A 72089-nucleotide genomic window follows, 5' to 3' on the forward strand; every position below is an offset into this window, starting at 1 on the left:
CCAAACTAAAATGTGAAATAATTTGGATGGGTAAGAGTTTGGAACGATAGTTTGAAAGCAAATTCGTAATAGTGAAAAAAGCCTAGCATATCGCTTGAGATTCAACTATTCAAACACTTTTTTAAACACATGCTGTGTTTACTGATGCGAGTACAGTGATGAAAGTTTACGCCACTTATGGGAAAATATAAATCTGTTGCTAGTGAATGCAGTAGTAGTGACGCAATGAAGAAGAACAGTGTCAAAGTAACAGTGCATCATTTTTAAATCTCTAAAAAGAGATTTGCACAGTTCACTGACTGCCACCTACAAGCATAGATTATTGACACTGTACGAGCTTGTTTCTAACATATATCCTGAGGAATATTTTCAGTGCCACGAGCCGTTTCCAGCTGCATGAGCGAGCTTTCCCCCCCTCAAAACAGACGCATGTGCACGAAAGATGAAGCGCCTCCTAACACTCACCTGTGATTGGCTTAATTTTACTTCAGTTAGGTCTGGTTTCACAGATAAGGCTTAGCTAAAGACAGGAATATGTTTAACCCTCAAACGCTCCTCGTTTTCTGTTTACACTTCTGGCCCTTGGGGTCTATATGACCCCAAAATTGAAAGCGTAATTGTAAGAAAAATATACATTTTCAATAATACAAATAATATATCATTTTTTTTGTTTACTTCTCATCTATACAATAAAGCTGTGTTTTGAGAGATTTGAAGTAGTTTTGTACCTGTTTACCACTAAAATCCTCAACTACACAATTGGCTTTCCTGAAAAATATCAAATTTTTACGAAAATTCACATAAATTATTATCTAAATTTGATTAAAATTGTTTTTAGATATTAATATAGGTGTGAGGTGTTGAATTCAGGCATCGGTTTTTAGAAAAAAACATAAGAGAATTACAGTGTAGGAATAAAATAATTTAGACCGGCAGATTCCCATAGAGACCCATTCATTTTCCTGGATATGGACAACTGCTCAAATCATTACTTTTGAGATACATTTTGTTAATTTATGTTTATATAAACATTAGAAAGGATATTAAAAATAAATATCATGTCAAATAGTAATTTTTATAGCTTTCGATGCATTTTGAAATTTCTGTTTTTACAAAATGCCATATAAATTTGACTGAGTGTAAGTGTGTGTGTCTGTGTGTGTGTGTGTGTGAGAGAGAGAGTGTACATGTGCGTGCATCTTTTTTCTACATTTGTGACTGATTTTATTTGCCAAATTTTATAAAAATGCTCTCTGTGGTAGTCATGCGTGTGTGCGTTTGTTTGTATGTGTTTGTGTGTGCGTGTGTGGGTTTGTGTGTGTGTGTGTGAGAGAGAGAGAGTGTGTGAGAGAGTGTGCATGAGAAGGAGAGAGAAAGAGCACGTTTGTGTGTATGTGTGTGTGTGCATGTGTGTGTGTGTGTGCGTGCGTGAGCGTGTTTGTGAGTGTACATGTGTGTGCATTATGTCACACCCCTTTATGTGTTATTTTCTGCATTTCTGACTGATTTTATTTGCCAAATTCCACACAAATGCTCTCTGTGGCAGTCATAACTGTGTGTGTTTGTGTGTGTGTGTGTATTTGTGTGTGTTTGTGTGAGCATGTGTTTTTTGCATTGCATTTGTGCACAAGTACCAGGCCTTCATTTCTGTGTCAAAATTTTCAGATTTATGTTGGATTTATTGATATTTATTTTTTGACAGATGGAAAAAAAGTAACATTTTTTGCATTTCCCATTCACTTTCAATTGGGGTCATATTGACCCCAAGGGACAGATTGATAAAAACTTTTTTAAATACCTTTAGAACAACCGAATCAAGCCCAGTTTTTTCGTGCATGTAAAGATAGATTATTTAGGAAAAGTCACAAAGTTTTACATCTCTGAGATGAAGGGAACCTTTTTTGTTAACCAATGAAATGTCGTTTGGGGTCATATTGACCCCAAGGACCGATTGAGGGTTAAGCATCTTTTTTTTAACATGCCTTAGAGATTACTGGTGTGTATCGAGACAAATCAATGGCACTGGCACATTTTAAGATATGTCATTCAAAGTTATTTTCAGTCGAGACGGCTAAAATTTTTAGACCCCTTTTGCGCGGCGGTCACAGATTCGTCACGGCGCTAGCTGGAGGCAAAACAAACGGAAAACTTACTGGAGGCGGCTAATACAAACCAACACAGAGTCGGCTACGCAAGGAGCTTTTGAAATGTCGTCTTGTTGGTTGCCAGAATCGACGGAGAACAGGCAATTTGAAGTTTTATCGGATACCTGCTGCCACTGCCAGACAAAAACAAAACGACGACAGCTATGGTTAAAGCTAAGAAAAAAAACTCGCTAGCTACCGTCTGTTAAAGCGTTGAGGGAAATCTTTCCCGCCCACACAAATACATCACATTGTTTACCAACTGTAAAAGCCTTGTCTGCGAAACCGGGGGTTAAAGTAACAAACCAAAGAACATGAGCAAGAATGGTGGAGAGTTAAAAACGTGTGGTGGACAGAATCATCTTTTTAAAGTGTGTGTGGGGGGCAAGTCCCCCACGTATTCTACTCCTATGCATCTTTGTAATACATTTAAATATAATACGTTTTTAAAAGGGCACCACATGTGTAAATCTGATGCAGTTGACTGAGTTTTAGGTTAGATTTAAAATAGCTCATGCCGATGTTTCAAACTTGTGTAGAATTTGTGTAGTAGTTCAGTATATTGTACTGCACCTTGTGGTCTTTATCTGATCCGAACTGCATACTCGAACTTGCATTATTTCATTATGGTAACAATGTGTGCTGTCAAACTTGTTTAAGATCTTTATTTTACAACAAATGATTTTTATATATTTTGACAGGTTTTTGTTGCATGTATAAAACTGCCATTTGCACATATGTATACTAAAGGCTTTTTAATATAAAACACATTTAAACCAGAACCTGCAAACAGCTGGTTCATAAACTGCACGTCTTATGTTCCTGCTTTGTCATAATAAATTGCTTCACTTCGAAATGGTAACAAAGAGCTTTAAGAATGTAAGCAGCAGCTGGTTTTCTGGAATCAAAAGTCTTATAGATTGGTTTACTTACTGTAAGCCAATCAAAAGTCTTATAGATTGGTTTACTTACTGTAAGCCCCGTTCACACTGCAAGCAGTAACAAAACGGCCGTAAAGTTGGGTGCACAATGTGCGATTTAAAAATAGTCCTTTACGAATGTTGCATGTCAGACTGCACAGCATTATTTCTTTTATGAGTCGTCTACAGGAATCTTTTAGGATTTTAACATTTGTCTCAGACAGCTAAATCATGGCTAAAATCACACAGTGTGCACCCACCCATTCATTTTCAACAAGAGCTGACCATTTTCATCACTGCAACAATAACGAGGGAAATAATTAGTAAACATTGTAACTTTTTGTGGGTAGAGTTAAGGTGGAAGCAGTAAGACCATTGACTGCTTCACTTATGCTGGCTAAACGTGTTTTGTTACTTTGTTTCCGAACACTTTATAATAAGGTTGTAATGTTAACCTTAGTAAATGGGTGATTTGCACAAAATTAGACTTATTAAACATTTTGATAAAAAAAAGGTGCTAAAGTGTCTATTCATGAATATCAGCTGACATCACTCATTTCTCAAACTTGTCTTCCGCCATTTTGAGTCCCTGAAGTGGTTGCCTTCAATATGCTGTGAGCACCCAAATCGCTATTTTTACAACACTAAGAAGGCTCGACACAACATGATACTTTGCTTGAAGTGTCACCTGTGTCTCTACATGTGAACTTGAGCATTGAGAACATTGTTTGTGTACACATAGTTTACTAAAAAGAAGGTTTTGAACAACTGACTTTGGTTGTTTTGGTGTCTGCTCGCCACCATTTTGCCAGACAAGATGTATCGATCTCCAAATGCGACGTAAGGAGGGAGGAGAGTAAAGATGGATAGCTCCTAAAGCATAGTTCCATATAAATGCACGGACAATTCGTTGTTTTGTCGCAAGTGAAAAACAACATTGAACGTTTAGTTAAAAAAACAAGCCTCGTATGAGATTCATTCATTCGCATTCCGAAATCAATTCTTTATATCTGGCAAAGATGACGAGCGGACACCATAACAGCCAAAGTCAGTTGTACAAAACCTTCTTTTTAGTAAACTCTGTGTACACAAACAATGTTCTCAATGTTCGCGTTCATGTGTAGAGATCCAGGTGATACTTCGAACAAAGTTTCATGTTGTTTTGTGCCGCCTTAGTGTTGTAAAATAGTGGTAGTTCGGTAGCAGCAGAACAGCGGCTGGAAGAACGCATCAGGGATCGAGTAGGCATCACACCCTAACCAAGATATATTTTTTTTAAAGTAGCGTTTCTTTTCATGACAATTGAGGTGCGAAATGTTGTCTTTCGTAGCCATGTCCCCTATCCGTAAAAATCATAGACAGTAAAAGATAAGAAATCCGTAAATTGTAGCAAGCTACTGTAGCCATTGCTTGTCAGTAGCCTACTGGTACTCGGTAGGTACTCAAGTTGGCGGCAGGCAATTGGAATGACAAGGTTACATGACTGATATTCATCAATACAGCTTTTGAACATTCAGACTGTTATAGTTAAAAAAAAATTTTTAGTAAAGTGTAAATTACGGAGTCGTTTCAAACTAAAAAAATCAAAACATACCATCTTTGAAAATATGGTTTCATGATGACTTTAAAGATCAATTTGCAAATGTGCTACTATTGTAAGATCTATAATACTATTGACCCCACTAACAGTTTGCAAACCATACAGATTCGTCCCCAAAGTTTTAAAATATCCTGCAAAAACTATCATTTGCTTTAATGCTATTACATCACAAATAGTATGCAAGCAAAAATGAAACCGTGCAAAGTTCATGCACCTTAAAAATTATATTAAAATCCATATTTTTGTTACTTTAACTTATAATGACAAGTTGAAATTGTTTAACTTAAGTTATGTCAACTTATCACAAGTCAAAACTTCAAGGGTCACTCCACTTTTTTTGAAAATATGCTCATTTTCCAGCTCCCCTAGAGTTAAAGATTTGATTTTTAGTTTTGTAATCCATTCAGCTGATCTCAGAGTCTGGCGCTAGCACTTTTAGCATAGCTTAGCATAATCCATTGAATCTGATTAGACCATTAGCATTGCACTCAATAATAACAAAAATAATAAAGTTTAGATATTTTTCCTATTTAAAACAAATAAATAGGAAAAATTTTGAATTCTTTGGTTATTTTTGAGCGTGATGCTAATGGTCTAATCAGATTCAATGAATTATGCTAAGCTATGCTAAAAGTGCTAATGCCAGACCAGGATATCGGCTGAATGGATTCCAAAACTGTATCAATCAAAATGTTTAACTCTATGTGAGCTGGAAAATGAGCATATTTTCAAAAAAAGTAGAGTGTCCCTTTAAAATATTAGGTTAAATTGACTTGCAAAACCAAGTTGAACCAAACTCATGCTGCATTTTTTTACAGTGTGGATCAGACCAAAATGTTACCGACAGTTTGCTTTACATCCAAATACATCAGTACTCAAAATCAATGGTGTCACTGCTTTGTTGTAGCTCCAAATCTTTAAAATGGGTCTTGAAAAACTTGCTGTGGTTTTATTTTTTATTCGTGCAGCTATAATAAGTGATTTTTTTTACATAGAAAAAACAACAGACAATGGTTTCCTAAGGTTTGAACTCCTGGTGTGTCGCTAAACTGCTCCATACTGAAATCGTGCAAACATACATTTGTAAAAACAAATGTGATGGGATTTCCAATTACATGTAGAATCGAGTGAACTTTTAAAATCCTCAAATAATGGGGAAAGTCCAACATTATGACATTAGTGTGAAATGGGGTTGATTCGGGAATAGACGTGCGGGGTGGTAAACGCATATCTGCCCTTTTCCTTTTCTGTTTTACCTAACGGGTAACACTGCAGGACCCTGAATAACCATTTTTCTGCTTAAACAATACTGATGTAACTGAACAACACAAACTAGAACTTTTTTAAAGCAGTAAAACGAGACTTAGACAAACTGTGAATGTGACAGATGGGTGGGGTGGGGCGGGGCAGTGATGTAATTTACAGGGGTGTGGGAAGAAGAAGGGCAGTAAGCGGAGTGGTGGACACGCGGGTGCTGGCCTGCGCCGGGTGTCCAGGGCGTGAGGTAGTGGTAAGTTGTAGAGAGCACGGGTACGTATGGCTCATAGGTAGGGTGGAGGGGTGGCTGGCCGCACTGCTCCTGCACCATGGGGTAGAAGACCGTGCCGGGGATCACCTGGGGTGGGGGCTCCATCACCAGAGGGGTGCCTGGGGAAAGGAGCGTATGAGTGTATAGTGTACAGGACAGCAGACTGTTTGACAAGCTCAAGGTGGATGTGCCAGTTGAAAGTGTGAAGGTTTTTGGTGCTATTGGTAAGGGTGGAGTTAAGGCGCTGACCGTTGCTGGATGGGTCTCCTTGAGGACACGTGCGGACGGGCTCAGGATACGCCTGGGGGACGGTGTGATCGGGAACTGTGCTCTGGTATGCCTGGTACTGAGCGTCTGTGCCCGGCTGTGGATACACCTGCTGCATGTGCACCATAGAGTTCCAGTATGTCTGCTGGTACCACTGCAAGACAGACATATAAAATCTTATGAGTGTTACAAAGACATAAATATATGTATATGTTGCATATATCATGCATATAAGACAAAATTTGTGAAAAACGTAATCATGTCAGCACAATAACATGTTTCCATGGAGTAACTCTGTCACATGCAGGGTTCACACCAGACGCGGTAGAGGCGGTAAGCATGAGTAAATTACATGTAAGTCAATGCAAAGATGCATCCTGCAGCACAGAAAATTGAGCGTTTGCGCGGGAAACGTGCAAGTTGAAAAATCTGAACTTTGGCAAATTTCCACGCTGCGTTAACCAATCAGGACCTTGCTGTAGTAGTGACGTGATTACAGGAAGCGAGCGAAGTCTCAGAAGACCCTCCCATGACGCAAATTTCTGCGTGAATGTTTTGGATGACTAGAATTTCATGCGCGGCTTTCACATGCAAATGAAGCAAGTAAACTTAAAATGTTCAAGCGTCCAATTACGTGCAGCGCATTTTTGCAGCCTCTACCGCGGCTGGTGTGAATGCACCATAAGAGTCATTTCAGTGGCTGTTTTAGGCATTACACAAATAACCTTGCTTTATTAAATGGTGCCAGTCACCACATTACACAGATTTACTAACCTGAACCCCCAGGTTGTAGTAGTATTGGAGCACTTTGCAGTCTAAAAAAAAAAAAAAAAAACATGTTACAAACTTTTAGTATGCAACTAGATAAATAGTAGGTAGTGGGTGACTTCTGACCTCTTGGAAGGTCACCACCATTAGGGTCATAAGAATAGGGTGGAGGTGGTGCCATGGCAACCGGCTCACCCAGTTCATTCACGAACCAAGGAACTGCAGGGAAAAATGACAGAAAATAATAAATTAAACACAATAAAATTCATTATTTCAGGATTCATTGCTGTTATCTTTCAAAAATCAAAACATTTATCCATGATTGAAGTATTAAGTGCCTGAATAGGACACCCTGGTTGTTCCACTAACAATTTTTTGAAAACTTCCTAAAGGAAAATGTAAAAGTCAATATGTGCCAGTGCTGAACTTATCACCATAATATTTAGGTGTTGTGTCTGGTTGTCTGGGCACCGCTAATGCTGTTTTTAACACATTAGTATGTTGTTGCTAGGCTGTTTTGGGTAGCAGCTTCCTAGAAACCAAGCAATAGTAATAATGATGCTGCTAATTAACTGTTCGAGTTGTTTACTTTGCACGACAAAGATAAGCTGTATGTTAATTCGTTTTGTATACCAGGCCTGCCTAGAACATTCTGGGGTGGTGGCTGTCCCGGAGTAAGGATGCTGTTGGGCTGCAGGGGATTCGGGGGCGTCTGGGAGCTCCCGGAGGAAGAAGGGGAGGAGTTTGAGGTGAAGATTGCAGCCGGGGCCGAGTTGATTGGCTGAGAGGAAGAGATGACTGATGACTTCACAACCACCTGAGACCATTGAATGATTGAATTGAATACATCCCATCAGTCTGTATAAAGTACTGATTCTGAAGAAGCTGAACAAAATAATGTAATGTTGAATGTCAAACTGCGGTGGAGTGATGTAGACTGCATGCCTGTTGAGAGTAACTGTAGGTAGCAACACCCTCTTGTGGCGAACCAGCGCGAGAACCTCCTTCTTGAATGGTCTGCAAGATAAAACGAAACCTCAGTCTGATATGGTTATTACATATCTGTAAAATAAATAAAATGAATCAATAAATAGAGTCTGATGTTCAGTACCAAATTGGTGGTGGCCTCCGCTGCAGCAGCATATACTGATGGGCTTTGAAATCCTGCTTCTGAAACAACATGATGCATTTCAATATCAATGTACCCAAGACAATGTGAAAAGTATATAATGCTGAAATATCTCTCTGACATGGCAGCAGCTGCTGAACTAACCTGAGGTAGCGTAGATGTACTCCTCAGAGTATTCACCTAAGCACAATAAATAGTCGACCTCAATTACATTTAAAAACACATGATATGCATTTTAAAACAGAGTGAGCAGTCTACAAAACAAAATTTTTGGGCATTGCATCCTGTGACAACATTTCTCAAGTCATGACATAACACATCTGTTAAGAGATAAGGTGTCTGAAATCACCTTCTGTACCCTCATTCACTGAACATTAGGGGTCTTCATCTTCTGAGTTAAAATCAACTTCTTCGAGGGCAAAGTTTTTAAAATTGTAAATATGGTAGGGGCCAAATTTTTTCCGTATATCTATTTTTTACTTTTGCCATATAATATATACTCCAGAAAAATGTTTATATAAATATAAAAATAAATAATATTATCACATACGTTATTACTAATGTTGTTTTTTCTTACTTTTTGTTATAGGTCATATATTAAAGAACATGCATTTCCAAAAAAGACGCACCCTTCTTATATCCAGTATTTTGCCTTTTAATTACTGAAAAACAATTGCAGTTTAACATTGCAAGACACACTGACTAGTCCTGCCGTACATCATTTCATTTGTATAGTTCACTTGAAGGAGTAAATAAAAATAGGTAACCAAATTTAGACAATGAGCGCAGATGCCATCTTCTGGCAAGGTGTGTGAATTACTATTAATGTAAAGCTTTAATTAAACAATTGAAAAAAGTGCTATACGAATAAAATTGATTTAATAAAATCAGCACTACCATCACACACGATTGCAAAGTGTGCAGTTTTCCCCAGAATTGGGCTACATTAATACTATTGCTGTGGGCTGTTTTCATGCCTGCGGGTTTAAGTGACCCCCATAATGTGATATTTAGCCCCGGGAATGTGAATTTTAGCAGATAAACCCTGCCAAAATTCTGATTTTATCCCCAGAATGCTAGTTTTGAATAGCAATTGGGTGGATGTTGCTGTAAAAACATGGCAACCCAGCCCTCACAGAATAGGGTAAGTATTTTAGTAACCTAGATGTCAAGTGTACATCAGTATCAGTCATACCCTTGTTTTTGCACAGCATCATGAGATTGAATGACTGCACCTAATAATGGTTTCAGCTATACATTTCTGGCCCTACAAATAGTTGTTCCTTCAAATCGTGCACTATGCAAGGGCACGATTGTGGCTAGAATGGATACAGCTATGGCCAAAATTTCGTGAAATATCAGAGGATGAGCGCCATTTTCATCCTTATCCTGCCCCCAAACCCAACATCGCACAAGATTTGGCTGTAGCTGTATCCCCTCTAGCCAGTACCCAGGGGTACGGGTTGATTTCAGACACTGGTTGATTTTGGCAGGTTACCTTGGTCACCAGCAGTGCTTCTTTCATCAGGGTCCTCCTCTGATGATGTCATGGGCTGTTTGCCTGATGGAGGGATGGGACTGGGGACTCTGGGCACCCAGTAAGCAGTGGCTCCTGCCACCATGGCACTGGGGACAGCCTGACCCTTCAGACAAAACAAGAACACACTGTATAGGGAGAGGATTTCAACAAAAAGCCCTGATCTTATCAATGGTTACTGAAGGAGGATTCAATGTCTTACTGGTATTGGTGTAAAGGCACTCTCATCAGTCTCCTCAATCTCATAGAAGGTGATGCTTCCCTCCATGTCCTGAGTTTCCTCTCCTGGCTCGGGAACGCAGCTCAGACACTCTTTATTCAGAGAGTGCATCTGGCGTCTGCTCCTTCTACACATAACCATTTTTTGGTACTTTGTTTGCATAATGTACCTCTATCAAATAATGGCAAAATTATGGAACTAAAAAATGATGTACAGGTTATACGTCCTACTGAGAAAAAACAAAAACATTTAATTTAATGCACAGAAGTACAGTGCATTTAAATGGGCAGAGTCACATTAAGCCAGAACTAGGCTAGGGTTACTTCTGCATTGAAAAAAATTTCTTCTTCACATACATTGACTGGCTGCATCCAAAATAGCACACTTGCAATCTAGTTGACTTACAATGACACTGTGTTTGCATGCCCGTTCAGTCCATAAGACCGTAGGGTGTCCCATTGGTTATTATAGGTTTAAAAAGGATGCTTACGGCCGATATACACACTTGATGCGCACTTTCCCCTGAGCCCGCACTTGTGCGAGCTTCACAGCAGACTTCTTCCCGACATTCAAAGCAGGGTTATGACCCAAACTTACAAACTTTTAGGAAGACTGGGGTGTTTTGAATGCCAGAGGGACAATGGTGAAAGTCATGAAATGGTTTTCGTGTTGTTAAATTATAAAAAGGGATCCAACACGAAATTTTTGCCAAAAAGTTTTTTGTCCATAGGCCAATTTTCATGTGCGGATTTTTTTGAGATATCATTGGATTTACACAACACCCAAAGTTTTGTGTATCAGCATTCGTTTGGACTTGTCTAGCGCCAGTGGCGGCTCATGACTGCTCATCCGAGGGGCGCAAATTCAAAATGTGTTCAGAGTGTCATGTGTGTTGCTCGTGTTTTAAAATATGTGTTTGTTGCATCATGTGAACCATGTGCATTACGTGTTTTTTCAAAATAAGTGCCCGCGTCAAAACTGTTAAAAGAGACGCTCCCTTTCACAAAATAAACGCAAGACGCTCCCTTAACAGTAAACTCTGATTACGCATGAGATTATGAGAGTATCTGGCAAACGCAAGAGTCTCTTTTATCATAAACCCTTTAGACGCGTCTACAGCAGGCACTTATTTTGACAAGTCACGTGATGCACATAGGATCACTCAATGTGGTTACGAACCACACACGACAAGCTAAATACACGATGTGACGAACTTCACATCGAGTGCCCTCGGAAAACAAAGTCTCCGGCCGCCACTGTCTGGCACCGCTTCCCCAGTCTGTGTATTGTTAACAAAAATGTTTGAGATGTCATAAACGATTTTAGCACATGACATGTGCACATTTAGTCCACATCTGCCAATGCCCCAATAGCGAACCATTTCATTTTAATAAACGGTTGAAACATCTTTTCTGGGTCACCTTAAAATTTTTAATTAATTCAACTTAAAAATATTATTTGGCTCAAAATTGTCATCAACTAATATTTTTTAATTGAATTAACTCAAAAAAGGTTACATGGTTGCATTAAAATTTTAAGTTGAAACAACTTTTTTAAGTGTAGTATATTATATAAAACCATTTAGTTTATAATGAATTAAGGCAAAACTAGAACAAAAGCATAAGTTGTTGTTAGCTAGCTGCTTATTTAATTCAACTGTATAAGGTAAAAATGGTTAGTTTTCACTGTTAGTTAAAATAAGCAAGGTATGGAAATCGGTTCTGTCTACTAAAAATTCACGAAAAGACAAATTTTCAATGTTTCGTCGGAAGATTGATGGAGACCTGGAATGCAAACGTAACATGTAAATGACAACATATTCAGAAACTTCCTACCGAGACCTGTATGAGTAGTTATCGAAACTCTGGTAGCAGCGCTTGCTTGGACCGGGATAATAGGCCATCTCTGGTCCGATAAAATGGTGCCTGTTTAGGAATCGGGCCGAACTTCTGACAAGAACAGAAAAAAATAAACAGAAGAAAATCGCACAAATAGGTCATACAATAGGTAAAGACAGTAATGCACATTTATCCTTTACAGACCACAAAGAATAAAAGTTTCTATAAAGAAGAATATGCCTAACCTGGGTGGTCCGTATCCCCTCGGTGGTCTGGGTGGCGGGTGTGGTCGGTAATGTTCATAGGCCAGACCTGCGGGAGGTGGAGCGGGACCATGCAATCCAGGAGAACGTATGGGATGAATGTTACCAGGGGCGGGCTGCAGGCGAGGGGGCAGGCCAGGCTGAGGACGGCTGTAGGACACTGCCATCAACATCTCTTTACCACGAGACTTCCTGAAGAACCGTCGTCGGCCACGCATCTCCGGATCTACGTTTTAAAGAGATGCTTTTTTTGAATCACAATCATAAATGATCAAATATATAATTTTATACAACAATTATTTTTGGTTCTTGAATCTGATTGGCTAATAGCAGTGATATATTCTATTCATATCATAACAGGTAATCGCTTCACCATTTCGTATCATTTACATATCATTCCACCCCTGATCATGAGTGAGTGAGGAAGGCGTAAAGCACTTGAGCTGTACGGTCGCTCTATCAGTGACTGGAAAAAGGTGCCAACAGAGCGTCACACACTTACATATTAAGCTGCACAAATGCTTTACTAATCGATTGCACATATAAATATTATACAAATATATTTTTGCCTGAAATAATTTTAAAACTACATATTGTGACCAAGAAAGAGTAATATTGAGAAACGGCTATTAGTTATGCTTCAAGTGCATAGCGGAAGAAAGTAGTTCCTCACAAAACAGGGTTTTAAAAACACTTTGTTGTTGTTTTCTAGTTTTCGTTTTTCAAACTTGTGCCATCAAACTGTTGTATAAAAACAATATTGCTATCGGAGTCTTGTGATATAGCTCTCTCTCTCATCACGGCTGTGATTAGGCCAGAGACACGAGGCCGCAGGCCAAGTCACTAAAAACATACTTTAGGAGTTAAGCTATCAAAGCAGAGGTTTAATTCAACTTAAAACCATGACATGAGCACAAAACAAGATACAATCTTAAAACACTACTGTTAAACCAGAAATAAGGGCATGGTTCATATTACTGCAGTATATCACATTCGAGCGTTATTGGTTAAATACAAGATTCCTATCCTACTTCCATTTTACACATATTTGTCATTAAATGTGTTTATTTTATGTTTTTATGCTTTGGCAGACCTAGTTCTCCAGCATACTGCTCTTGATGGTTGTAGGAGTTTCCTTTTCTGCTTGGTGTGATGTTCCAGGCTGGCACTGGATTCACTGGCTTCAGATTGGTCAAAGGAACAAGGTGCCTAAAGAAGAGAGAGAGGATGTTTTGAGATGCTCAGACACACATCCATGTGAGAAATGTAAATGTACATGGCTCACTTTTCTCCAAGTTCCTCAATGAACACGGTCACAGCAGTGGTGTGGGTCCCAACCTCCTGTATGAAAGCATTGTAATACTTCCCTTTTGGATCCAAACGGACCTGAAAGGTAAAACATGTGAGCCTATCTCAGAGGATTCAGAGGAACATTTGTATAGTGCTCATTGATTTCAACCTTTGACATGATCTTACTCCGTCAATCTTAAAGATATACTGTAAAGGATATATGTGACCTATGCTTGCAAAATGAGTCAGAATACACATAGTCTAATTTTGAGCTACACTGAAAAAAATTATTCATTCAATTTACTCATTTTTTTAAGGTAAGTGGTTGCAATCAATTTATTTTAGCTACATTTAAACAAAAAAGATTAGTAAAGTAAAAAACTTTTGTTTAAATGTAGCTTAAATTAATTGATTGCAACACTTACCTTAAAAAATGAAGTAAATTGAATGAATCGTTTTTTTCAGTGTAGAGGCAAAAGAAAGTATAAATGTCAATTTTGGTCAAAATTTTGGTTTTCATAAAAAATAAGTACATTTAGCCCTCGTATTGCGATCTTAATTCTCTAAGTAGTCTTTACACTGCAAAAAATGATTTTCAAGAAAAAAAAATCTTAGTATTTTTGTCTTGTTTTCAGAAAAATTTCTAAAAATTCTTAAATCAAGATGCTTTTTCTTGATGAGCAAAACGACCCAAGAAAATAAGTCTGGTTTTTAGACCAAAACATCAAATGTAAGTGATTTTGTGCATAAAACAAGCAAAAAAAATCTGCCAATGGGGTAAGCAAAAAAATCTTGAAAAATTTTCTTAAACTCTAAATTCAAGAACATTTCAAGAAAGATTTGCTTACCCCATTGGCAGATTTCTTTGCTTGTTTTATGCACAAAATCACTTAAATTTGATATTTTTGAGCTAAAAACTAGACTTATTTTATTGGGTGGTTTTGCTCCAAGAAAAGGCATCTTAATTTAAGAATTTTTAGATATTTAGATACTGAAACAAGACAAAAATTTGCAGTGTACAAATCTAAAAAATCTTTTTTTGTATGTTTTCGGAGAGGTGTACCAAATGCTGAATCTAATACAAAGATGCAAGTCTAAGATTTTAGTTTCGGTTTTAAACATGCAGGAATTAGAAAATAAAGTGTAGGACTTGTTTGATGTTAAAATAGTTATTAAGAGAGATAAAGTTCGGGACCTGATTGATGTTAAGAGATATTAAGAGAGATAAGACATGAAAACAATCTTCCTTGTGCTGACTGACAGATCTGAAGCATGCACAGATGTGCAAGTGCTCGAACCAGATATAGACATCTACACAAAATTACAGTATTAAAAATATCTGTTTTGACAAGAATTCACACAGGTAAGACCTATAATCTGTAAAGTCTTAAGTGAATGTTTGGTTAAATATTGGATGTGTAACATTACATTAGAATTAGATCATTGAATTACAGTAGATCTTAAAGCGGTCTGTCTCAATGTCAATCAAACAATAAAAATTTAACATATATTTTTGATAAAGTATTGTTTTTAATTTTGTGTGTGGTGAATTTATTAGTTTTAAAGTGATTTTTAAGAATGGAAGCAGTGATTTTGCTTTTGAACCCTCAAAAACCTTTAACTCGATTTTTCTCAAAACTGACTTTGCAGACTTTATTAACTTCAAACACATGTAGTTCTTTCACTTTATGTCAAATTCCAACAAATCATACATCGTTTTGAATCTTTTTTATAAAGAATGTCATAATAATAATAATAACTTTTTGAAAATGTGCTCATTCCAACTCATTTTGCCAGCACGGGTCATATAAGTTCACAGACATAATGTAGGATGATTTTATGTAAAAACAGTAAATCACACTTTGGGTTTCACAGACTAGGTCACATATTGGTGTCAGACATAGGATTATTATTGAAAAGTAACTGAGGTCTGCCTTCTGCTTTCAGGTGTGACAAGAAAGTGCATCTCAATTTAAAATCTGATGAGGGTCTTTTACCTGACATTTATCTCCCAAAAAGTATTGCCTGCCAGCAAACACCATATAATCAGTCTTTTGAAGCTCTGTAACACAGGATTACCACAAAGCAAATGTCAATAATGTAAACACACAATTAATTTCCAAGCAAATCCGATGAGAAACAAATACGAAGGTGTTTATAATACTATATGAAGGCATTAAAGCCTACAAAAGAGTTGTCTTGATGAAATAGCTCACCCCAAAATGACAAGTAGCCCATAATTTATTTACCCTCATGCCCTCCTAGATGTATGCAGTATGACTTTCTTTCTAAACACATTTAGAGTTCTGTTAAATAATATCCTAAATTTTCTTTGCTTTATATGGCGTGTAATGGGTGAACTATTCCTAAATTAAGCTCTTAAAAAAAAGTCTTGAGTAAACCAAGAGTAGTCAGACCTTTGCGACTGTCTTGCCAAACGTCAAATTCAACGTTACGGTAGAGCTCAGGCTCTAAAGCTTTCAGCACCTTGTAGGGCAGAGCCAGTTTGCTTGACCCTTCTACAACCTAAAGCAGACAGACCTGTCAATCAAATATGGATGAATTCATATCGATGAATTATAATAATTATGCCTTCAGTCACCTTCTGGTCCTCAACTCCAGCTTTGGCTTTGTCTTCGGAGCGGTTTTGTCCATTCGGCTCCCATTCCTCTCTAAAAATAAAGTTATTCAAAATTTAACAAAAAAAAAAAAACAACATTGGTCAAAGCGCACCAGAAAGCAGTGGAGGACATATGTGACCTCTGAGTGCGTTCATCTGGAGCGTCATAACCAGCGTCCTCACTGCACATAGAATGACTGTTCCTGTATCTCCGGCCCCCTCCTCTGAAGCCCTCCAGAGCCGTCTGAAGCTCGTCCTCCTCAACACCCAAAACACGAGTGTATAACAACTCGTACAACAGAGCTGAAAAATACATCAGATACAACAAAATACAGTCCAACAACCCAATCGAGATCGAGCAAGACTGTACAAAGTATGGGTCACTCACCCTGACATACTGCAGCATCCACTGGATAGTTCTTGGGATATACAATGTCATAGTGACCATTGTTTGAGCAACACAGCATAATCTGTGGGGTGCAATTCAGAATGTGAAAATAAGAGATCCAAGAAAACACTCAAATCGAGCTGCGCTAACTTGGATTATCAGGTTATGCTAAACATTTTGCACAAACTGAAAAATTTGATATGCATATTTGCTTAAAAAGCACCTATTATGTTGTTCAAAATCATGTTATTTTGTGAATTTGGTGTAATATAATATGCTTGCGTGGTTTATGTTTGGAGTGTTGATGTTACTGCACCTGAGGTTGAAGTGCTGTATGGCGGAAGTGCACTTTTCCGGCATACAATGTAGTTTTCATCCGCTTAAATCGCCACGTTTTATTTTGTGCCACTATACTTACTCATGTAACTACTTGAAATGTCTTTAAATAGGGAAAACATGGATGAATTTAAAGGCCACCAAACATTTCCCTGTTTGGATCCGAATTAATGAATGGTGCTAGGCTAAATGGGCACGCTGTACAACGAATAATGGCGCTTCTCCATTGCATAGTACCCCACGGTTTGGTTTAGTTTGGGTCGGGTTAGCTTATTTTTGGGAGCTTTTCCATTGGTTGCAGTACGTAGTACCAGATACTTTTTTTTCGTACCACCTCGGTTGGGGTTCCAAGTGACCCGAGCTGATGCCCGAGCTGTAGATCACTGATTGGTCTGAGAGAATCGCCACTACCAGCGTCATCGCTACAATGTAAAAGATTAGCTTTACATTAGTGCTAGCTTGCGCTGTCTCGAGCAAACATGTTATCATCTGTGTTCTGCTATAAGTTCCCAAACTCCCTTTTAGCTATGAAAACATCCACAGGTAGATGAACAGGAACACGTCCAGGAACACACAGACTTGCAGTTTGTGACGGAACATTCGCGACGAGCACGTCAGCATTATATGCTTAAATGCAACTTAAATGAGGCTCAGCGGAGCCCATCTACTGACGCCAAGGGTGTTTGAACAGAAACTGTCATGTGAGACAGAAGAAGTTCCTAAACGCGATGTGCAAACATCTTTTTTTGTGGTGGCCATAATAAATGTATGGAAATGTACAACGATGCTCTCATTTCACTTGTATGATGTCACAGCAGTAGGCAGGGCAAATATAACGACACGCCTATAATCCCTCCCACTCCAAAGTGTTACTAAACTCAATGAACAAGCTAAGCACGCAAGTGAGGTGAGCTGACCCTACCTGACCCAAACCAAACCGTGGGGTACTATGCAATGGAAAAAAGTGTACGCACTGAGAAAAGATATGTATATATTAATTTGTCCAAGTTGAGGGAGGAACATAGTAAAATATTGAAAAACGGTGGTGTTTTACTTTAAATCTGCTTTATCTGATGCGTGAAAGCTCTGAACATGTTTTGAATTTTGAAATCTTTTTATTCCTTAAACAGGTTTCATGTTGTTACTCAATTTAACGTAACCTTTACATTTTTTTCAATTCAATTCAATTCAATTTTATTTATATAGCGCTTTTCACAATTGTTAATTGTTGCAAAGCAGCTTTACATGAGTAGATGTAGAGGAGAACATTGAAAATCAATACATAGTATAAGAAGTAGAATATAGCGGCTAAGGATAAAAAACCGTGTAAGCGAGCATATTAATAATGTAACGTATACAGTAAAGTGCTAAGTTAAGCCAAAGTTGGCTGACTCTCCCTGGGACTAAAAAAACCCCTAGGAGAAAACCCAATGGGAAAAAATCCTAGAAGGACAAAAAACCCTAGGGAGAAATTAAAATTTATATTTATAATATATAGACACGGTAGGGATAGGAAGCGTGTAAGCGGATTAAACTGGTTCAGCCGGTGGCCGTTGGTCGCGTTGGTTTTATTTGCATTGTTTAATGTGTGCAACTTTTGCACATATAGAGGATTTCTTGTTTAATGTTTGTTACTTTAAAGTAAAAAGTAATTAAACAATTGTGTGAGCCTATTGTTAATGTAAATGTGCATTTCAGTGACATAGCAAAGTATGTTTTAGTTATCAGCATTTATATATGAATTTCATGTCCAACTACTACTTTTTAATAAAATATTGTTAACTAATTGATAACGAATTGAAATCGAATTTAATTGAAATGAGAATTTTAATTAAAATGTCAAACTGGTAACAATACCCAACCCTACTAGTTATACATTATGAAACATTTGATGCATGTGCTTGTAATAGCGCTATAAATATAACAGTCCAATTGTTTCGCAGTTAGACATGTATTTTGTAATAACGATACATAATATATATACACTTTGTATTACTCTGTTTTCACTGTAAAGCTGTGCTACAATGAAAAATTGCAAATAGCACGATAGAAATAACTTCCAATTGAAACTTGGGAAGTCCATGCTAGATGTATGCCACCACAAAAGCAAAAGGAGGACAAAAAATAATTTCCACATGTAAAAATAAGGCTGGTTGTTAGATGTCTTGCTGGACGGTTCATGACCAAGTAAGCTATAATATAAACTAGCCCAGTTTGCAAGTTGGGAACACAATACTGCTTTCTGTTACACACTCAGAAATAAAGGTAAAGGTTGTCACTTTAAAAAAAGTACACTTTTGTACCCAAAAGGTGCATATTGGTACCTTAAAAGGTACATATCTGTACCAAAATGATACATATCAGGACCTTTTTAAAAGGTACCGTCCTCAGCAACAACTTTTGTTCCCGTTTTCTGAAAAATGACTTTGAACAGGATTCTTCCAAATGTTATGGGGCGGATTCCCGGACAGGGAATAGACTAGACCTAGACCAGTGGTAACCAACCCTGTTCCTTGAGATCTACTGTCCTGCAGAGTTCAGCTTCAACCCGAGTCAAACACACCTGAACCTGGCAATCAAGCATTTCAGGGCTACCAAAAAATTAGAGTCAGGTGTGTTGAAGCTGGGTTGGAACTAAAAATGCAGGAGGGTTGATCTCCAGGAACAGGGTTGGTCACCCCTGTCCTAGACTAAAATAAATGTAAGAGCTGTTCAAACTGAAAACAACGTGCACTGACATATCTTAATATATATCAGTACCCTTTGTTTTGCATTAAAATCCACACAAGTAATGTTTTAAGTAAGGCATGTTTGTTAAAAATAGTTATAATTGTTGTAGTTATAATACATCTTAATTTTTTAAGCTAATCCCTGTCCGGGAAACCACCCCTAAGGCCTGGTTTTACAGACAAAGCTTAGCTTACGCCAGCACTAGGCCTTGGTTAAATTAAGCATCTTTTATAAACATACCTTAGAAAAAGATGTTACTGGTGTGCATCATGAAACAAATCAATGTCACAAGCACATTTTGAGATCTGTCATTGCAAGTTATTTTCAGTTGAGACTGCTCAAACATTTGTTTTATTCTAGGACTAAGCCTTGCCTGTGAAACCAGGGGTAAAAATGTGAAATGCAGAGTTTACTCATTCCTCACCTTAGGCAAATTTTCTTCATCTGCAATCTCTGTTGGCGGCTTACCTGGATACCTGTAAATGACAAAGCACCGCCTGGCCCAAAAGACCAATCAGATAAGAAACGTGGGTCCAAACGTTCTACTGTACATTTTAAATCGCTCTGCAATATTTGATTTTATTCTCAATCAAACAAAACAAAAAACAAGTTATCTTTGAAAAGATGATGGAACCTAAATCAGTTTTTGGTAAAGCAGTTTTGGTATCAAACATACCAGTTTTATGACATTTTATGAAATACATTCATTTATCATGAATTCTGTATAATTAAACCTAAAAAAATAAGGCTACTAACCAAAATCACTACTTTTTTGTATAATTTAATGTTTGTTTTTTTTTAAATGTTGAGTTTTAGAACAGGTCACAAATTTTCTTTGGGGGGCCGCGAAGGAATGCACCGTGCACGGGGGGGCCGAACGCTGAAAAAGTTTGGGAACCACTGTACTAGAAGGCCAAAACCATGTGCTATTAATGGATTCGCTCATTTCAGTTAAACCCACTACTATCAGGTGCATAAAATGTACCCATACAGCCATGCAATCTCTTTAGACAGGATTGGCAAGGGAAACTTTGCGGTTTTGGCATGACAATGCCCTGGTGCACAAATTTTAATCCATACAGAATTGATTTACCAAGTCCAGGCTGTTAATGCGGAAGTGTCTGATTGATAATACTGTATATAATCGTATTCACGATCAAAACAACCAAAAATGTCTATGAACAGATTCATGCATGATATGACACATTGCAAGTTTTTGCAATGCATTGAAGAGGATATTAAATGCAACAAATATTCCAATCTGAAAAAGATATTTGCGACTGGTGCAAAGCATACCTGTACAGTAAAGACAAAGCATTTATCTCCACGTGACCTGCAGTTTCCTACAAAACGTAACATTTTACATTATATTAGAATAAGTCTCGGATACCTAGGGAAGCTTGATGGACTCACTGTTAAGAAAGAGCTTGAACACAAACCTTTGGATCCTCCAAACGCTCCAAATACTTCTCAAAGGAACCTTCAACAAACTGTGAAACAGTAATACAGCATACATGTTAATACAATAATAAATAAATCCTCACATGTGCAAATTAAATGCTACCTCATGTGGATGAAAACATCTAATATGTACAAAATGTACTTACAGGCTCAAAGTTGCATCTGTTTGCCCTCATGTAGTTGACACACTCTTTTCGTATTCTCGGATGGTAATTCTGAGAGTAATAAAGCTAAATACAAAATAAAAACAACAAATAAGCAGGATATTGCCAAAACAAGATAAACACCTGAACATGTAGCAAATGTTACGTACAGTATGTCGTCTCATAATACATATTGAAGGCTTACACAACAAACATTTTCACACGTTATCCAACTGAACAACCAAACACAATTTTCTCGTTATTTTGAGGCGAGTTACCTGCTCAGAAACAGCTCGAAACAGACACGACGCGTCTCTCGCCATCATCTTTCGGTAAAGACCGATGCTGGCAAGATACTCGTCCATGTTTACAAAATACTTCTTTAGTGCTTTCTGCATCTTAAAGAAATTGTGAATAAAAAACAACACATAAGCCTATACAGCGCTTTCCGCATGACAGCGAAAAACACAGCGAAGGTGGAAAGTTTCCTCTCGGCTTTCAGATGAAACAGGTGCTGCAAATGAAGACTGATTGAAGACTTTTGGCGCGACTTTACTTAAAAAAAATGATGACGCTACTTGTGGCGATAGTTTCTGTGGTAACATTTCTGAACCACTGTTTAAAGTTTAATAAATGTAACTTTGTAACATAGGAAATGAGATGCCCCCCTCGATACCTCAAAATAAATATGATTCACTTTTGTTTGACCTCTGTGTCATCAGTGGCGTCTGCATTCATCTAACAGGTAGATGAATCTATTTAAAGTCAAATTTTTAGCATAAATATCAACGGTTTTGTCAAACATGTTTTCTATTTAAGTTGCCGTTGGACTCGTTTATGAACATCATTGTTTTATATGCCTTCTCAGATCAAAGTGAACTTGTTTTGTGCATATTATGGTTATTGTTGAAGTAGTTATAACTCACTCACTGTACAACAAATAACACTTTTGACTAAGTAAACGTGATGATGGTCGACTATAGTCTTACGTTAAAGTTCGCGAGTTAAAGTTATTTTAAAAGGTTTTTTGTGAGGAAAGCGAGGTGAACAATTTAACCGGTTTGTTTGTTTGTTTAAGCCACCATGTGCAAAAATTATTTATACTATTAACGTTAGACCTTTCAGTTTCTGTGATTTGTTTTTATTTTGGACATTCTTAAACGTCAACAAGCACAATATATGAGCAGTTATTATTTTTAAATACTACTGTACAGTGAGAAAGATGTATTGGTAAAATTTAAGTTTAAAACAAATGTTGCATTTATTTTATATGCAAAGTTACAGTTCAACTACGTCAATTTCATTGTAAGTAACATAAACTTGTTTTAAACGATTACATTTAGAATTAATTTTCAAGCAATGACTTAGAAAAATAAGATTTTGCACCCATTTACCGTTTTTATAAGAATTCTTTCAACTGAACAGAAATTCATTCATCTTTTGCCTACCAGCGTCCACACGGTGGCGCCAAAGCTCGCGAGAACAGACGAGATCTTAACTCGTGCACTGAAGGTGTGCGAGTCGTAAAAATGGATAATGCATGGGTAATATAGGTTTTGTTAATATAACATCCGGCCTATAATGTCTAGCTATATCATTGCATCGTAATAACACAGTATAAGTAAACCATTATTGAGTAAAAATTTATTACCTACAAAGAGGTTTACAGAACGATATTAGCATTTTGTCAATATTTATTTACAAAGACTTTACCGTATTTTCCCTTTTTTTTCTCATAATAATCTTAAACACGTTTAGGTTATTAAACACGAGGTATTAAAAATAGTCCACCCTCCTAAATATTATAAATAATTTAGACATTAAGCTTAATACAGCTTAAAGGAACAGTATGTAAGAAATGTATATCAATTAATCATTAAATGGCCCTGAAATGTCACTAGACATTAAGAAATCCTTTTCATTTCAAATACTTATATCACTGACAACAGCAGTCCGGCCAGGATATTGTCATTTAAAAAGTGGAGTTGCAGCCCTCAACTGATGTTTATGTTGTCGTTTGGTATATTGGCCACCAGCTGTGTGATTGCAGCACCAGTTTCAGCCACACGTTTTGTGATTGCAATACCAGTTTTGGCCACAATCCTACATACTGTTCCTTTAAATATGCTTTTGGTGAAATAAGAGGTACAGTAAGGTAATTTAAGTGCTGTATGTAGGGGAGCTGGGGCTAATTTTATTAGTTGTATATTATTAACATATACAAGTTTGAAGTATAAAGTTTAAGGTTTTGAATCAAAGTGCAATTACTAAGTAAAACAAAGTTTTCTCTAACAGCATGTGTGACCAGTTTGATCCTCTAATATTCATTTTGGTGAATTCTAACTAGAATTACAGTATCACAATAATATAACTTTTATAAATGTTATCAATATAAATTATTGTTTGTGGAGGTTTTTTGCATTATGGTGCAATGGTGCTGCTATGGCATTAAAAATAAACTAAAAGAAATACAGGATAATTCCAGTACAAAATGAAACCTAACTGTCATACACTAAGACACAAGGACATATTATATAATAAAAATAGATTCAGATGACTGAACAGTTTTCATTTTATTGGGGCAAGTTGTCACTTTATGTTGTATTTTATAAAATGTCTTCTTTACAGTTTCTGTCAGCCAAAACAACTACTGATACTCTCTGTTAACATTACATTACATCATGGTTAAAATATGTAATGACAGGTTTTTACAACACTTGTCAAAAAGGGGCAAACCTAACTGTTGGGTTAAATTAACCCAGAAAAGGTTAAAACAACCCAGCATTTATCAGCATAGGTAAAATTGCAACCCAACAAGTTGGATTTGTCCTTTTTTGTACTGGGTTGAAATGAGAAACTTAATAAAAATGTTGTTATAATAATTTTTATGTGCTTGTATTATCATTCTGGTTATCTGTTACGTTTTTGTCTTCATTGAGGACACACAGTAGAGTGAAATGATCTGCGGTGGTCTACAGTGTGATGCTGCATATTTGCCTAAAAGGCCTTTGACACCAGAATCATTGTGCTCTTCGGTGTTACCTCCCCATCCCTCTTCTTCTAATGGATGGTCAAACACTCCACGACTCAATCCATGTAATGAAAATACTGCATTAATTTTATTTTGTGATGTGTCATTGTAATTCAAGAGATGTTTTTAATCTTCAGATTGCTCCGGCACAAGCCATTTCAAAAATATTTGGCAGCGGCCCATCTCGGGTGTATTCTCCCTTTATTGAATGCCGTTTGTCAGAGGTGGACATTAAAACCCCCCCCCCACCTTTATTTGAATAAACTATTCACGTTTTTAAAAAGACACTGTAAAAATATGTAAATTGAAAAGCGTGCGGCTCACACGTAATCCTCGTATCTGAATGTTGTCCATTTATGAAGTGGATCTGGTTTACTCTTTGTCATGTCGTCTTCTCTTTATTGACAGATTGCATACGCCTGTCTGAGGATGAGCTAACGCTGTCCAGGCCTGTATTCACCAGCAGAGATTCAGGAGGAAATGTGATGGACTACTAAAGGTAAAGTGATTCTTCAGGTGTTTTGTATACAGTACTGTAGTGTCGTTTTTATTATGAATGCTTTAAAGGGACAATGGGGCCAATTTAGGAGTGGATGGTATGGTAATAAGTTTTTTAGTTCATCTTGATTTTCTTGAGAAATGAAAAATAGGCCACCTTTTTTAACAACCATGTTGCTTTTGTATTATAATATAATGGTTCTCAACCTCAAAATTTCTCAATTTGCTCACCCTCATGGCATCACAGATATATATAACTTTATTTTTCAGTTAAACACATACTTTTATATTAAAAAGCCATTATGAAATCATAAATGGGAGCCAATGTACACTGTCAGAAAGATGGTCAAAAAATTGTATAAAAACGTATAAAATTTCAACAAAGCATTTAAGTGCTGTTCATCTCCGTTTTGCGTTCCTCTTTATCAAAGTTATCTCGATACAGCACTTAGCTACATGGCAATAAAATCACGAGTGCTCGCTTGGTCACCTTGACGTGCCGTTAAATTGCATTTGTATGTTGTGCTTCAGAAACGACGTATCTATTTTCCCCCATTAGATGCTCATGGGACGGCTTTAATGACACTTTGCTGATTGGCTCACGCTGTAATAACAGACATTCACTGGCTTCTGCAAACACTAAGCTAACCTGACCACAGAACATGCAGCAGAGCACCAGCGTAATTCGATTCGCATCACATTGTGCTTACACGCTCCAAATTTACCTTATGCCAGTGATATTGAAACGCCTCTGTGTTTGCTGGAGACACAGCAAATGAACGCAGGAAAGAAAAACAGCAAAAGATGCACTCCAGAACCAGAGGACGGACAGTGACGGCCAAATGAAACCTCTCAGAGTCACTGTACGTGCCCATTACTCAAACAATCTTTCCCATTTCTGCCCTGACATCGCGGCGGTCTGGCCTGCCCCATACGGCGGAGAGGGAGGTGGAATAAACCGTGGAAACAAATATGCGTCGTATAAAACTAGATTGGTTTTCTGTCTTTGCATTAAAGGTAAAAGGAAGAAAGGTATTTCAGCTGAATCAGAAATCGCACCCTGTACGATCTTCAAGTGCCCTAAAAGAGTTCTCCATAAAAATATTTCCTACAGAGATTTACTATACTGTATAATATCTTCAGTTACATTTAGGCAAATTGTTGTTATTATAAAGGAGTGCATACAGTGTTAGAAATGACCTTTTTTTCCATTTTGCTTACTAATTGTTTGCTTTTCTAATCTTTTATGAAATAAACAAATCCAGTTTGTTGTCCATTTGTCAAATGAATCAATTAACAGAAATAAATTATCATTCTGAACCATTGGTTATAATACAGATACACTGTCAGAAAAATGGTTTATAATGTCTTCTAGCTTTAGGTACACCTTTACACCAAGAGTTTATATTAGTAGGGGCTTTGGCTTTGGCTCTATCATCCCAAAAATATTTAGGTTAGATAATTTTTTTACACACATCTCTGCTATAAATGAACACTTTGTTTGTTTGTGGGACCTACCGTTATCGTACAATTACACTAAAAGTGACAGGAGTGCAAATGTTACAACTTACCCCATATGTGGGGTTAATTGTAATAAACAGAGGGTTTGTTGTAATACCTGCTAGAAGATTTGGTTAAAAGAAAAATAATTCAATAAAATATAATATATACTGTACTAAAGGTGGATATTGTTTATATATCTGCCTGTAATGGATAGATATCCACACATTCATCCATCCATGATCCTTCATCTAACCATACTTGTATTATGCATCAATGCATATAAATAGATTTTTTTTAAAGGGCTGCAAAATTAAGACAAAAAAAATCATAATTGTAAGTTATATCCCCTGATATTTTTCAGTTATCATTTTGATGAATAGTATTTACATTGTTTTCATTTCATTATCATTGTATACAGGTAACTAAGGCTTCATTGTAACACTGCGTGACAACTAACCCAAAATATTTCAATCCCAGCTATCAGTTACTAGGAGTTGCTGACATGTTTTAAAATGGTGTTACGTTTTAGGTAACAAGACAGTGATTCAAATAATACAATACACACCCAACTTAGAATTTTATGCTGAAAATGTACTTTTATGCCTCCAAAACACTCTTTGTTCAATATCTTAACCAAAAGCACATCAAAACTTTTCACAAATTCACAGGGCATCATCTTCTGACAGTAAGAGAAAAAGACCAAAAGCACAGATTACTAGGCCCTGTATAAATATGTAAAGTAGCTGCATTACAATTAAGTTAACCCTGCGTTAGCTTGTGCCCCGCTCACCCATACATATTAGGACCTTTTTAATGTACCATTTTTTTTTTTTGACAGTGTAAACAAAATGTACACTGTAAAAAATTAGCTGTAATTATGCAGCTGGTTACCAGTAACTTACTGTAGAAGATAAAGACTGAAAATGTTTCATGTTCATTTAACTTTGAACAAACTGTGTACAGTAACAAAATAATCAACTAAAATATTTTATGTGATTGTCGGTTACCTTTTTTTGTAAGGAGATGATAGCTTTAACAGGTTTTAATGTAATTGCTACTTTGTGTTTTTATGTTGTATGGAGACTTTTAGAGCGTTTTAGAGCTGATATTGGTCTTTACATCAAAACTACTTTAAAGCAGCACACTGATACACTGCAAATATCTTACATCTACAGGTTAATTTGTTTTCAGTACATCAACCAATTATAAAATATAGCAATGTAAAAGAATTGATGAAAGCTAATTGTTGAGTGTTTTTAACTCCCACATTTTAAATCTTCACCTTTTTTGTCTTCTGTTGGCATGTTTGCTTTGAGATAAATGTTTAACCTTGGACATATATTCAGAAGTCCTTAAAAAGGTGTATTAAGGGCTTTTTAATCTTTTTGCTGTATTGGATCAGTTATTAAGACAATTTACATTTCGCAGGGTTTAAAGAATGGTACATTATAATGGTTTTTCAAACTGGGGTGCCCCCAGGGGTTCCAAGGGGTCCCCAGAAAATAACTAGAAATAAAAGTCTGTAAAGCCAATTATTTAAGTTTGTAAACAATTTGCTGTCTTTATAATAACACAATTACTATGTATAGTTGTTTCCAAAAAAAAAAAAAAAATAGGAAAGGGAACCCAGCTAATATCTGGGGGTCCCTGCCATCAAAAAGTAAAAAAAAACCCTGTATTATAATACTGTGTATACAAGTAGGATATATGAGAGGAGGTTTCCTAACTGCTGTTTTTTTTTTTTAAGGTCAATGGTTTTGCATTCATTGATCACAGGGAACGTGTATAGTGCTTAACAGTTGTCAATTATTCAGAGCACACAGACACTTACTGTAAACTTTTAAAAAAATGCAAGCAGCAATATTTTCTTTCGCCTACAAATGAAGGTGCTTTACAATGTACCATTTTTGGCTGAATGATTCCTAACCCTTTTAGCATCTTTATTTTTGAGTTTAGACATACAAACATTCACTTTATGCACAATTGATTTGCTTTCTCATGTTTTTGAATTTCATATGTTTTATTTCTGTAGCACATTCTGAAGCAGCTTTAATATTTTTGTATGCCAAATATTTTGTCTCTTAGCACCCAGTGATCAGACTAAAGGCAACTGTGGCAAGGAATACAGTATGTGGCAATAACGCTTCAGCGTTTGTCCATTTATGGATGCAGGTCCCTTTTGCTTTTTCTTTGTCACTGCGCAAACAAGTTATTTAAAGCAGATTTTTTTTCATTGCCGTTTGGATTCGGTCTGAGTGCCGGTCTGACACGTGTTTATGTGGCTTTTATCCTGTCCCCAACTCTTTGCTGAACAGACACTTTTGTCACGGTGCCTGGTGAATTTTTTAACAGATCTCATGGCCACTCTCGCCTTTACGATTGCCAGGTTCACCAATTTGCTGTAATGGACTGCGGTAGCAGGACTTGAGGGTATTACAAAGGATTTTGAAAGTGAAAGGAGTGAGTGAATGAAAAATAAACAAGGAGATATAAAATTCTTTATTTGGAAGAGCTAGAGATTAATATTTCATAAGGGCTGAAAATGTCTTAAGCCCCTTTCACAAGCGGTGTGCTTGAGTTTGTGTCATATTTGTGCATGTGGAAAAACAGCACGTATTTAAATGAAATCATAATTATTAATCTCATAATAACTTAAATAGATACCGGATGAATGTAAATCAAACTTAAACCTAAATAATCTGCATGAGCACCACAGGGTCAATGTAAGGAATAAACATGAAACAAGAAATGGAAAAAAGTGAATACAATTATTTTCCTGTAGCTCAAATGTTTCAATATTAACTGCAGTTTATAAAATGTATAAACATGAAATGATCAAACAAAGATTATTTGCACAATCTGTATATTCAAGTTTGTATGCATTTCACTGAATAAATTGTACGGCTCTTAAAATTTGTGAGATCAGCATGGTGGTTTGTCACTATAAATAAGCGTATCTGAACGTAAAGGTTGCGCAGACGGCACGGCATGCTGGATAATTAGCGGCAATGACAAAGGAGCAGAGCGCTGAGCCGTGGTGTAATGCGTCGCCGGTGTGGGACAGGCATGTGCCCCCATAGCTCCGGTGCTGCCCCCATTATTAATGAATGACCTTTGCTGAGTTAAAGGGTTTGGGAGCAAAATTAACGTCTGCGTTCATTTGTTGCCGTCACGTTTTTTTCCTGAACTTTTTGCGGTGTGCGTGAGATTGCTCTTTTTAGGGTAAAGCTATTAACTTATATTTACTTAAAGCCAGGACGAGTTGAGTTAGATTGATGTCTCGATGCGCACTATTTATACAAGAAACCACATGCATTAAGAGAAGCTGCAGGTTTTTTTTTACTGTGCATTGGGGTCATTCAGTTTTATGTGCCTCTTTCCGTGGTGATTGTTTTGGTTATTGTTGTTGCCCTTGTTTACAGCGAGTGGGTATACAGGAAGTGTAAACAGTGGCACACATCCTCCTGCGTTTACCCAGATGCCCCTCTCTGGCCGGCCAGACGGGGCTCGCTCCTGCCTCACTTCAAAGAGAGATGGAAAAAAGTTCAACTCCGCACAGTTTCCTACCGAGTCTTGTTAAAACCGTGTGTAAAAAAAAAGAGGCACTTCAAAGGGCCAGTGCTGCTGACTGTCTCGAAAGCACAGAAAGAGTTTTTACTGGCCTGTTCTTGGTTATTAATCTCCACTGTACCTCACTAAATCTTAATTAGTCAGGCGATAAAGAACCAAGTTACAAAAACAAAATAAAATCTTATGGCTGATGTGCATCAAGAATGGGTCTTTGTAAATCAAGTTAGATAACCATTTCACTGTGGACTTTTTGTTAGGGTGCTCATTACATATAGAGAATGAGACATAAACATTAAATGTATAAGTCATTAAACATACATACTGCACTGTACATATGTTCACCAGAACCAGAATAAAGGTTCCCGAAAGGCTTGTTTGTCAGGCTGTATGATTAGATGAAGAAACTTCACCAAAAGGAAAAAAGTTCTTCAGACTATAAAAAGGTCGGAAAGAAATTCTTCTTAAGAACCATTTTAGCTTTATCTTATCTTTATTTTTTATTCTTTTTTCCCACCACCATTTTCCAGAATATACTATTTTTTTATAAATATCTAAATATACAATATATGATATGAAGGAACAGAGCCTCTGCTTTTAAACAAAAATAGCACTTTTTGAAGAAAAAGCAGAGGTAAATGCATTTTTTTGTAAGACTTTTGCTTTAGATTTACTGCTTTTGCATCCATAGATGCTGTGCTGTTAAATAAGGTGAGTAACAGCGCCACCTACCGCATAATAGCAGAAACATGGATTGACAGAATTTTCCGTTAATGGCAGGGAAGCATTGGGCGTCATTCATGAAACCTTCGTAAAAAAACAAGTAAATTCTGAGTAATTTTTGTGTAAAACAGACCTTTGCGAAACCTTTCCTCCAGATTCACAAATACTTTGTAAACATCAGATTTGATAGTAGAATGTATGCATGGTATCGAATTCCAATAATTCGTAAACAGGGCACGCATGCATGCTTATTCACAATTAGCATAATTCACGCCTGTCCACTACAGCTTCACAAATTACGTATCTAGGAATGCTGTAACCCTCTGGAAACTTTTCTCTGGTTTGGCTACATTATATTGCATACTGTAAATGCATAAGAGACAAATAGGCTACATGCCTACCAATAAATTAATAAACTGTTCACGAAAGCGTTTTAAGCAAGCTAAAATAATACCTGGTGCTCTTCTGAAAACAACCAACATGCGGTGCTTAAGAGCGCTTTGGAAGCACTGCGATTTTTCAGGAGACACATTTGCCGCTGTGATTTGGAATATCCACAACTAGTAATCTAATTTTGAAAAAATATTAAGTAATAAAAAAATGCAGTACCCATTAATATTAATTAGTTGTACAAGTATGATGGCTGGTCAATGTAGGGTTTGTCCCGCCCCTCTTCTACTGTGATTAGACGGCTGTGTAATAAAGGACAGTGACAAGCTCTGCGTTTTTTTACAAAGTTAGAGTAAAAAATGAAAACAGACCGTGCAAAAGAACTCCTGAAATATCATTGATACGTAGTTCGTTTCAATAATAGTGTCATCACTTTGTCTAAAAGAATACAGAAAGTTTAAATGTTTTACACACCATGTACACATGGTAGGGAGCCATTTCTTTCGTACAAACGAACATTTTGAAAATACAAACATTTTCATGAAACCGAAAATGTATGTCAGAACGACTTTACAAATAATTTACACACACGATGTTATAAATCGCACTGCTCTTGTTTCATAAATAAGGCCTATTGTCTCATAAACGAGTAGTGTCTCATCTTTTCTTCCCTAAACACTTCCCCTCGGGGAAATCCCTGTCGCCATTTTGAAGTGCGTTCCACTTCGTCAAGTGGACGAGGGAAGTTTTTATGGACAGACCCTCGCTCCCTCGATTTTGACCGAGGGAGCGAGTCTGCTTCATATGTACACTTCATGCAGCTCCATATCCCACAATGCAACACGATTGTGACGTCACTTCAGCAACTCGCGCTTTGCACAGTTCAAATGATGGAGGGGGCGGTCTCCACTTTCCATGTGATCAAGGGCTTAGGACGGTCCATTTGAACCTACTCAAGTGTTTCAGCAGTAGTGGGCACTCGTACAACGTATGCAATGACGTACAGCCGAGTGAACGAGAATGAGGGAAGTTAGCGAGGGAAGGACATAAACAAACTAACTGGAACGCAGGGACTATATACTATGCAATTGATCTATGTATTCACTTTAGTGCATGTATTTTAGCAAAGTAATAAATCATCCCAAATAGAACACTTAATACTTTTTTTATATTTGTTTCCCAGAAAAGGGCAAATGATGTAAATAATACAATGCAGGTCAACGTAAATCAATTTGTACGTTGTTCTTTTAATGTCAGTGTTATCTGTTTTGCCCAACATAACCTCAGTCACCATCAAAGTGTAATTGTTTTCGAAGGTGAACTTTCTTTTCACTGCATCTGATAGCCCCGTCTCTCTTCCGTCACACAAGCAAAACTGCAACGAGTTCTTGTGGCTAGAAGATATACAATTACAGCCAAAATCTCATGAAATCTCATTGCAAAACGCTATTTTCATTGTAATAATACCCCCGAACCTAACCCTAAACCCAACGTTTCACGAGATTTAGGCCGTAGCTGTAACCTATCTAGCCAGAACTGCTGTTTTTCATCCTAATCCTACCCCCAAACATAACCCTAAACCCAACATCTCGCGAGATTTGGCAGTAGCTGTATCCCCTCTAGCCAGAACCCCGCTGAGGACATGAACTGTCCATCGTTTACAAACTGTTGAATGAGTCCATCATCTGGTACTTTTTGGGGGGGGGGGATTTCCAATTTGAACACATTACTTGCTTACAGTGTCACTGTTACAGTTAAGTACTGAGTAATAAGGATGTACTTAATACAGGGTAAAGGTTTATGATTTGGTTTTTGGTTATTTGCATGTATTTATGCATAATTTATTTACTACTTAAATGTAACATATATAACATTGACACAAAAAAATAAAGTTTTACCCAAAATGGCGTAGAATAATGATGATAAGTATGGACTAAAATGTTTAAGGTGACTTAACTGAAAACCGCTTGCACTGACATACCTTAAAATATATCAGTGGTATTTGTGTCTTAAGATGACAGTAATGTTTTTTTGTAAGGTATCTTTGTAAAAAATACTTAGATTAAGACAGGACTAGTTCTTAGTTTTATTAGGTAATTTAAGTCTCAAACCGGTCCTTGAGGACATTGTTGAATCATTTGAGTTTTGTGGCTTTTAGTCATTGTCTGTTCATAGTTACTGACACATCTGTGACCGCTATCCCTACCTTCAATATATCCTTATGTTAACCAGTAAATAGATTTTTGCAGTGGATCTCTAAAATAACGCAAAGGAAACAAAACAACACCCTAAATGCTAGATGGCTAGTCTGAAAAAAGTCTTTGCAGTTCGTTCAGTTTATTTTCATAAGATATTTTTATTGGAAAATAAAGACACTGAGTCTTAAAAATAGGATTTGTTTCATGGTTTGCTGCGTTCACAGGGTCATTCTGTTGTATAAACTAAAGGGAGTGTGTATTTTTTGTCCTTACTGCACATGGCGCTCCCATTCACTAAATGTTTATATCTATTATATTTATATATCTACTGTATGCCTGGAATGGCCGTTTATGAGATCATTTCTTTTGCCTTGGGGGAGGAAGTGTTTTTTTTTAAGCGAATAAAGCACTTCCTTCTCTCACAGGCCCGGATTTAATGTTTATCCATGTCGTGAGAAAGCTACCGCCTCGTAATGCCTTTTCCATAATTAGACTGATGACAGGAAACTTAGACTAAATAAATTGTTGTATAAATGCTGTAATCTGGATGTAGGAAACATTGTGAAGACTTGCTTTTGGCTTAAAAGGACATGTTAGTTTTGTGTGTTATCTCCATCTATGTTTCCCTGTTACAATCCTCCAAGTGTACTGAAGTCGTAATTGTTTCCGTACTGTAACACGGTGCTCTTTGACTGCCTTGTTTCCTGTGTGTAATCAGACATATCTATTGAACGCTGATCACTAAGGTTTCATCTAGGATTTAAGCACATTGGATTGCTTTCTCCACATCTGTACTGGAATGTCAATCACCTGTAAATATATATTGATCAATGTTGCACATCTGTCTTATAAGATGTTTCTTATTTTAGCACACTATTGATTGCAATCCATGTTGGCTATGTGAATGAAAGTCCGTGCTCAAACGATTTCCCAATCCTTAGACACATCAGATCCCAGCTTTATAGCCTTGTGACAGCAGCACCTCTTGGGTTGATTTCTGTTCTTTCTATTTTGTTTGCGGAGGGCCTTTTCTGTACCCTGTACTCAAGTCTTATTGAATATTTAATTTCAAAAGCATAGCAAAACATTAATCTCTCCCTTTGCTGCTATTACAGTTTGCAATCCTCTGAAAGTCTCTGCACGATAAATGCAGGAATGTGAATGCTGGGATTTGCTCCTCTATAGATGTGAGCTTCAGTAAGGTCAGGGATTGATGTTACATGAAGGTTTCACTCACAATCAGTGTTTCAGTTCATCTTAAAGGTGTTTAGTCGAGTTACATTTGGTTAAACTCGTATGACTTTTCCAGTGGTTGAAAGAAGATATGCCGCTAAATGCAGCTCTTTCCATATCGTGAAAGTGCTGATGGCTGTTAAATTTAGTTAAAATTTTACTGAAAAAGTATTTTTGGTCAGAATACAAACCTGGATCCTATTTCACTTTTACAAATTCGGTTAGTGTAGTGATAGATTTTAATCGGCTTAAAATGTCATTTTGTTCATTCTTTTTCGTTTTAGGATATAGTTGCAGGTGTTTTATTTTGTAATATTCCTGTAGCTCAGTTGTGAAGCATTGTGTCAGGAGTGCAAAAGGTTATGTGTGTGAACCCCAAGGAACATGCATTAATGTAATAAATGTCATCTATCTTGTTTTATCTTGCCAGACACTGAAAAAAATAACATTTGTTGGTTGAACTTGAAAATATACTGTAAGATGACCAAAAAAATGGTTCTAACTAATTATTTTTAAAGTGTACAAAAGGTAATGCCAAAACAATTGGTCATGTTCGTTCTTATGCTAACAGTTACTACTTTTTTTTAAATGCTGAAATGAACATGTACTGAGATTCATAAATGCTGTTGAAGTTAGTTCATACATTTACTAATGTTAACAATACAATCTTATTGTAAAGTGTAACCAACATTTATATATTTTATTTGTGTGTTCTACCGTTAGGAAAGTGTCTTGTTTTATGGACACTTCATAATGTCTCATTCCCCCTAATACACACTTTATTCATATGCATATACGTATAACATCCCTACCTCATCACATATATTCAGTAAATATGCAATGTATGTACACAATGACCATTTAGATATTTAGGAAACCAATTGAAATGCTCTGTGCTACACTTTTTTATGCACATATTGTGTCTCTGTCTGTACTCTTGTTGTCCGTGGCCATCGTCAGTAGGTCTGTGGTTTGGCTCTGTGTCCTCGTCCTCTGCAGGGACAGACGGCAGCAGGGACGCACACGTTAACACTGCACTCAAACGCTTTCTGACAGCTTTGGCATATGCCACCCGCTAATTACAGTGCCAGTCCTCCCCCACTGATGTTTACTTACCCTTCACTGCTTTATCTGGATCAGCCTGACAAGCCATTGGGCACGCGCACACACACACACACACACACACACACACACACACACACACACACACACACACACACACACACACACACACACACACACACACACACACACACACACACACGCACACACACACACACATGCACACACACACACACAAACATACTTTCACCCGTGCTGAGATCAATGTCTCTTCTTGTACCCCAAGTCTCTTATTTCAACACAATCTCATCCCAGTTTATACGAATTTGTACTATTCACACTATTTGTATCTCATTTGTACGTTTGAGTACAATCTGCTTTCGCCCCAGTGACATTGGGTTTATGGGTCGGGGTTCATTATTGCCACTTACTAATAAATGAAGAGTTTGGTTCCAAAACGCAATAAACGCCATTTTTGAAAAAAATTAGTTACTGCCAGAATCAGTATTATATCAGGTCAGTATTAAAAAGTAAATTCTTAATTTTACGCAAAATCCAATATCCGCCGTGTTATTCTGTCATCTTTTCTCCCTTTTTTCTCAAAACGCAATAAACGCCACTCCTCCTTTTTTACAGAACGCAATAAATCCGTTCCAGAAATTACAGAGCACCATTCACGCAATGAGTACACGGAGTAGTTTTCCTCATCTTCTTTGTACTTCGTGATCAACAAACAAACAAAAACAAAATAATACTTTAATAGCATTGATAAACCTGTGGTGGTTTTCTGTGACGGGAAAGAAACGTAAGCCATCAACATCTAATTATTTACGCAAGAGGCACTCGGGAGATGGGTGCTTGTTTGTCCGGGCTGACCGCATCAAGTTTCTGTCATGATAACACATTGACCCCAGGGGATCTTATGAAAAACTTATATATATAACCATAATTTTATTCAAAGTCAACGAAAATCGAGCAAGACCAAAACATTTTACAGCTGATCGCTGTGAAAAACGTTAAGCGACGACGTCAAGTATAACCGCATCAATGACAGTGTTCTTAATATCACAAAGTGTTTTGATTAATGATATTAATGTTTATTTTTTAATTAGTGTGTACAACTAGTCAACTAAATGAATATAACATGGCAAAGATGAATGCACATTTATATAGGCTATTGATTCAATAGATTTATAGCATTTTGAGTAAAAACTTGTCATGGATTTATTGCATTTTGTGGAAAAAAATATCCGTTTTTATAATAAATCTTTGAAAATCAAGTTATGGATTTGAATTTTTTATGTTTTTATAACCTAAAGATGCTATGTGAAAGTTTGTAACAGAAAATAGTGGTTTTCATCTTGACACTTTCTTGGGATAGAAAACACGTTTTTACCAAAATTTGTCAAAATGGATTTATTGCGTTTTGGAACCAATCTCTTCAAATATACGCTTTTAAATGATTTACTTCATATGAATTCATATCGATTAGCCACCTTGTAAAAGGCTTCTTGTGAAAAAAGACTTTTGCATTATGTTACATCTCCTTCTAGGAAAGACATGCATAATGGGATGACAAAAAGATAAAAAAAATTAAAGGGATGCACAATTTTTGCACTTCATACCACTGGCACAATATTTACCAGGTTTACCAGCTGTAAACATTTCTTGTTGCACTTAAATTTTTCAACTTTATTTTTATAATGTATAGCAGTTCCTCACTAGTCAAGAAAGTTGAAATTAATTGTAGGGGAGAGCGGGGCACAACCTAACGCTTTTTGGTTTTAGGTCAATCATTCAAAAATTATTTGAGTTTAATTAATTATATTTTTACACAAGCAACACACACATCTCTGCTACAAATGAACATTTGAAGTTTGTTTCTGATACTTACCATTCTTGGACAATTACACCAAACATGACAGAAGTGCAAACGTTACAACTTAGGCCGGTGACACACTGGATGCGTGGCGTATCTTTTGCTTGTCAGTTGCGTGGCGGCTGCGTCGTGTTTTCTGTGTCTACCAGAAGCATGCCTGACTCGGCGCTGACGCGCTGCTGTTGCTATAGGTGACATATATTTTGGCTGGAAACGCTTCCAAGACGCTTGCGTGTGGCGTAAAAAATAGGCGGCGGTTCTATTTCTAGCAAGCACGCGTTTTCCGCGTCTCATGCAGGCAGTCTGCAAGCTCTAACCTGTTAACATGGAAGCTGAATTAAAAACGGACATGCCACGCAGCTGAGACGCTTACGCCACGCATCCAGTGTGTCACCGGCCTTACCCCATATGTGGGGTTAATTGTAACAGGCAGAGGGTTAGTTGTAACACTTGCTAAAAAATTTATTTTGCAGGCAAATATTTCAATACTATTTTGTCTATATACTTGAAGTGGATATTGTTTATATATTTGTCTATAATAGACAGGTATCCACACTGTATTCATTCATCCAGCCCTTTTCTAACAATAGTTCAATTATAAATGGATACAAATGTCTAAATATGTGAGAAAAGCAGCACAATTATGACAAAACATTTTTATATGTGACCCAGTCTGTAATAACCATACTACAGTTTCAACATCAAATTCTGAGATAATGAGCATCAAAGTCTGATTTTAGCCATTCATTCCATTATGATTTCAATCTTTGACGTGACCTTATTCAATCAAAATTAAAGATATGAACAAAAATAAAACGATTGACATGATTTTTGATAAGACAGGCACATTTTTTTTTTTTTTGTTGTTGGCAGCCAGCAATCATTCGTGTGTAGCCTATTTAAAACAACGGCAAGAATTACGCTAACATTAGCGGTTTTCATATCGTAAGTGCTGAGGGGTTAGTTGAAACACAGGATTACAATTAACCCTGCTGGGTCAAAATATTTTCAAGCCCACCAAAAAAGTTGCTAAGAGCTGCAGACATATTTCAAAACGATGCTATGTTTTAGTCAACGAGACACTGATTAATATGACATAGCATTGGATTTGGTATCTTACTGTACACACCCAACTTAGAAACCGAGAAAAAAACATATGATGTAAAAATTTACTTACATGCCACCAAAACACTCGTTCATCAATAACTCTCTGGAAAACATTATACATTTCCAATAATTTGCGTGAGATCGTCTTTTGGCAGCGTGAAAAAATACAGGAAAAACAAAATGCAATGTAAACAGTCCATGTTAGTTTTTGCCCTGCGCACCCCTTTACAGTATTTAATTAAAGAGTTGATTCAACTTAAATACTTAAGTTTAACAATATTTTTTTTACATGACAAGATGTGAAAGGAACTTTTGCATAGACAGGGATATATTTTATGAGATTCTATCACATTAGTCTTATATTATACTGTACTTTCCAAATAGTATTGCAGTTGCATTACCATAAAGACATTTTTATTTGCTTGCTTAGTTACTTGCTAGCATGTAACGAATGCTCTTGAAACAATGCAACTTATGTTAAACCTGCAACATTTCTTTTAAGATTCAATGTACGGCAGATATACTTGTGTCAGCATAACTGTTTAGATGACACTCGCTGGTTTCATCTGCAGTACATATAAAGAAGTCTGTTTTACAACTTATTCGCATGACTAAAAAGATGACGAGTGCCATTCTCAACTTTGATGGCATTTGAAGCATCCATCCTAAGCCGCAGGCCAAATCTACCCATAAACTCTCCTTAACTGGAGCAGCAGCGTGTACAGTATATGCATGTATGTGTATGTGTTTATGTTTCTGAGAGGAGCATTAATAATAAATAAGGCCTGTAAGGACCTGTCTGCCAGACACGGTATTAGCAGATGGTCCTGAGAAGTGAGCCTCAGTCACCACGGCGACATGAGCAGATGCCACACACTCATACCCACACATTGGCTGAGGTATGTGTACCACGGTAAAATCCATTTACACTCAGTTTTCTTTTGAGCAAACTATTTCAGAAAATTACATTTGTGCACAAAAAGGAAAATCATTTTCACTACAAATAACCTTTTTGTAAACAGATGACGTTAAAGGTTTGTTATGGAACCATACAGCCAAAAAAGATTCTTCTATCGCATCATGAAGAACCTTTATTTTATTAAGTGAAGCTGTAGCTATTCTTATTTTGAAATAATAATTTGACTCTCTTAACTAGATTATTGGTATCTTCATCTTTCTTTTCAAAGAGGCTTTACCAGCAAGTGCACAGTGTGCAATGGATTTTTTCATTCTCGATGTGTTTGTAGAGGTGTGAATTCTCTTTCTTTGTGTTTTTGTAACAAAGAACAACATGTTTTCCAGCAGTTCTGCTCCACTTACAAGGAAAACTAAAACAATCCATCAGTTGTCAGGATCACTGGACCAACTGTAGGAGAACTAAATGGATGTTGCGTCTGGGAGTCTTCCCTCATGTTTCAGAGTGTCGTCCTGAGCCTCGCTCATGTTCTCGTACACTTTGAAGTGGAACTCGTGGAAGTGATTCAACATATGAGAATTCATCACGCTTCACAATTCATCAGTATTCTGTTTGTGTGACGCTGTGCACTTAGTGCTAGTCACAAGTGAAACCAACCACAAATGAGATCTCTTTAAAATCTCACTTCTTTCTCGTGTATGAAATTAAATAGAGAACAAATGAAGACTGTCTCTTGCTTCTCCAGACCCCAGATCTCACATGTCTCCTAGAGCAGGGGTTTTCAAACTAGGGTCCAGGGACCCCCAGGGGGCCTCCACACACTTAGAACGGATGTGTTAAAAACCACACAATCAGTGTTAGTTTAGGGACAACACACTAAATAAGTGTCCCAGAATACACATCACTTTTGGCGCTTTTCCATTGCATAGTACCCCACGGTTTGGTTTGGTTTGGTCAGCTCACCTCACTTTGGCTCTTGGCCAAGTTAGCTTTTCCATCGAGTTTAGTAACACTTCAGAGTGGGGGGGATTATAGGCGTGTCGTTATATTTGCACTGCCTACTGCTGTGACATCATACTAGATTAGCGTTGTTGGAATACATTCCCATACATTTATTTAACGTTATATCTTAGTTCGCCACAAAATTTAAATTGGCCACCACAAATAGATGTTTACACATCGCGTTTATCATTACTTCTGTCTCACATGACAGTTTCTGTATAAACACCCGTGTTGTCAATCAACCCGCTCCGCTGAGTCTCATTTAAGTTACATATATGTGGACGTGCGCGTTGCGAATGTGCCGCCACAAACTGCAAGTCTGGAAAAAAACTGGTATGGTGTACAAATCAATAAGGCGTTGGTCTGAAGTAGGTTTTTTATTCATAGGTGTGGTTTGGGCGTAACGTCAAATAAACCAATCAGAACGCTATCCAACATTCCCTTTAAACGCAAGGGCGCAAGTTCCATGGCGGGTTGCTATTATTATGACGGATTTACCAGGCGCACGCCAGGAGCGGTTCACAGCCGAGGAGACCCACGTTCTTGTAAGAGCAGTCAAAGACAGAGAAGTTGTTTTGTATGGGGATAGGAGAAACCTGCCCAAATCAGCGTCGGTTAAACAGACGAGGGAGGAAATAGCCACAATTGTCTCATCAGCTGGCATCCCCATCGTTGCGCCAAGCGCTACAATGATGTCAGGAGACGGGGGAATCCCAAGCTTGCCAGCATAAATCGGGAACGGGAGGTGGATCTGCCTCTACACAGCACCTGACGCCAGCAGAGGACATCACTGCGTCCACCCTCACCGCTAAAAGGGTTTGGGGGCTTTGAAATCGGACCCAAGAAACGCAAGCAAGGTCCAACCCCAAAGTAAACTTACAAATCAAGTTCATATACATTAAGGTTTCTTATGAAAACATTTTAATTATTATTTACATAAAATAAACGTAATACAGCCACACAACAAACTTATGAAAATATTTTAATCGTTATTTGCATGAGAATTGTTTAACGCCGCCACACAATAAATAAAAACTATCACCACAATGCTCACCATAATGATTTCCCTTATCTCATGTGTTAATATTTTTTATTGTAACAATTTATGATTTGCAAAAATAACTGTTGCATATGTGTAGATTAGATAAGCAAAGTGTGTGCGCATTGTGCACACTATACATTATGGTCAAGCATGGGCCCTTAAAATAGCATAATGAACAACGCGCCACTGACTTTAGACTAGTTTTTTTTTGGTCAGTGGCGCAATTGTTTTTTGAAACTGGAAAATAGCATCAGGGATGGTTTGCGCCGGAACACGCCTGCTTTTTTGCGCTGAACCGCCAAGGGAGCGCAAGTTCATTCCCTAGTTTGCAGATGTGCGTTTGTGGAGGGAAAAACCCGCTGTGCGCCAGTGCAAAGTACGAATGATGCGTGCGTCACTGACAAAGTCAATTGCGCTGGGTGCAAGATAGGGCCCAGGATCTCTCCACACGCATGACACATATTTTGGAAAAGGGAACCACACACGTGACAATCCGAACACTTATTTTGAATTAGTGCATCCTTGGAAGAGCAGTCACGAGCCGCCACTGTTGCTTAGTCTTAAAAATAAAGCTACGTTAGCACAGAAGAACCATTTTTGTCTGTATGGTTCCATAAAGAACCTTTAAAGGACAAGTTCGGTATTTTACACTTAAAGCCCTGTTTTCAGATTGTTTATGATGAAATTATGAAATTATGACGGTTTTGACTGAAATTTGGACATATGATGTTGGCCCGAGAAGTTTCAGTTTCTGTTGTATCACCCCCCACCTCACACAAAAATCGCTGCAAAAGATGCTTTCCAACAGGTTTTATCGTAGTTTTTGTCCAACTCCATTGACTTGTATTAGATGTGCTGTGAGGTACGGGAACGACGTTTGTATTCTTGCAATTGGCAAAGGCGGATTATCGCCACCAACTGGGCTGGAGTGTCTATATAAGCTCTCAACGGAAGAATGTACGGGTGTGAGGCGTTTGGAAAAATAGGTCCACAAGTTTACAATGAATGCTAAAACAGCTGTTGGAAAGCATCTTTCGCAGCGATTTTTGTGTGAGCATATCAGTGAACACCCCTGACCACTCGGTGAGTTTCAAGTATTTGTAAACGAAAGTTTAATGCATTTTAGGAATGATTGTTCCAGTGCACCTATTCAGACATTGTAGAGGAGGGGGGGGTCATACGACAGAAACCGAAAATTTGAAAAAAAATTCTTAAACAATCTGAAAACAGGGCGTTAAGTGTAACATACCAAACTTGTCCTTTAACACTCACATGATTCTTTAAGGACCTCCAGTACTTCAGTGGCATCACTGTGAGGAACCTTCTGTAGCACCTTATTTTTTGTCAAATGTATGCAAATGTTTCAGAGATTATACTGAATTTTTTTCATTGCTTGTTGTAATTACAGTAACTTGATTAAAAATATGAAAAAATTAAAAGTTTTAATATCCAGATACACACAGATGGGGTACTCGAAAAATCATAAAAAAATAATGCTTAGGTATACAACAGGAAAACTTTGTTCTTAAATATCTTCTGACAAAAACTGCAATCTCCTAAACTCCCAGAGAAAACAAAAAACAAGCGCTCGCAGAGCTTAATAATGAAACGCGTCCAGCGAGAAACGCCGGCGTTCAGTGGACGTAACGTGCAGAGCTGCTGACCAGCAATATCGCCCGCAGACATCCGAGGCTGCCTGCTTTAAAACATTCCTATTTACTGCGCGGCGGCACAGAAATAAATAAATGTGTTAATATGTTGGGAAGGCTTGTTGGAGGGACCGCTGGTGCTGTTTGGTTTTTCTGTGATGATGCCATTTATCACACGCTGACAGGCCGTTTGTGAAGTGCTGTGCTACGCGGTCCACTTCAACTCACCGTCCCGCCGTCTCAGCTCTTTGGAAGAATGCATAAACTAGACGTCACGGCGCACGTCGCCAGCTGAAGAGTAGCGAGGAGATTCACCCGAGACCTGCACAGTGATTTTGACTGAACAACAGGTCTTTTAAAAGGACAAAATGTCTTTGGTTTCTGTGCGTGTGTATGTACGCTAACCGTAATGAGAGGTTTATATCATTTATACACTTTTTTTGGGGCAGTCCTGGCTTATTTGGTACCTTAGATGAGGGAATGAAAGGTGTAACCAAGTGTTCTGCTGAAGTTAGCCTAAGCGTGTGAATTTATAAACCGTCCTATTGTTTTAATTTAAGGGAGCAGGTTTCCGTGGACACATGATGTTCCCGAAACCTACCCATGTTGTTTCCTCAGTGTTTCCATGCATAGGTGTACTGTGAAAAAGGGGCAAAATCTCCTGACCTTCAACTTTTAACGTGAATGTGTGTGTGTGTGTGCGTGTATGAGGGTTCAAGCAAATAGTACAGGTGGTGATTTATGATTTTCTGTGCAGCGAGATGCGACTTGACATTTTCCTGCTGTGGCGTAGCCCAGTTCTGGCTCCATGCTTCATTACATGAGCCTCCCCACGCGATTCCCGACCCAGTAAAAATAAGCCCGCTCACCTCAACTGTGAGTGAATGAGCATGTGTGGATCTGTCTCGGGGGTGGCCGGCTTCATCGTACTTCGCTATTCTCACCTTCCCCAACGTTTCCATATGGCCACGATGCTCCAGTCAAGCCTTAAATACACAGGCACGGCTGACAGCGACTCTCACTCTTACCTGGTAAGATAAAGGAAAGTGATAAATAAGTAAACAATCACATCTGTGAGCACAAATGCTTGACATTTGGTGCGACGCAGATCATCTCTTATTTATAGACGTTTTCATGTCCCACAGCCCATTCGCACCGGTCACGTGACTGTACAGTAATGCTTAGCAACGGGTGATGCGTAGCTGTGGTCTATATGTTTATTCATGAATTAATTTCAGATAATTGCGGTAACTGTTACAATTACGGTAACTTGGAGTCGTGAACCTAGTGTAAAAATACAGTAGAGACATCCGTGTCTTTAGTGTACAGCACAAAACTACCGTCTCTGCAGAAATTCATTTTTCTTAATTAGCATTTCTTTGTAAACAGCATTAACCCCCATCATTTGCTATACAGGAAAATCTCTGCGGTGCATTTCCGCTAACAGTCGCAAACGCAGCAATTTGTTGCAGTTGTTTCTCGTTATTACTCGAGTTGTTCAGAGAGAGCGAGAGAGAGGGGAGGAAAATCTAGTTGAACATTCCTAGACAAACCCACATCCAGACACCTATTATTCACTATTAGCTTTTAACTATGAAATTTACTGCTCTTTGAATTGTCTTTAATGCAGCCTGTAGGTAATATCCCATGATTCCCCAGTAGACCGCCACTTTAGTGAGCTCTTTAACTCCCTTTCAACTGTCTTTAGCCATCTATTCATTCATTTTACCATAACATACTCTGACTTTAACAGCCGACAACAACCTGTGTTTGGGTTTTATTTAGCCTTGTAGTGGTTGGTAAGGTGCGACGGTGCGTGTGTGTGTGTTTTGCTCGTAACATCTTACATGTACTAGAAAACAACTGTGCAAGTGCTGGCTTTCTTGTAAAAAGAAATCACTATTTTGGAACAAAAACGAAAACAAACAGAAGCCAACAGGACATCAAATTTCACCAAATTTGTTGGGTTTTTCACGGAGGTATCTTAAACTCAACTAAAGATATTGAAAGCTTAAAGTATTATTCCTGAATAATGGTGTGTATTTTGTAAAGTAACTATTATAATTAAAGGATACAGGTGTTTCTGTAGCTCAGTTGGTAGAGCATTTTGTTAGTGGCACAAAGGTTATGGGTTAAATGTGACCCTGAACCACACAACCAGTCATAAGGGTAATTTTCTGGAATATGCCCAGCAGCACTACAGTACTTCCTGAACTTCAGACAGCTCCTTGTTTCCTGTCTGCCATTATTGGACAAACTGATTAATCCAGGTGTACCTCAGTAGTCACAACAACAATTATCAGACACACCTGGATTAATCAGTATGTCCAATAATGGCAGACAGGAAACAAGGAGCTGACTGAAGTTCAGGAAGTAGTGCAGCTGGGCATAAAGCCAATTGAGATTATTTGAAAGTTAAATAAGTTTTCTGTTTCATATGTAATTTTTTGTTTTCAAAAGTCATTAGCACTGCATCCACTAACAAAAATAAATTTTTTATATATTTACGGTTGGAAATTTACAAAATATCTTCATGGAACATGAACTCTTTCCCGCCAGTGTTTTTTTTTTAAGTTGCCAGCCAATAGCAGCATTTTTTATTATTTTCACAAAAGTTTAATGCCTTACAGAAAATGTTCTTCTTTAAATATATAAACATACAATATATCAAAAGAAAGAACAGACCCTCGGCTTTTAAAAAAAAGTGTTATCCTACCTTCATTTTATTCTCTCTTATTACCTCTCAAATATACGTAGGTTCTTCAAAAATATCACATTTTGAGCAAAAAGTTGAGATAATTGCATTTTTGTGAAGGACTTTTGATAGAAATCGGATTCAGAGCGATCATCAAAACATACACGGAGTTTGAACTGTTTGCCCCATTTCAGACTGCTAGATGTTTTCACACTGCATGATTATCTGGGGTAGCGTTCAGTCGCTGCTGTTTCAGACTGCATGACTTTACCGTAGGAAGAATTGCCACAACTTTGTCCAGGTCTGCAAACTACGTCTCATTATCAAACGCACGCGAGAAGTGATAAGAAGGAAACAAAGCGAGGTCACGCGTGCAAACCGGAGTTCTCATGTGAAACTGGAATTATTATTAAAAATGGTAGCCCGCAAGAAGCTTACAAATTGCATGTGCGCTCATTTGCAGCAGAAAGAAGAAATAAAGATTATGAAGAAGGAAATGGTTGGAGAGACTTCTCCCCGAACTTTCAGCGGTCCTGTATGTTGCTCTCTCATTGGCTCTAGGTCATCGGCGATGTTATTTTCAATCAAAACACATTTCACACGGCATGATTTTGAATCGCCGACAGGTTCAGATATCTAGCATGCCGCACATAACATCTCGTGGGTGTCGGTGACTTGTCAGCGATTCTCTCAGATCACGTCTTTGATAATTCACACTGTGTGATTGTCACCCGTGTGCACAAGCATCGATTTGCCTGTGATTTCAGGCATTTGTCTGCGATTTCTCAAAACCTGTCAGCGAGTCAAAATCAGAGCTAAAATCGTGCAGTCTGAACTCTGCATAAGGGGTTGCTTTCGGGTTTTATAAGTTGGGTAAGAGCGCCAACTGGTGGATAATAGCAGAAATACGGATTGCCAGAAAAATTCATTGGCAACGAAGTGTTTTCTCTTAATTGAGTTTTGGTATAAAAGATAAATCGATAATTTTCACTCTACAGTACAATGTTTGTTGTACCCATGCAAGTCCAGGGTCACAAATGCACTGTAGTCACTTTAGATAAGTGTCTTTCAAATGTGTAAATGAAATACTATCCAGTGTATGGATAGCATGCTATGTTAACCTAATTTGTGACTTAAGTAAAACATGTGAACAGTGCAGAGATCACATGAATGTTTTTGAGAAATGGGTAGTAATGATAATGATATAAAGCAGGGACTGCTCTGTTCTGCAGTGTGATGTGCTGTTTTAATCAGTACGCATAGTTTTCATATCTTACAATATATAGAGGGTTTTGCATCTAAACCTTTTAAGTGCATCCGACATGTTTTTTGGTAAATTAGCATTTTTATTATCATGCCTTTTATGTTTAGGTTCAATAATTTCACTTTAATGACAGGTTATTAGTCAGTAATTGAAATGCCTTATTTTTAAATAAAAATTTGTTCATTCATTTCTTTGCTATTTAACAAATTTGACAGTCTTTCACTGCAAAACCCTCTAAGTGCATGCAACCTTTTGGGCAAAAACCTCCACTTCTAACTATGCGTTCACACCAGATGCAGAAGAGGCGGCAAGTGCAAGCGATTTACATGTTAAGTCAATGCAAAGACACGAATAGGCAACCTGCGGCGCGAATGTCATGGAAGGGGCGGCCCGAATCAGGAGCTTGCTCTAGTAGTGACGTGATTACAGGAAGCGAGTGGAGTCATAGAATCCCCTCCCATGATGCAAATTTTTCACGTGAATGTCTCGAATGACTAGAATTTCACGCACGAATGAAGCGAGTAAATTTAAAATGTACAAACGTCCAACTACGCGCTAATAGCACGTTTTTGCCGCCTCTACCGCATCTGGTGTGAACGCACAGTAAAAATATCCACAACCAAAGATTTAACTCGAGGCATTGCAAATTATGAAGTCAAAATTCAATATGTATTATTTTGTTTATTTTGATCAAATCCAACCTTATAATATTTTAATCACTGAATTGCTACCAAAAAATATAGCACAATGTCAGCAACTTTGTGTGTGATAGATGTGTGTGTCGCTTGTGTAAAAATATGATTAATCTAAATGAATTATTGTTTAAATGATTGAACCAAAACCGAAATGCGTTATCATTTCATGTAAACTTAGCAAAAAAAATTGTTACCAGAAACAGTACAATATCTTTTATACATCCTCCTTATCCATTGTAGTGCAATCATGATGAACAAATTTAATGTTCAACAACCCAAATGTCGTTCTGTTATTAAAATAAGAGACACCTGCTTACAGCTATGGTGAATATACATTATGTAACTGATCCACATCTCTGTTAAAAGATGCTGTGTTTTGATGACAGACAACCAATCGTTCAGGGCCACAGTTATTATCTGTCCAAACAACTCCGTTATAAAGAGGTTGAGAGTCATTGATTTCAGACACGGTTCATATTTCAGCCCCAGGAACAATAGTTTTAATTGACATGGATCTGCTTTTATGGATGATACGCTACAGAAAAGACATTTGAAACACGGTGGAAAAACACACCTGACTCCATTCGTCCACTTCTTTAATAGCCATCTTCTTGTTTGCCCTAATTAGATTCAATGTTTTTAATGGAACATATGCAAATTATTCATCTTTTTAATCTCATTTCCACTGATCAAATAGTCCACCGCAGTTGTGTTTTCATCACAATCCCACCTCTAAAAACACGACTAATCATAAATGAAGTACTTTGACTATTTTACATAAAGCCAGTTATAGGGCGGATAGGGCTAATCAAGACCAGATCAAACGACTCTGCTTTAATTAAAGCGCAAACACGAAGCCTCTTTGCTTTTTTGTTTCAAGGGGCCAATTCAGTCTCCGGCTGTTGTCTTCCTCAAAGTCCCACAAGTTAATGCGGCAATGGACACAGCGGCTATTGTGGGGAAATACAGTCTTGGAGGTTGCTGCTCGATGGTTTGGTGGGCCTTGGGGTTAACGTGACTAATTAGGTCAGTTCCTCTGACAGATGCAGGTGAGACGTGCCGCTAACACGTGTGCTTCGTGTCGAACTCCTCAGAGATGGGTGCGCATTAGAGCCTTGGGGTTTTATGGATCGCTGGGGTGATAGAAGTTCATTATTACCGTGATCTGAGGCCCACGTGTATTTAAAACTCAATTTCATTTAATCGGTTTGATTACAATAGGACTGAAGACTTAGTCATGCAATATTCAGTAGCAGCGGTTTTGAGGATTAGCTCATATTTGAACAGTTTGGACTTGTGGTCGACCACCAGGCTTGTGGGATTTTTTTAGTGACCGAGCATAAGTAAAGATGGCTGAAGTAATAATAGCCAAAACAATTTAAAGCCATTCTGACTTAATAACACAGTTAAAGAGTTGGATTCCTCATGCTAAATGTGGGTATTTCTGTGCCAAATGGATTTCGTCTGCGTTCGTATAAGTTTTGGAAAGTTTTTTTTCTTTCGACTACTGTTCTGTTGCTTAACTAGTGCTTGGAGTACAGTGGAAGTCCTTATAAGGGCACTTCACCCGGAATAGTGCACGCACACACCAACCAAGAGTCGACACGAAATCAACGTCACCAAGAAAGTGTGGTGGTGTTGGTGAGGGAAATGTAACTTTGTTCAGCTTCCCAATGAACCCAGGATTATGAAAACAATAGATATAAGGGCAGTTTCCCAGACAGGGATTAGACTACAGTAGTCCTAGACTAAAATAAATTTAAGATCTGTCCAAAACGAAAACAATCTGCCCTGACAAATCTCAAAATACATCAGTGCCTTTTGTTTTGCCTCAAAATGTTATGTTTTTAGTAAGCCATATTTGTTAAAACTAGTTATATTTCTTAATTAAACTAAGGCCTAGTCCTGGTTTAAGCTAATCTCTGTCTGGGAAACCACCCTGTAGTGTTTATCCAGGGTACAGTACTGTATAGCGTAGTTGTGCGTGTGTTTGCTTAACACTAGATTTGTTGAAACTGGCAGTCCAAACTGGGTCATGAGTCGCAGGCGGTATGTAAAACTGCATCAAATGTCTGTTGTTGGCAATCGTCCTGTATAATGTTAACGGCATGAACACATAGTAAATGCAGAGATAGTGGGATGTTTTGTGTGTGTTGTCTGCTTGTGATTCGCTGTACGCCTCCAAGAGCTCGGGCTTATTTGGAAAGAATAGGTACAGCTGATCTGTCTTCAGCTTTATCAAATTTAAAAAAAGACTCCTTAGAGATATGAAAGATCCTACTACACTGTACTCAAGATTAAAATGAGATTAGCAGAAACAGTGGGTTATTAATTTATATTTATGCATTTGGCAGATGCGTTTATCCAAAGTGCATTACAAGCTATTAGGGGTGTCAACAATAATCGATTCGGCAATGCATCGCAATGCGCGCATGCACGATTCAGCATCGATGCAGCAAATGCCATAATCGATTATGTCACTGTTTATTTTCTGGAGATGACCGTGATAGACGGGTAAATAAAAATGCACCCTTTTCCGTGGAAAGTGGACATATGGGCACATTTCGGGTTCTATGAAGTTAATGGGAAACAAGACTTAATTACTCTGTGTGTAAAATTCTCATTTCAGGCAGGGCTCGCAAAATCGCTAGCCCGACGTTTTGTTTCTATTGTGAATTCCTGGCTGTCGGGCTACCAAAATGTATGTCCACCCTGCCCGTCGGGCTATCTTGGGGAAGAAATAATATTTAAAATTTTTTGCTTTGTCTCAGATTTAGTTAGGTAATTATATTATATGTATTTCGGTGTCTTCTTGTCAGTCATTATCCTCACGTACCAAGTGAAACTGTCAGGAAATGAAGTGAAAGTAACTCATCCTCTAATGTGCACGTCTGATATGCGCGCGACTCTCTGGACGCGCTTCTCTTCACGAGCACCTGCTTGCGCGAACTCAAGTCATTTAATAAAATAACGTCATTTCATTTTTACCTCATAGACTAACATTGTTTTAGCGTTTATTTTCTCTTTCTTCAGTTAGTAACTTAAATATGTGAGAAGGAAAATATGTTTGAGTGATTTCCGATAGATTTGACACATCTAGGCTATTGAGAGTATGATGTTACAAGCTGATAGGTGACTAAACAGCCGTGGTAAGATATGTTTACCTAAAGCGAATAGAATGTGTGTTTGTCATTTCGTTTTACCTCAGAGTCTAACATTAGGGGAACATAAAAGGAATTATGTTTATTCCTTTTTAATAAATATCTGCTTTAAGTCTTCTATATTGTGCTTAAAGTCAGTGGTTGTTTTTATATTTGATAAAATACCATGTTATTTAAATACAATGTGTGATGTGTTGAGGTATTTTTTATAAAAAATAACCTGTGTTATAATACATTCATATAATATTTCAGTAATATAACAATTAAATTAATCTAAGGTTATGGGAACGTTAAAATAACCAAAAAATAACATTAGGGGAATGTTTATTTTCTTAAAGAAAACATTCCTGGCTAACCAAAAACCCTTGGAAAATAGGGGAACGTTTTGGGAACCAAATTGTTAGCTGGGATGGGCAGGAATATTTGGCTTACATGTAAATCCAGGATTTATCAATATTCTACATTAAACAGTGTATTTCTTTTATTCAGGCTACTTATATTCATTTCGGGCTACCAAAAATTAAAGAGTGTCTGTCCGAAGGGCTACAAGGGATTTAAAAATTTTCCGAGCCCTGGTCAGGTATATAATTGTCATTGTCTTAAAGCTGCTCAGCTTTCGTTTTTGTTAAGAATAGTTGCACTTGAGTTTACTACTTGACTTATTAAAAATTTGCCTTGTTGTGTACAGTAGAATTCTGATGCATCGCAATGCATCGTAGAATCGAATTGAATTGAATCGTTACCTGGTGAATCGTAATTGAATTGAATTGTAAGGGCAGTGCCAATGCACACCCCTACAAGCTATACATATTTTTTATCAGTATTTGTATTCTTGGGTTTGAACGCATAACCTTTTGCGTTGGAAACGCAATGTCCTACTGCGCTATTATGAATACTGTTATGTAAGCTTTAAAGACAACAACTGTTATGCTTACAACTGATCATTATGCTATTAGTTTTACTAAAAATCCCCCCCCCCAAAAAAAACAGATAAAAAATGTTTTTTTTGATCTTGACTAACGGCCAAATATTGGTCGATAATTGGTTTGGTCGACTAATCGGACTCTTCAAATAACTCCAACAGAAAAGACCAAATGTTTCCATTTCAGTTTTATTACTCAAGAAAAACAAAAATGAAAACCTACCAAGATGTCCATAGGGGTGTTTTATTCATTGTGGCATGTGCAAGGCTGTAATAAGTGTCTGTCGCCATTTTAAAACAAAGTTCAACATCATTGATAGCTGCCGATTCGTGATTACATTACCTATGGAGTCTCTACAAATGTTTAAAAATAGATTTGAAGAGGCAGCGTTTAATTTTCAATTGATACGTGTCATTTTTCATCATTGTATTTACAAGCATGCTCGCTTCAAATGTGCATAAGGGTAATTCTCGTCTCTTATCTTTTTCGTCACTAAAAACGTATCCACATAATAACAACATCAGGATAGCAAACGCTAAAGCATTTTTACAAGTCTTTATATAAACAAAGTTAAAAACAAGAAGGGGGGCACTGTAATACTGTGTTTATAGGAACATCAAATGAACACTTACTTTTTAAGTTAAGGAGAAATAGGGAAAACATTGTTGCGGGGGCAAAACAAAAGAATACAAAGGTGTACAGAGGACGTCTTTCAGGATCACTTAAGCATCTGTTTGAAATGCTGATTAAAGTACGATGAAAACAACAAACCAGATAACAAAATAAACACCAGGATAATAAACATGGGGAAGGAAAACATTTCTACACTTTCTAAAAAAATACAACAAATTAGAAAAAGGAAGTATGTTGATATAGAGTCCCTTTCATGTACAGACAAAACAACAAATTTAGACAATGTTTATTAAAGAAGCACACTTTTGATTTGCAGTCCTTTCATCATTGTCCACACCATTCGTCTCTTGTATCCCTGTAGAGGTGCTGTGGACAAACGTCTACTGACTGTTGTGCTGTTCAGAATCACTGGTGCACAGAATCATGGGGATCAGCAGATAACACCCAATAATAATAATAATAATAATAATAATAATAGGAGGGTGGTTTGGTGTGCTTCACAGAAAGATAATTTATCCATTACTGTAGTTTTATTCGGAATAAACAATTATTATAGTCTCAAAAAGTGTTGGATGTAGAAGTAGTCAAAAAGAGAGAGATCTTTTTACAAGTTTGTATGTTGAAGGTCGCCAACAAGCAGTGCTCCAGACACAAACACGTGTCTCACACACTGCACCTTAACACACACACATACGTACATACACACTCAAGTCCTGTACACGAGTTTCAGGTGACTGCTATTCAACACCCGCACCGCCGTCTTCTGGGGAAAAGCCCACAATCCTCTCTGTCTAAGTCCAGTCTGTCTGTGGGGTGAGCTGGGTGTCTGTCTCCACTGTGGGACTGAAAAAGCCAGAGGTTTCAGTACATGATAGGAGGTTTGGAGTAGGGTCTGTTTTCTGTAAGAAAGAGGAAACGAATGGTTACTATGGCTAAGTCAAGTGGTATTAAAGTAATAAAGTGTAACTCGATGCATTAAAGTGATTTTACCACGATTAGGGGTAGTTATAAAAACTTTTAGTGCTATGTAGCACCTATAAAGCACCTATGAAGACCCAACCAGTGGTGATATAGCACCACTATAGCACCAGATATGGTTCTATATAGCACAATATGGTTTTACACAGGTGCTTCATGGCACTCAATGGTTCCCTTATGATTACGAACCAGTGAACCACTTTTAGTGCTATGTAGCACCTATAAAGCACCTATAAAGAACCATCCATTGGTGATATAGCACCACAATAGCACCAGATATGGTTCTATATAGCACAATATGGTTCTACACAGGCACTACATAGGTGCTATAGGGCCCTTAAAATGGTTCCCCTAAGATTACGAACTAGGGAACCACTTTAGTTTTATGTAGCACCTATGAAGAACCATCCAGGGGTGATATAGCACCACTATAGCATCAGATATGGTTCTACACAGGTGCTACATGGCACTTAAAATAGTTCCCTATGATTACAAACCAGTGAACCACTTTTAGTGCTATGTAGCACCTATAAAGCACCTATGAGAACCCAACCAGTGGTGATATAGCACCACTATAGCACCAGATATGGTTCTATATAGCACAGTATGGTTCTACACAGGTGCTACATAGGTGCTATATGGCCCTTAAAATGGTTCCCCTAAGATTACGAACCAGGGAACCACTTTAGTTTTATGTAGCACCTATGAAGAACCATCCAGGGGTGATATAGCACCACTATAGCATCAGATATGGTTCTACACAGGTGCTACATGGCACTTAAAATGGTTCCCCTATGATTACAAACCAGTGAACCACTTTAAGTGCTATGTAGCACCTATAAAGCACCTATGAAGACCCAACCAGTGGTGATATAGCACCACTATAGCACCAGATATGGTTCTATATAGCACAGTATGGTTCTACACAGGTGCCACATAGGTGCTATATGGCACTTAAAATGGTTCCCCTATGATTACGAACCAGTGAACCACTTTTAGTGCTATGTAGCACCTATAAAGCACCTAAGAAGACCCAACCAGTGGTGATATAGCACCACTATAGCACCAGATATGGTTCTATATAGCACAATATGGTTTTACACAGGTGCTACATGGCACTCAATGGTTCCCCTATGATTACGAACCAGTGAACCACTTTTAGTGCTATGTAGCACCTATAAAGCACCTATAAAGAACCATCCAGTGGTGATATAGCACCACAATAGCACCAGATATGATTCTATATAGCACAGTATGGTTCTACACAGGCACTACATGGGTGCTATAGGGCACTTAAAATGGTTCCCCTATGATTACGAACCAGGGAACCACTTTAGTTTTATGTAGCACCTATAAAGCACCTATAAAGACCCAACCAGTGGTGATATAGCACCACTATAGCACCAGATATGGTTCTATATAGCACAATATGGTTTTACACAGGTGCTTCATGGCACTCAATGGTTCCCCTATGATTACGAACCAGTGAACCACTTTTAGTGCTACAGTATGTAGCACCTATAAAGAACCATCCAGTGGTGATATAGCACCACAATAGCACCAGATATGGTTCTATATTGCACAATATGGATCTACACAGGTGCTATATGGCACTTAAAATGGTTCCCCTATGATTACGAACCAGTAAACCACTTTTAGTGCTATGTAGCACCTATAAAGCACATAATTATGAAGACCCATCCAGTGGTGATGTAGCACCACAATAGCATCAGATATGGTTCTATATAGCACAATAGGGTTCTACACAGGCATTACATAGGTGCTAGCCTATATGGCACTTAAAATGGGTCCCCTATGATTACAAACCAGTGAACCACTTTTAGTGCTATGTAGCACCTATAATGCACCATGAAGAACCATCTGGGGGTGATATAGCACCACTATAGCATCAGATATGGTTCTATAAAGCACAATATGGTTCTACACAGGTGCTACATGGCACTTAAAATGGTTCCTCTATGATGATGAACCAGTGAACCACTTTTAGTGCTATGTAGCACCTATAATGCACCTATGAAGAACCATCCGGGGGTGATATAGTACCACTATAGCATCAGATATGGTTCTATAAAGCACAATATGGTTCTACACAGGTGCTACAGGGCACTTAAAATGGTTCCTCTATGATGATGAACCAGTGAACCACTTTTAGTGCTATGTAGCACCTATAATGCACCTATGAAGAACCATCCGGGGGTGATATAGCACCACTATTGCACCAGATATGGTTCTATATAGCACAATATGGTTCTACACAGGCACTACATAGGTGCTACTGTATATGACACTTAAAATGGTTCCCATATGATTACGAACCAAGGAACCACGTTAAGTGTTATGTAGCACCTATGAAGAACCATCCAGGGGTGATATAGCACCACTATAACATCTGATATGGTTCTATATAGCACAATAGGGTTCTACACAGGCACTACATAGGTGCTAGCCTATATGGCACTTAAAATGGTTCCCCTATGATTACGAACCAGTGAACCACTTTTAGTGCTTTTAGTGAGATTCTTCTGGACTGTGATTCTTTGGGCAACCAAACCCAGACAGCAGACGACTCCAGGCCGGATCTGCACCAGATCCGCACCGGAGCTGCTGACTTTGGCGCAAATCCGGCCCGAAATCATCTTTTGTCCGTGAAAATTCTTAATCTATGGCATCACTGGGAGGCACAATAGTCTTTAACATTAATATTTACAAAGACAAAGAAGGAATCTTGTTGTGCTAGTGGTGGTGAAGTACTCGATCAGTGAGAAACAGCTGGTGGTTAAGGGACAGGAGGGATGCAGATGCATGTTAATCGAACTGCTCACAGCACGGCATCATACAGGAATCATTGCAACTCCAGTGTTTTAACATGTTTAACACGTTCATTTCTGCCAGCACCAACAGATGAGCTAATGCAGGATTGTAAACAAAACGAACAACGTAAGAGAGTCGATGTGTGAGACTTTACATTCACGTGTGCTCTGTAGACCACCCCTAATCTGGACTTTATGCTTAAAAATGTATGCACAAGTTACATGTTGAGTGGCGTTTCAATAAACCGTCTGAGAATTGAAGTGCTTTCTTTTGTTCAGCATGCTTTGTTTATAAACATACACACTATCGAGTTTACAATCTCCATGTATATTAAAAAGGTGACATTTATACTATACATGCTACATAGCAATGGATGGATGCAACACTGTGGCCTGCTAGTGGTGAGGGGATGAGAGACGCTGTGAAAAGATAAACAGAAGCGAGTATTTCATTTGCTGTGAAATATGAGTTATGAGTAATATCCTCCAGTGCAATTAATTGAGTCATACGGTTGACAGCAGACTAAATCTGCCGTGATGGAGCTGCTGTACCCTGGAGACACAGGCACAAATAGTTCATACACTTGAGATAGACCTGACGGAGTAGGACACTGGTTTGTTAAGCAGCGAATGGGCCTTCATGCTTTATAAAGATTCATTGGCAACACTTTACAATAATGTTGTTTTTGTTAACATTAGTTAATGCAGTGAACAATATTTCTGCAGCATTTATTAATCTTAGTTCATGTTAATTTGAGCATTTACTAATACTTTTTAAAAATCAAACGTTGTAACTGTTAACATTAGTTAATGCACCATGATTTAACATTAACAATTATCTCTGCATTAACAAAGATGAATAAATGCTGTAGAAATATTGTTCATTGTTAATTCATGTTAGCTAATGCATTTACTAATGTAAATATATACAACAGGCTGCCTTTGAAGCATGCTTCAGATTGAGATGTCCTTCGATGATTCGTGGCTGCCGAGATCTTCGCGTTTGAGAAACAAGTGAAGTTAAATCCTACGAGTAATCTAAAGTGAGGAACAAACCGAAACTTAAGACGGAGTTTCATGCGTTATGCGCATGCGTCGCCTGTGTTTAGTAACTGGAGTGTGCACGTCTCTCACAAGGATTGTAATGGCAGTGATTGACAAGCCAGAGGGCCAATCGCTTATGTGATGGCCGCATAAGCAATTGGCTGATGTTTTTAAGGCCCTATCTTGTGCACAGATGACGTATATTAATATTATTACTTTCAGTGCAGCTAATAAATAGTCTTTTATCATTTAGTAAAGACAGTTTCAAGTAATATTGCAAACATTTATAAAACAAACATCCTCTTTTGCACCTTTAACATGACCTATTGATCACATTTTTATCATGTATTCTACTGACAACTTTCAAATGATGACAAAGAAAATAGCCCTGTAACTGTTAAATGATTCATCGATATAAAATTTGTATCCTTTGTTTTACAGACCGGCATGTTTAACAATAGTTATTTTTAATGCTTTCACTTTGAAAGCAAATTACAAGTTGTAAAGGTGGTGTGTGTAGATTTTTCGCTAACCAACAGCTTAGTCCACACCTCAGGCTCATCCCTCCGTTTCAAAATGCATAGTGAAGCTACGATAGCTACCAAAGGACAAACATGTCATCGTCTGAGAAAACATAGTGACAAAAAGCGCTATATAGAGCAGTTTGTCCATTAAGGGCTATTATAGAAACATGGCTGTGCAAAATGGCAACAGCTCATTGTAAGGTAATAAAAAATACAGTTAATTAAAGTCTTTTACACCAAATATTACATATTTATGTATATTATATTCCATTTCTGTCACAAGATCCTCCTAAAATTTGATTATTGCACTTTTAAAAGAGCAAATGTATTTTTAATTCAGATTTTTTATACATTTACATTTATTCATGTAGCAGACGCTTTTATCCAAAGCGACTTACAATTGCTATATATGTCAGAGGTCGCACGCCTCTGGAGCAACTAGGAGTTAAGTGTCTTGCTCAGGGACACAATGGGGTGTCACAGTGGATTCGAACCCGGGTCTCTCACACCAAAGGCTTATTCACTGCGCCATCACCACCCCCTATACTACGGTATTTGATAAAATCGTTCCCCGCCATTGACGAGTTAACTTGTCAATTAAGAGAAAACGCTTCCCTGCCAATGATGAGTTTTTCCGGCAATCTATATTTCCGCTATTATCCACCAGGTGCCGCTCTTACCCAACTTATAAAACCTGGAAGTATCCCCTTAGGGCAAACAGTAAGAACTCTGTGTATGTTTTGATAATCGCTGTGAATCTAATCTCTACCAAAAGTCCTTCACAAAAACGCTATTATCTCAGCTTTTTCCTTAATATTTGGTATTTTTAAGGAAAACTACCCATATTTGAGACATGGGGCCCTATTTTAACGATCTGATACGCAAGTGCGAAGCGCAATGCGCAAGTGACTTTATGGGCCGATCTTGGGCACTGTTGCTATTTTCCTGGCGGGAGAAATAACTCTTGCGCCAGGCGCAAATCAATAAGGGGTTGGTCTGAAGTAGGTTCATTATTCATAGGTGTGGTTTGGGTGTAACGTCAAATAAACCAATCAGAACGCTATCCAACATTTTTAAACGCAAGTGCGCAAGTTCCATGGCGGGTTGCTATTATTATGACGGATTTACCAGGCACACGCCAGGAGCGGTTCACATCCGAGGAGACCCACGTTCTTGTAAGAGCAGTCAAAGACAGAGACGTTGTTTTGTATGGGGATGGGAGAAACCCGCCCAAAACAGCGTCGGTTAAACAGGCGTGGGAGGAAATAGCCACAATTGTCTCATCAGCTGGCATCCCCATCGTTGCGCCAAGTGCTACAATGATGTCAGGAGACGGGGGAATCCCAAGCTTGCCAGCATAAATGGGGCACGGCGTGTAACGGGAGGTGGATCTGCCTCTACACAGGACCTGACATCGCTGCGTCCACCCTCACCGCTGAAAGCCAAGAAACGCAAGCAGTCCAACCCCAAAGTACACTTACAAATCAAGTTCATATACATTAAGGTTTCTTCTGAAAATATTTTAATCCTTATTTGCATGAGAATTTTTTAACGCAGCCACACAATAAATAAAAACTATCACCACAATGCTCACCACAATGATTTCCCTTATCTCATATGTTAATAATTTTTATTGTAACAATTTATGATTTGCAAAAATAACTCTTGCATCTGTGTAGATTATATAAGCAAAGTGTGTGCGCGTTGTGCACGCTATACATTATGGTCAAGCATGCGCCCTTAAAATAGCATAATGAACCACGCGCAACGTGCCACTTACTTTAGACTAGTTTTTTTTGGTCAGTGGTGCAATTGTTTTTTGAAAATGAAAAATAGCATCAGGGATGGTTTGTGCCAGAACATGCCTCCTTTTCTGCACTGAACCGCCCAGGGAGCGCAAGTTCATTCCCTAGTTTGCCGACGTGCATCTGTGGAGGGAAAAACCCACTGTGCGCCGGTGCAAAATACGAATGATACATGCGTCACTGACAAAGTCAATTGCGCTGGGTGCAAGATAGGGCCCATGATAAAAAGGGAAAAAATTATTTTTTTTTGTTCTTTCATTTCATATGTTGTATGTTTATATATTTAAAGAAAAATATTTTCTGGAAGGCATTAAACCTTTGTGAAAAAATACTGCCGCTGGCTTGCAACTTAAAAAAAGACTTATAAAGAGTTATAAAAACACATAAAAGCACATTAATGACTTTCATTGTCAACAATGTAAATATTTTTTTTTAGAAAACAAATATATATAAATTCAATAATTAGGTAACTACATGTAAGTTTAATTCTCTAGATTTTAAAATGGCTGCATGCACATTTCTTGTAATGTCAAAACTATCCATCTCTTATATTCCAGTAAATTGAGTAATGGCTTCTAGACGTAAGGTCGACCCTATGCATCTTTAGATCTCTTGCCCCACATGTAAGTTACTGTAAATAGATGCATGGGTAGATGAGGGTGGTCTTCCACTGGGATCTTCTCTTCACCAACGCGCTCCATATTTAACTCTGCACCTCATAACCCGTCTCATTTATTTACTCTACCCTCCACATGCGTGCTGCTCTCTTTGGTTAAACACAAACCACTGTCAAATATTCCTCATCCTTATTGTCATTTTATCACCCAATGCTTCAAATCTAAGTAGGTTGAAAACTTTTAGATATAAATGGTAAATGTATACATAATGTGTTTGGGAACAGAACGGGTCGTAATAAAAAAAAAAAAAAAAAATATATATATATATATATATATATATATATATATATATATATATATATTTCAATTTTAAAACCGTGGACATTGATGACATCACACTTCTGGTCTTCGTGTGTCATAACAAAACATCAATGACATGATTTTATCTGTAAAACTGCTGTAGCAATCGAATGTGCTTTTCGGTACTTCATGGACATGATGAGTAAGTTACATAAAGACTGACTTTGCATAGCAGATCTGTGTAAAACTACGAACACTCCATATCGCACCACAAGAATGAGTTTTTAGATAAAAACGCACACCTTCCAATAGAGTTCAATTTGCTCGTCCAACACGCAGCGCCGCCTTAATTACATTTTCACCTCGCCTCTCTCTTTCACTTTCCTCCACCACTCCACACTTCTCTTAATCGGCTTGTAAAATGATGTCACCTTCTTTTGTGTTCAGCAGTTTTCTGTTAGCGCCACTTGTCTTGATTAATCAGAAAAGGCCCGGGTCATCGTAATGGCCCAACACAGGGGTGGAACCTGAGAAAGCGCAAAAAGCTTTTAGTCCGACGAGCGGGATCTCGGCAAGGACAATCAAACCTAATGAAATCAGCTGTCACTGCTAAGCTTGCAAAACTGTGAAGTCCGACTTGGGAAAGAAGCACAAGCTAATTAGATTTTTGCCGGCTGTAATGGATAAATGTGGTGAGGCTCTGGAGCTCTGGGAGGGGACGAGCGCGCGCCAGACTTCATACACAAACTCCCCAGGTGGGTCCTCTGCCAGACTCTCTGAGCTGATTGCACCGACACCTTGTGCACTTTCAACTTGATGGAACTTCTAGATAAAGAAGTGTCGAGATAAAATGATGATCTGTGCATGCGGGAGGATGTGGGATGACTGCTACAAACTTGGGGCTTTTTGCTTTCCGGAAAAAACGGAGCATTCCTTAACCATCAGATCTAATATAATTGGTATGCTGTTTGTTTTTTAAACTGAACAAGTCATTTTGATAATTTTCCCTAATTTGTTGTGGTGATGTTTGAGTTGTCTACTTCATGTAAAAAATTGTGGATCCGATTGCTTAAAATTCAGTTATTACGCTGGTCTACAAGGAGAAAGCCTAGGAAATGAAAGTAGCTAAATTTGACCAGAATTGGGTCAGTATGAAGACAAATTAAGTCCTGAGTGTTAACTTCAGGTCAAAATTGCATCAAAATATTACAGAATACAAATAAAACTTTCTGCTAACTGTGAAATAGCAAAGCTGCAACACCAATCATTATTAATATATCTTTTTGTTGATTCCAATAGCATAACTTTTCATTTATTGTTTTTTCCCATTTAACATTTTCATGCTTTTTATGAAAAACTGACTAAATTGTTTTCTATGGAAAATATCACGCGAAAGCCCATAATGTAACTATGATGCATAGATAGGGCCAAGACAAATTTACTCTGCAATAAAAGACCAATAAACTACAGTTAGGTATCTTTAGTCTTAAAGTGAAGACACGTTTATTCATATGGTACCATTTTCATTGTTCTACAATACTTTGTTGAAGTTACGAGGAATCATAATCGTCAGACACCACCCTTCCTTACAGGGAAAGTTGTTCACTGATGTTCACAATATAGTGGACTCTAGGGATGGAGCAATAAATCGGCCAATTATGCTTGCTATGCTTCTCAATGAATTACGGTGAAATGACGCTACATCCAAAAGCCAGAGGGCGCTGTCTTGCAGAAACTTAATATGGGCCGCAGAAGAAAAACCAAACTAACAGTGATTTCGGACTGATAAGGACTTAAAGGGATAGTTCGGCCAAAAATGATATTAAACCCATGATTTACTCACCCCCAAGCTGTCCGAGTTGCATATGTCCATCGTTTTTCAGACAAACACATTTTCAGATATTTTAGAAAATGTTTTAGATCTTTCAGTTGATTAAATGTAATGTTACGGGGTCCACCCATAGTCCACGACCTTCAAGTCCAAAAAAAGTGCGTCCATCCTTCACAAATTAAATCCAAACGGCTCCAGGATGATAAACAAAGATCTTCTGAGGGTAATCCGCGCGGTGTTGTTGTAGAAATATCCATATTTAAAACTTTATTAACGAAAATAACTTCCTTCCGGTAGCGCCACCATCTTAGTCTCCTTTGTATTCAGGAGAGAGTATTAGCGTAGTGTACGCACTTTTCTTAGTGACGTATGACAAATTCGGAGGGTGGGGGCACAGAGCAGCAGCAAAGTAGCCTCCGTAGGCTGCGTAAGCTCTCATCCTGAATGCGGACGCGACTAAGATGGCGGCGCTACCGGAAGGTAGTTATTTTCGTTAATAAAGTTTTACATATGGATATTTCTACAACAACACTGCGCGGATTACCCTCAGAAGACCTTTGTTTATCATCTTGGAGCCGTTTGGATTTAATTTGTGAAGGATGGACGCACTTTTTTTGGACTTGAAGGTCGAGGACCCCGTAACATTACATTTAATCAACTGAAAGATCTAAAACATTTTATAAAATATCCGAAAATGTGTTTGTTTGAAAAACGATGGACATATGCAACTCGGACAGCTTGGGGGTGAGTAAATCATGGGTTTAATATCATTTTTGGCTGAACTATCCCTTTAAGGTATATTCACACTATAAGCGACTTTGTCGCTGTGTGTCGCTCATCTCTTTCAAAAGAGGCATTTCTAAATCTGGTTGTCAAAAAAATTTGTACCGTCCACTCCAGTAATTAACGAGAGACGGAGACTGCTTTGTTTTCATTGGTAGTCGCTCCCAAAAGTCGCTCATAATTTGCATAAAGTTAAAAATTTCTCTTGTCACGCGACTGGAAATGCCACATCCAGTCGCCAACGGTCACTGTCACTCGTGTCGCCAAGCTTCCATTGATATCAATGAGATCGCGTCATTCTGCTACTGCTAGTCGCTGCTAATCTGAATGCAGCTTTTTACTGATCAAAAGCCGTATTACATGAAATAGCGAATAGTGAATAAAAGAATCGAATTCAGAATCGTTATCTGCCAGGTATTATAAGTGTATATCGGCATTTATCGGCCCATCCCTAGTGGACTCAGAGAACCGGGTTCTTCAATTCTGATCCTCTTTGGAACTGAAGTGATCTCAGACCCTTTCTTGTTCTGTGCAGCAGTTGATTTTGATACATGTTAAAACCACACGTGAAGCAGACCGGGACCTCATTGCTTTCACATGTCAAAAAGAAATCGAATTGCAAAAGAACCCAAAGCAACCCGTACACAGACTACCTCCGGAGGTTTGCTTTTTGATCCTTTTGGGGGGTCTGAGATCGCTTGGTTTGTTCACATATACACACTGAACTGCAAAGAGTGTTTGGAGGGCTCAAACGAACTAATTGTGAAAACATCCTAAAAAGAAATGAAGCGCTCGATGCAGTGATCGATTGTGAAATATCGTCATAAATCAATCGATTCTGCTCTTATTTTCACAAAACAACAGCCGTAATCATAATGTCAAAGAGTGCTGCAGGAATGACGCATTTTTTAGGCTAACGCAGAAGTTAGCGGGATACTGGTTCCCTTGCAAAAAAGCCTATAGACTTTTGGATTATCACAAAAAATAAGCTCTGTGATTAACAAAAGTTTGACATTTACACAGTTTGTCCAACAATTTTTATACATTTTGAAGTAAAAATCTAGTCTGGCTCCGCCCTCCTGTGCTTCCGCTTAATTTTCATTTTCGCTTCAGCAGAACGTCTGGGATTGCTCTGTAGAGTTTCGTTTTCTCCTGCAAAAATCTGCAGGTACAATCAGCGAACAGAGGGGGGTGGCTAAAAATGATGACGTTGAGGTCGTGCGTCAGTTTGAGTTGTAGTTCAGTAATGGCAGCGGAGAAAGACGTGAGAAAAGCTATTCGGTCCGTTGTTGCAAAGCTGCCGAATATACAGAAGTCAAATGCGGAACAAGAACCAGGTTTGCTAAGTTTTGTTGGTCTGATTATTCGTACTTGTTGTTTCCGTCCGGTTTCGGCGCATGATATACGTCACGACCACACGTTAGTGACTGGGTATGGCAGATCCTGAGTGACTCTGCGCAGATCCAATAGTTTTAAACTTCAACAGTGGACCCTTCTTAACAGAAGTAACGCTTTGCAATGGAGCGTGGCCAGACTCTCTGTACAAATGAAAGAATGTACAAGAGTCTGGTTGGACCAGGCTAGTAAAAATCTGCATTTACAATTCAAAATTCATAAATTCATCTGTGAATATTAACTTGTTGGACACATCTTGGGCTCTATCTTGCACCCAGCGCAATTGACTTTGTCCGTGACGCATGTATCATTCGTATTTTGCCCCCCGGCGCACAGCGGGTTTTTCCCGTCACAGAAGCACGTCGGCAAACTAGGGAATGAACTTGCGCTCCCTGGGTGGTTCAGCGCAAAAAATGAGGCGTGTTCTGGCGCAAACCATCCCTGATGCTATTTTGCAGTTTCAAAAAACAATTGCGCCACTGACCAGAAAAAAAAAGTTTAAAGTCAGTGGCGCGTTGCGCGTTGTTCATTATGCTATTTTAAGGGCGCATGCTTGACCATAATGTATAGGGTGCACAACGCGCATACACTTTGCTTATCTAATCTACACAGATGCAACAGTTATTTTTGCAAATCATAAATTGTTACACTTAAAAATATTAATACACGAGATAAGGGGAATCATAGTGGTGAGCATTGTGGTGATAGTTTTTATTTATTGTGTGGCTGTGTTAAAAAAATTCTCATGCAAATAACGATTAAAATATTTTCATAACTTTGTTGTGTGGCTGTATTACGTTTATTTTATGTAAATAATAATTAAAATGTTTTCATAAGAAACCTTAATGTATATGAACTTGATTTGTAAGAGTACTTTGGGGTTGGACCTTGCTTGCATTTCTTGGGTCCGATTTCAAAGCCCCCAAACCCTTTCAGCGGTGAGGGTGGACGCAGCGATGTCCTCTGCTGGCGTCAAGTCCTGAGGCAGATCCACCTCCCGTTACACGGCGTGCCCGATTTATGCTGGCAAGCGTGGGATTCCCCCGTACAAGGACGTCGGTCTCCTCGGCTGTGAACCGCTCCTGGCGTGCGCCTGGTAAATCCGTCATAATAATAGCAACCCGCCATGGAACTTGCGCCCTTGCGTTTAAAGGGAATGTTGGATAGCGTTCTGATTGGTTTATTTGACGTTACGCCCAAACCACACCTATGAATAATGAACCTACTTCAGACCAACCCCTTATTGATTTGCGCCCGGCGCAAGAGTTATTTCTCACGCCGGGAAAATAGCAACAGCGCCCAAGATCCGCCCACAAACTCACTTGCGCGTTGCGCTTCGCACTTGCGTTTCAGATCGTTAAAATAGGGCCCTTAATGTGTAAGTGCCATAAACTTTTTTCCGATAATCCAGAAGTCTAAGGAAAAAAATTATGTCATCCCTGCGGCACTCTCCAACCTTAACTTTTTCCTTTTGTACCATATAGTATGACAAAAACTTTCCAGATCAATCATTACCGATCACAGCAGTTACAATCTGATATCCAAGTGACTCATTTACACCCTTATGTTATAGAGGTGACGTCTGATCCATTTGGTTCTGCTCTTTGCTGTAAAGGTCAGGGACATTGTGCCGGTTCACTAACACAAATCCCTGCGTTCTGCTCCTATTGGTCGTAGCGGCATTGCAGCGCTTTCCCTTTGTCGTTGATTTCCTTTTTGTGTCCATTTAAATGTGCAATTTAATTGATATTTTAAATATTCTTTGTGTACCATAATAAATCTGTTTTTGAGTTGGGTAGCCACTTGGTGCCTACACAAAATCTTTTTTTCCTGAGACACATCCACTTTTCAGGATTTTATGAGCACTGAAGTTTTAAAAAGCCAACGGTTACTTCACATCTCGTGAGACTGGACAAGGGCATGCACTATTGTGTCTCCAGATGTGTGCTTACAAAATACCAGTTGCTATATTTCTCCGTCTGCTAAGGCTTGCACGTCTTTGATCTTTGGGATCTTTGTAGATCTGACCTTTAGTTGTAAGTTACAGACTTTGAAACATGAGATCAGACACAGATTTGGGTTAAACGTTGTCTCTGAATGAAAAAAGAAAAGAAAATCTACGATCACCCACCGATGACCCTTTTACACTGCGAGTGAACCCTGGGGCCGCCCTTAAGAAATGAAAATCTGCTCTACAAAAGCTTTAGCGGTCCTCTGTTACAGTGCCGCTGTCAAAGCCCGAAGAAAAATGAACGTCTCTTCATTTGCAGACTGTGAAATTGGCTATATGGGGGAAAAACATTTCGCCCATTTTCAGCAAAGCACTTCTGCATCCCATTTCCACTACAGCTTCTGTAAACATATGTATTTATTCACCTTCCCCCAGCCTCACATTTCAATAAGATGTACAGCAGCGGCTCTTTAATTCTCTGTCAGACGTGTTGATAATAGGCCCCATTTATCAAACGCAACTTTTGGCCAGATTTGGGAAGCGAGCTCGGAGGGAAGCGAGAGAGAGGCAGATGGAACCGAGATAAGAGCGCGTGCAGAAGGAAAGCGTGAATAGATCTCGGGGAAAGGAAGCGTGAAAATCGCATCCCTCCTGAAAGAGTTGGACATCTTCAAAGCGACACAATATCAGACAAGTTGAGAGATGGTTACTGTTCTGGAAGTTTTGTTAAGGATAAAAGATTTCGGACCCCTATCTGTGGCCCCCAGAGCCGAGAAAGGGGGGATTCTGGCCCATGTGTACGGCACATGGCCAGTCGCATCTTTTGTACTTTAGACATGTGTAGCCCTCATTCAAACACATTGTTGACATGATGTCAGGTCTTTACTTTGAGTTTTGTAGTTTGGTAATACACCTGTAGCTTTCATACAACATGCAAGACGTTATTACCTTGTACAGCTGAGTTCTCCTGCTGGTTGCCATTATGTTCAGACTTCACCTCTGGTATCACCGCCTCTAAAATTGCAAGAAAGTCAAACAGTTAGTCTATTTTATAAGTAAACCTGCCAGTAGGTTCTTGTCCTCAAAATTCTTGATTTGATTTTAAGACGGCCATTTATATTGTGACAAATGTCAATGGGTAATAACTTTAAATGCCGTGAATTGCAGATGGAAATAATCTCTGTAAGGGCAAAAGGAAATAACTTTATCCCAAAAGAGATGTGACGTCAGAGCAGACGTTCAAAATCCAGATCTGTTTTTGGCATTGCCCTTCGCACTCTCAGATGAAAGGAAAAACAAAGGCCATTTTTCTTAATGAATTCATGTCTAATCAGCCCCGGCCCGCCATAATTGCCCTGGCACTCGTGGAAACGCTCGCAGATGTCTTACAAATTTACTTTTTTTCCCCCGTTCATATTTTGCTTCTGTTAAGATATTCACAATTAAACAAGTGTAATCAAAACAACAGCGAACGATTAGGAAACCGGTTTAGCCTTGATAAGTGAGCGCGTTTACAGCGTTTATGATAAACATCAGGCTCCATTTCCTCAACCGAGATTATGAGGCTAATGCATCGCTAATAGTTATGACTGAGACGGAAATACCAATATCGACGCCGACAAAGAAATATGAGAAAGAACGGCAAGTTTCATGAAAATATTGATGGGGAAAACAGATGAACAACAAGATCTATACAGATATGGTGAGAGAGAGAGAATATCACAGGATAGACTTGAACGAGAGATTTAAGTGTAAAATGACGTACTAACAAGTTCGTAAACCCTAAACTAAACATTTTCACGGGTGCGACAGTGATCACCCACTTTTTAGCAGCCTTACGAAATTATTTTCCTCAAATCTTTTTACATATTGATCAATATTCTAACATTATAACGTGCATAAGGTAATGGGTTTGAACCCAGGGAACATATACAGTACTGATAAAAAATGTATACCTTGTTATGCACTGCAAGTCGCTATGGATGAAAGTGTCTGCCAAGTGCCTAAATGTAAACATTACAAAGCTTTTTTTTAAGTGTAGAGAGTACATGACTCTATACTTTATTGTAAAACATAAAATGTTTAAAAAGCATAGGGAGAATAATTTTGTGGAAGTCGTAAAGGCAACTTTTGGCTTTGTTTTATATTTCTATGGTATATCGACTTTTCTGATTTGTTGATCCAAGGGGGGTTTTTTAATCACCAATCTATCACACTAGGTGTGTTCGACTTTATGCAGCATGGCAAGAATCGACAGGCATATTCATGGATGTAAATTTCTTCTAACAGTAGGGGGGACAAACACAAAATTTCTTAAGCACAATTTTTGAAACAGATACAAACAATACAGCCAAAATTGTATTAGTAGGGATATGTGTGTACCCAGAGGAAAGCCTAATGCTGCGTTCACACCAGCCGCGGTAGAGGCGTGAAGCGCGAGTGATTTCAATGTTAAGTCAATGTGAAGAAGCGTTGACACGCATCTGGAGGTCTCTTGGCGCGAATGAGGCGTTTAGCGCGGCACTGTAGACGTGATTCCGCCTCATTCGTCTAGTTTGCGCGAATGGCGCGAATTGAGCGTTGCCGCAGGAAACGCATGAGTTGAAAAATTGGAATTTTGGAGGAAAAATTTGCCGCGTCAACCAATAAGGAGCTTGATCTAGACACAACAGACGCGAATTTGACACCTCAAACGTGAACCCACAGTAATATTCTTCCAAAATCTTCCAAAAAGTTGTTTACAAGCCACAGATGAAGTTTGAACTAAATTTTAAATGTAACAACTTTTAGCTAAGTAACGTTATAATCACTAACATAGCGATGGAAAAATACATCAGTTATCATAATTTTTTGGCATGATTAATGTCATCATGTCTCACCATCATCTGTATTAAAAAGAAAATAATCACATGTTTCTAAACTGAGAGTGCATTTTCTTCCCTGTTTGCATTTGTATTGTTTTACTACTTATACAATTATTAAAGTAAATAACTTTATTTTATTTCTAAAACACATGGTTTTTAATAATAATTGTGCCTCGAGAAATCATAAGGAGAAGTCTGCTTTCAAATCGCTCTTGCAGTACTTTGATGTCATCCACCTGCCAGTTTTACTGCGTTGCATGAACTCAAACACACCTACTGACAAGATTTTGGACCATTTAACAGGGTTAATCATGAAAAATGTAGACACTAACCGACTAACACTGCCCTGTAATTCGTTGGCTTATCACACGTCACACTATTGTGTTACGTCGGGTTAGATGGACGTCTCACCGTTCAGACTCATGCGGAGACTCTCGGGAGACGTGGCCTGTTTGAGAGCCTGCTCCACCTGCTCTCTCCTCTTGGACTCGAACTCTAAAGCCTCCTGCAGTTTCCTCTTTGCCTTCTTTTCCTTCTTTAGACGCTTCTGAATAGTTGCTGAGAGGGAAAGGAAAAAAAGGTATGAACAAACACTCGTTCAGCATGGTGTCTGTAAACATAAGGAGACAATGCCGTAGACTCACATTCACACATTAGAGACTTGAAAGTGCTCATTATCACTAACAAAACACAAACATATGGTGCGCTACATGCAACAGCTTTCAAAACTATATACATCACTTCAAGGTTTTTCCACTCAAATTTGTCAAAGTATTGCACTTTCAGGTTTGTTTTAATCGTAAGTGTTACATTTTCAGACTAACTTGTACTGCAACATCTCTGCGTGTTATCTCAAATCATGCGGCATGTTGACAAGTAGGTAACTGTTTGAAGAAGACTTATTTGACATGATTTTTTATAGTAAAAGTGGACCAGGTTCACAAATTAAACCTTGACATTTTTAATACTGACAGATCGTGAAAGATTGAAATCAAACTTGTAATTGTAGTTTAATTACCAATGGTCAATGCATTAAGAAATAGCTGGAAATATTTGTAAGTTTAATATTAAAACAACACATTTGTAAGAACCTACTATAGAGTATATTTCAGGGCCAACAGAACAGCTGTAGCCACACATCGTCTTCACACAGCACAATGTTTTCACACAACACAATCATTGAATATGTGCAAACATAATCATCTCTGTGTATATATGGATTCACAGCAATTAACAGGCCTTTGAAACACTGACAGTAGTCTGGCAGAGCAGCATTAATACAGAACATACTCACTTTGTGTTTGTGTTAAACATCTCCTTACACCTTTAATTACTCGCCTTTCATTGGCCAGATCATCCACCATACAAATGTGCGCACTAAAAGAAACGCTGTAACAGCCATGGCTAATAAATTATTGAGGTGTTTGTACATATTGTCGAAGTTGTTATACAGCTGAATAATTGGCTTAATTTCTTGGCGTATACGGCAGGAGTTGAATTGGCAGAAAATCCACTCGTGACACGGTTTGGTTGTGATGTAGAGAGAGAATTGGCAGTATAAACTCGTAAATTTCTGCCATGTTGTTGGAGAGATCTTCATGCATTAATGTGTATTAAAATTAAATTATGACTTATGGGGTATTACATCTTGTGACTAGGAATTGATTCATTCCTTATTCGTTTAATTTAAAGGGCTCACGTTGACAATTTTGACATGTCACGGTTTATATATTTAAACATTATTATTTTTTCCACACAGTAAAAAACCATAATTAAGTTGTTTAAACTTCATGCTGCAAGTCATTTCAACCTACTTTAAAGAGGACATTTCACTTTTTTAAGACGTCAAATAAATCTTTGGTGTCCCCAAAGTACACATGTGAAGTTTTTGCTCAAAATATCATATAGATAATTTATTATAACATGTTAAAATTGGCACTTTGTAAGTGTGAGCAAAAATGTGCCATTTTTGGGTGTGTCCTTTAAAATGCAAATGAGTTGATCTCTGCACTAAATGGCAGTGCTTTGGTTGGATAGTGCAGGTTAAGGGTGGTATTATCCCCTTTTGACATCACAAGGGGAGCCAAATTTTCATCACTTATTTTTTCAAATGCTTGCAGAGAATGGTTTCTCAAAATGAAGTTACTGCGTTGATCTTTATCACATTTTGTAGGTTGATTGAAGCACTGGGGACCCAATTATAGCACATAAACATGGAAAAAGCTATATTTTCACACTATGACCCCTTTAAGTTGTGACTTGTGATAAATTGAGACAACTTGTTTTTCTAACTTACTTTGTTAAGTAACATTAAAATACCCAACCCTACCTCAAGGCATTTTGTGGTATAGGCACAAAATATTTTATTTATTTATGTTTATGGACGCCATTTTCCTCTTTTTTTTGTGTGTGTCGTTGAGCACAAATTTTTATTTATTTTTTCGTGTCCCTGCACAACTTTGTATTTTTTGTGTCATTTCATGTATTGGTTTCTCACTTTTTTTCTATTTTTAAACTTTTTTGTTTTTTGTCACTTGGGGTTTGGGTTAGGATGTCATTTTATCTATTGGTTTCATTTTTTTTTCTTCAATTTTTAAATCATTGTCGCTTGGGGTTAAAGTTCGGGTTAGGATGTCTGAAATGTAAGGGGTGATTCACATATTGCGTCTTTTTTTTGTTATTTCAAATGTAGGCGCGTGGTATGCATGCTTTTAATGGAAGTGATGCTGTTGTGTCGTGCTAGTTTTTTTCGGCCTTGTCCGCACCGCATCGAGTTAAAAACATTTCAACTTTTCAGAATGCCGCAAGCGCAC

General features: G+C 38.1%; 2 protein-coding genes across 5 annotated transcripts in view; both read right to left on the minus strand.

Moving 5' to 3' along the window:
* Positions 1-5613: 5613 nt before the first annotated feature.
* On the minus strand, positions 5614-21678 carry alg13 (ALG13 UDP-N-acetylglucosaminyltransferase subunit). Of its 2 annotated transcripts, none has more exons than XM_065287829.1 (24): positions 21461-21678; positions 21186-21269; positions 21018-21068; positions 20875-20921; positions 20003-20075; positions 16513-16594; positions 16265-16427; positions 16107-16176; positions 15922-16030; positions 15502-15566; positions 13500-13600; positions 13308-13423; positions 12197-12440; positions 11949-12059; positions 10096-10240; positions 9855-9999; positions 8501-8536; positions 8339-8397; positions 8173-8244; positions 7861-8044; positions 7354-7446; positions 7234-7274; positions 6442-6613; positions 5614-6311 (listed from the first exon to the last, which is right to left on the minus strand). In XM_065287829.1, exons 1-24 carry the CDS (start codon positions 21578-21580, stop codon positions 6028-6030), a joined length of 2667 nt encoding a protein of 888 aa, XP_065143901.1. In that variant the 5' UTR covers positions 21581-21678; the 3' UTR covers positions 5614-6027. The 2 variants fall into 2 exon arrangements, with proteins under 2 accessions (XP_065143901.1, XP_065143900.1); XM_065287828.1 differs by having other exon boundaries at positions 11949-12062.
* A 30233-nt stretch (positions 21679-51911) lies between these two features.
* The window catches only part of dacha (dachshund a), a 177614-nt gene continuing 157436 nt past the window's right edge, over positions 51912-72089 (minus strand). For all 3 annotated transcript variants that reach the window (XM_065287297.1, XM_065287295.1, XM_065287294.1), the window contains 3 exons: positions 69688-69834; positions 67361-67426; positions 51912-53252 (listed from right to left, as the gene is read on the minus strand). In XM_065287297.1, the coding sequence (XP_065143369.1) occupies positions 53215-53252; positions 67361-67426; positions 69688-69834 (251 nt within the window). In that variant the 3' untranslated portion in view covers positions 51912-53214. The remainder of the gene's footprint in view (positions 53253-67360; positions 67427-69687; positions 69835-72089) is intronic.

Source organism: Paramisgurnus dabryanus, chromosome 18, assembly GCF_030506205.2.
Source record: "Paramisgurnus dabryanus chromosome 18, PD_genome_1.1, whole genome shotgun sequence".
NCBI lineage: Eukaryota > Metazoa > Chordata > Actinopteri > Cypriniformes > Cobitidae > Paramisgurnus > Paramisgurnus dabryanus.

Bases quoted from the DNA above. Each gene is read 5' to 3' on its own strand.
- alg13 (XM_065287828.1), bottom strand. From the start codon at position 21,580: ATGCAGAAAGCACTAAAGAAGTATTTTGTAAACATGGACGAGTATCTT. The intron at 16,595-20,002 runs GTGAGGAATGAG...TGCACCCCACAG, and splicing joins ATGAAGAAAATTTGCCTAAG to ATTATGCTGTGTTGCTCAAA. The intron at 13,601-15,501 runs GTAAAAGACCCT...TTTACCTTTCAG, and splicing joins TTTTGGGAGATAAATGTCAG to GTCCGTTTGGATCCAAAAGG.